A 72,089-nucleotide genomic window follows, 5' to 3' on the forward strand; every position below is an offset into this window, starting at 1 on the left:
CAATAGTTGGTAGAGATATTAGGGTCAGACCCAATGATGCTGGAGTTTACATGGGAAATACATGGACGGAAGAATAAAGAATGACATTCCAGGTTTTGGTCAGGTGGTTTGAGAAATGGTGCTACCCGCAAATTACTGAGTAGAAAGGCAGACACAAACTTTGACAGAAAGAAGCCATTCCGTTAAGGACATTTTGAATGTGAAATTCATGCGAAACGATACAGTGAAAATACATCACGGAACAATCGCAACTGTGGATGCGGATGTGGTCTCTAGGACACCAGGAGAGAATGTTGGCGTGGAGACAGATTTGGTGTTGATTGCAGACTAGTGAGAGCAGAGTAGGTGAGGCTTCCCGTGGCAATGTGAAACACGAGAAGCTACGAGGACTGACAATACACGGAAACACCAACATTGAAGGACGCAGTGGAGAAAGGAGAGCATTCAAAGTAAACCTAAGGAATAGTCAGGTAGGATGAAGGCGAGAGACTGGAAAAACTAGTGACAGGGTGGTTTCAAGGAAGAGACCAACAGTGTCATCTCCTACGGAAAATCAAGTAAGATTAGGACCAGAGAGCGTCTGCTGGATTAAAGGAAGAGGAGATTGGCGTACCAAAGGTCACTACTAACTTCATACAGAGGAAAATCCATATTTTAGTAGTTTGAGAGTGGCAGCCAGGACAGTGAGGTCTATGTTTTCAATGTACTTAAAGTCAATGGTGTGTAAGAAGTGGCTTAGGCTGGCTTGTGAGAGCCTATTGTTAAATTTTCAGGAATTTTACAAGCAGTTGTAGAACATAACCATTATTAAAAAGTAAATTACATAAACTTACAATGAAGTCATATTAAAAACCAACGTAATGAATACTCAGAAATCATTGTTGCCTAATTATTTGAATACATTTTATTATTTATGCTGTTGAGGTTATTTATACCTCTTGTATCCATATAGTGGAGATACTATGTAAGGGCAAGGTACTGAACTCCTCCTCTTCCTAACTCTATGCATTCAGCAACAGCAAGTGGTGGCTTGAAATTTACCATGATGGGAGTATCACACCTCAGAAATTGACAAATATCGTAAGGAAGGGTTTGATTTATTGTTTTGTTCGCAGTCCACTCTAGATTTAAAAATGTGGTGGAGAGGGGCACCTGGGTGGCTCAGTTAAGGGTATGACTTTGTTTTTTTAATTTTTTAAATGTTTATTTATTTATTTTTGAGAGAGAGATAGCACAAGCGGGGGGAGGGGCAGTGAGAGGGGGAGACAGAGAATTCGAAGCAGGCTCCAGGTTCTGAGCTGTCAGCGCAGAGCCCGACGTGGGGCTCGAACCCACAAACTGTGAGATCATGACGTGTGCCGAAGTCTGATGCTTAACTGACTAAGCCACGCAGGTGCCCCTGCAATGAAGTTAAGATTTAAAAGTATGCTGTGTCAGCAAAGGAAACAACCAACAAAACTAAAAGGCAACCAACGGAATGGGAAAAGATATTTGCAAATGACATATTGGACAAAGGGCTAGTATCCAAAATCTATAAAGAGCTCATCAAACTCCACCCCCGAAAAACAAATAACCCAGTGAAGAAATGGGCAGAAAACATGAATAGACACTTCTCTAAAGAAGACATCCGGATGGCCAACAGGCACATGAAAAGATGTTCAACGTCGCTCCTTATCAGGGAAATACAAATCAAAACCACACTCAGATATCACCTCACGCCAGTCAGAGTGGGCAAAATGAAGAAATCAGGAGACTATAGATGCTGGAGAGGATGTGGAGAAACGGGAACCCTCTTGCACTGTTGGTGGGAATGCAAATTGGTGCAGCCGCTCTGGAAAGCAGTGTGGAGGTTCCTCAGAAAATTAAAAATAGACCTACCCTATGACCCAGCAATAGCACTGCTAGGAATTTATCCAAGGGATACAGGAGTACTGATGCATAGGGGCCCTTGTACCCCAATGTTTATAGCAGCACTCTCAACAATAGCCAAATTATGGAAAGAGCCTAAATGTCCATCAACTGATGAATGGATAAAGAAATTGTGGTTTATATACACAATGGAATACTACGTGGCAATGAGAAAAAAATGAAATATGGTCTTTTGTAGCAACGTGGATGGAACTGGAGAGTGTGATGCTAAGTGAAATAAGCCATACAGAGAAAGACAGATACCATATGGTTTCACTCTTATGTGGATCCTGAGAAACATAAAAGAAACCCATGGGGGAGGGGAAGGAAAAAAAAAAAAAAGAGGTTAGAGTGGGAGAGAGCCAAAGCATAAGAGACTGTTAAAAACTGAGAACAAACTGAGGGTTGATGGGGGGTGGGAGGGAGGGCAGGGTGGGTGATGGGTATTGAGGAGGGCACCTTTTGGGATGAGCACTGGGTGTTGTATGGAAACCAATTTGACAGTAAATTTCATATATTAAAAAATAAATTAAAAAAAATAAAAGTATGCTGTGTCTATAGCTGTTAATAGTATGAAAAGCAAAAAAAAAAAAAAAAAAAAAAAGGAAAAAAGAAAAGACCTTTTATTCCAGTGTTTGTAAATTATTAGCTTATTAGAGGATTCACAAAAGAAGTTGCTCATGTCATGTCATTGAGTTCCTCCATACGTTTGTGTTGTTTCACTCAAATCTTGTTAACTTCAATAAAAATATCAGCTGACATTCACATGGTCACTTGAAACTCCCCTCTCTTTTAGCTTGTGATGAAAACTATAGTATTTCTTTCCATTCTTCTCCAAAGAGTTATGATTACAAATACCTCACTGCCCTCCATCTTTTATTTTATATTCTCAAAGTGGTTGCGGCGGGGGGGGGGGGGGTTCAAGAATCATGACATTTATTCTATGATATAAAATCCAGGAGATTCTGCCTCACACTTGCTTCAACATACAATATGTCTTGTTCCTTGGGGTGCTTAAACTAGAAACGTAATTTTATACCTTGTTATACTTCGTTTTTCCTTCCATTAGATGGTAAGATCCTGGAGGCTACAGGCCATTTCTTTATCTCCAGTGCCTTGATGTAGAGCTTGGGACATAATATCAATCTTTAATAAGTGGATGAGTGATTGAGTGAGTGAATGACGGAGGTAGGGATCCATAACTCAAACCAAGATTTGACTCTCTCCAGAGACAGAGCTGCAACTCTGCAAGAAATAACAAGAAATATCAACAGAGATCATCATGTATGGATAGGAAAGACAATAAAATGCAGTCCTATCCATCACGGACTAATAAACTGCATCTCGCTGCGAACTTCCCAACCTAAGTGAAACGCACACTTGTGTAATTTACTTCTGCTGGAATGTAACAAGATCCGAGGTCATTGTAGGATACGACCCTTTAAAACACGTTAATCTTGACTTTTTTGGTGTTTACAGAATATGGAGAATTTTTAGTTGTTGATTATTTCACGTAAACGACAACAATCTACTGGGTTAGGATTTGTCTTCATTCTGCAGAATTAATTAAAGACCAGGGAAATAAGCTGATTTTTTTTTTTTTTTTTTTGTATTACCCAGCTATTAGGTAACAGAACTAAGTTTTAAATTTAGGTCTATTATGGGCCCCCGGGTGACTCAGTCAGTTAAGTATCTGACTCTTGGTTTCAGCTCAAGTCTTGGTCTCAGGGTTCGTGAGATCCAGCCCTATTGTCGGGCTTTGCATTGATAGTGCCAGGCCTGCTTGGGATTCTCTCTTTTCCTTTTTCTCTAGCCCCTTCCTCATGTGTATGCACACACACACTCTCTCTCTCTGAAAGTAAATAAATCAACATCTTTTAAAAATAAATAAATTCAGGTCTATTAGGTCTAAAGACATGCGTTTCCTTTATGCCATCTGTGGGTCTCCTGGGAGCTTTTTTATCAGCTCTTGACATTGGGGATTGCTCCCTTAATGAAATTTCCTCAGGATACTTCTTGGCACTCTCTGCTTACCTACCTGACCTTTCCTTTTGAGCTTCCCCTAACATTTTGCTTTTCGTCCACCCTCTAAATACTGGCATTCCCTAGAATTGTTTTTAGCCTTCTTACTTTCTTGCTGTATATGCTTTCCCTATTCAATGTCTCCCAGTCTCGTACGGACTATTCTACACAGAAAATCCTCATTATTTGCAGTGGTCATGTCTATAACGTTGCCAAGAACATTGAATTAGTGAGTACTGAACCATTGCTCCCAGAGGAAATACAAGGTTAGGGTTCTCCAAGCTTCCGATTATATTTTCATCAACCGATTGATATATAACCTTGTTTTCTGTTCCTGTTAAAAGACATCTTATTTAATATACATCGTCGATTCATTAACACTGAACTCACAGCCAATAGCACCATAACTCATGCCTGAATGAAGATTATCTAACACATATATTTCCTCCATTTCCTACAAGGTGCATTACAGCCTTGTACTTATGAACTTGGATTTCGGAATAGCAGTACCGCATTCCACTTGTGGCCCTTTTCCATGACAAAATCATCAACCAAATGCACAAAAATGTAAAAAATGTGACACTAAATAGATCTTGCAAAGGATATTTGCATACAGCGAAGATCTGAAACAAGAAGGCAGAGGATTGCCGGCTTTGCCCTCAGCTGGGAACATGCTCCTTGAGTAATTTGAGTATTTTGCTTCTGTGTTTATGTCTGCCAATGACCACAAAAGCCCCATGTATATTGACTTGGGGTCACAAATAAATTTTATCGAGTAGGTGAATTTGCAAATATGGAAATGTGAATAGAGGATTGACTGCATTTAGGATTTCCAAATCTATTTTTGTAATACCTAGCTCTTTCCTCTACTCCAGACCCGCATCTCCAATCGTCTTTTCAACCGTAATTTTCATTTGGATGTCTCAAAAACATCGTGTCTCAAACCAAAAACTCTTTTTTTTCCTCCTATAAACCTTCTTTACTAGTTTCACGTTTATTACATCACCATTTAGCAAAAGCTACAAATCAGAGTCATTTTAATTCCTCTTTGCTTTACCCACACCATTTATTGTTTACCAAATCTTTTAAGTTTCCCCCCAAAATATCTCTTGAGCATGTCTTCTCTTTTCTACCCTTCCACAGACATGATACAAATTCTTTTTCTTTTGAAAACTGAGGTATAACTGACAAATTGAATTGTAAGATATTTAAAGTGTGCACTGTAATGATTTGTTATATGTATACATTATGAACAGATTCCCCTCACTGACTTAATTAACACCCCCATTACCTCACATTTACACACACACACACACACACACACACACACACGGCAAGAGCATTTAAGTGCTATTTTCTTAGCAAATTTTAATTATACAGTAGAGTGTTATCAGTGGTCACTGTGTTATACATTAGATCCTCAGACCTTATTTATCTTGTAGCTGAAAGTTTGTACCTTTTAACTTCCTATTTTCCCTATGGCAGCCAGTTTTCTACTCTCTGTTTCTGTAAGGTTGACTTTTGTTTTCAGATTCCACATATAAGTGGTAGCATGTAATACCCAGCTTATTTTACTTATCATAGTGCCCCCAAGGTCCATCTGTGTTGTTGCAAAAGGCAGGATTTCCTTCTTTATTAAGAGTGAAGAACTCCAAGACAAGGCAGTGGAATTCATCGATCAGGGGAGCAAAAATTAAAAAGAATGAAAAGGAGTGAAGCTAGCTTGAGGGAATTATGGGACACCATTCAGCTCACCAATATATGCATTGTGTAGGCTCCCAAAGGACCATCATTTCTTTGAATAAGCATATTTGGTTGGCCAAAGAAAATCATATGGCCATCCCCAACTCAAGGAATTGGGGAAGTACAATCCTATGGTGTGCTTTGAAGAAGTGGAAATCTCAGAGAATAGCACTGACTATTTCAGTGTGATTCATAAATTACGAACAGGGGAGTATTAAAGAGTTTTCCTGCACTGGTTCTGAAGCACTGGTCCTAAGAGTGAATGGTCTCTTTCATCTAATGCTAAAATTGTGACCAAGATACTATACAGCCGTTGGTTCATAACCCTCCCAGGAACTTCCCAGGTGAAATGTGAAACTGGCTCCCATATGCAGAGGTCAGGGAGAGACCAGACAAAGAGACAGGCCACTCCAGGTTGGTATGGTAGGTGGTGGTTTCACTAAGCAAAAGCAACTTACATATGGCGCTTGTACTGGGCAACAGAATGAATGGATCCCGGCACCCACCATCCAAATCTTGAAAGTTTATTAAGAGGTCTTAACTGGTTTCAGTCATATATACCATGCAGGTGTTGCCAACACCACATCACTGTCTCAAGGCCATGACCTGGGAGCAGCCTCTGGAAGTAGGAGAGGCAAGTCTACCCAGTTTCCCAGCACAGGGAGGAGGCGAGGAACTTTCAAGTGCCCAGTCTAGCTCTTGGGTCAATTGGTGATCATGTCTTTTTTTTTTTTTAATTCCAGTGTAATTAACATAGAGTGTTTTATCCATTTCAGGTGTACAATATAGTGATTCAAAAATTGTATAAATATAATGTATATTGCACATATATATTATATATATATTATATATATATTATATATATATCGGTCATTTGTATATATATTATATATATAATTATATATTTATTATATGTAATATATAAATTAATATATAATATATATTAATATATAATATATATTATAATATATATTATATATATATTCAGTGCTCATCAAGATAAGTGTACTCTTAATCCCCTTCACCTATTTTACCCATCCTCCTATCCACCTCCCCCTCTGGCAACAATCTGTTTGTTCTACGTAGTTAAGAGTCTGTTTTTTGGTTTCTCTCTTTCTTTTTTTGCCCCTTTGCTCATTTGTTTTGTTTCTTGAATTTTACATATGAGTGAAATTATATGGTATCCGTCTTTCTCTGACTGACTTATTTCATTTAGCTTTATACCCTCTAGCTCCATCCATGTCGTTGCAAATGGCAAGATTTCATTCTTTAATGGCTGAGTAATATTCTGTTATATATGTGTATACACACACACATATTTATATCTTCAGGATCCATTCATCTATCAATTGATGCTTAGGTTGCTTCCATATCTTGGCTATTGTATACATAGGGGTGCATGTATCCCTTGGAATAAGTGTTTTCATATTATTTGCATAAATAGTAGTGCAATTGCTGGATCATAGGATAGTTCTATTTTTATTTTATTTTATTTTATTTTATTTTATTTTATTTTGAGGACCTCCATACTGTTTTGCACAGTGGCTATACCAGTTTGCATTCCCACCAACAGGGCACAAATGTTCCTACTTCTCCACATTTTTGCCAACACTTATTTTTTCTTCTGTTTTTGATTTTAGCCATTCTGACAGGTGTGAGGTGATATGTGACTGTAGTTTTGATTTGCATTTTCCCAATGATGAGTGGTGTTGAGCATCTTTTCAAGTGTTCGTTGGTCATCGGGATGTCTTCTTTAGGAAGAAACAGAAATGTCTATTCAGGAAGAAAACAGAAATGTCTGGTCGTGACTTCTACTCATTATGTATTTGGATTATGTGTGTGTGTGTGTGTGTGTGTGTGTGTGTGTGTGTGTGTTGAGCTGTATCAGTTCGTTACATATTCTGGATACTAACCCTTTATGGGGTGTATCATTTGCAAGTATCTTCTAGAGGTCATGTCCTTTTGATGACCTTCCCCAACAATAGCTGACTAGGAAATGTAGCTATGGAAAAGATACTTAGTAAATCGGGACAATCATCACTGCAAATTTCCCAGAAAGCTGCTCTCTTTTACCTCTAAAAGCACTGAGATCTTCCCTTATAGCAGTAAAAGATGTTAGCATTGTCCTCAGATAGTGGTTTCAGGATTATGCAAACATTACATCAATCTCACACATGGGCTTTGCAACATCTGTTTTGGCTGTTCAGAGGCATCCCCCCCCCCCCCCCCCCCCAACTTCCCTGTTCTCAGTTGTGTAATGTGTTATCATCTTTGTTAGTGAAGCATTTAGCCGGAGCAAAATGACCATGCAGAGGAAGGGTAAAAACAAAGGAAGAAAGGCGGCCACCAAACTTGTAGCATTGCATTTCTATCCGCCTGTGACTGAAAATAGAGCCATTGAGTACATTCACAGAGGAACTAAACACCCGGTTGAAGCTAGCCAGGTAGCATTCAGTAAAAGAGGCCGTTCCACGACGACAAGACGACACAGAACAGGATGATGCAGCTAGAGCCGCGGAAGACCCGGGGCAGGCCCAAGGCCTCAGCCCTGTCCAGAGGGCGACCCTCAGTCCTGTTGACCAAGTCCCTGCCATTTCAGCCACCCACGTGCCATCGACCTGCCACAGTGGTGCCTTCGGTGGGCTACAGTGGTGCGGAGGTACTCGTGCTCCTGGGTCTTGGAAAGCAACACCGGGTGGGAGGTTACCCTGCACGGGCTCTGGACCGGCGCCCCGGTCAGGAAGCTACACCTAGGCCGCCATTTCCTGCGCTGGCAAACGGCGTTGGTTCTGACTCTTACAAGCGCTCCAGTCGTGTTGAGTCAGAGACACTGCAGCATCATGGGCTTACGCATCTTCCCAACAAAGGACCATAGTGGTAATTAAGGTTGGCCTCCAACATTCAGCAGCCCCTTCGGACTCTGAGCTGTGTCTCAGGCAGCCACCTCCAGAACCCCAAATCACCCGGCACATAGAATCAGCTTCTGCACCATTTTCTGCTGTAGGACCTGCACAAAGCCAAGCGACAGGGGTGCCTGGGGGGCTCAGTGGGTCGAGTGTCTGACTCTTGGTGTCGGCTCAGGTCATGATCGCCTGGTTCGTGAGATCAAGCCCTGACTTGGGCTGTGCTGACAGCGCGGGGCCTGCTTGGGATTCTCTTTCCCTCTCTCTCTGACTCTCAGGCTTCACTCCTGTGTGCACTCTCTTTCAAATACATAAACATTAAAAAAAAAAAAAAAAAAAAAAAAAAAAAGCCCCTAAAAAAAAAAAAAAAGCATGCGCAATGTAAAAACTGTCCACCAGAGGGGGCACCAGCCCACAGACTTGCTTGAAATTTGCGATGCCCAACTTGAGCTTCAGATTCCTCCTAATCTTGACTGAAGTTCTGACATACGGTGTTATAAATGTATAAATGTATAAAATATACATTAAAAGCGGATTAAGTATATTACTTTGATAGCTATTATATAAAAATGTAAAGCTGAATTTATTAAAAAAATTTTTTTAAAGTTTTATTCGTTTTCTGAGAGAGAGAGAGAGAGCAGGGAAGGGGCAGAGAGAGAGAGAGAGAAGGAGACACAGAATCCGAAGCAGGCTCCCCTGCCTGGAGCCTGACGTGGGACTCGAACTCACAAACCACGAGATCATGACCTGAGCTGTAGTCAGCATGTTTAACATACTGAGCCACCCAGGTGCCCCTGTAAAGCTGAATTTAGGAAACAGAGAGAGAATGGGAGGGAGAGGGAGAGTTGAATCAGTGAGGTGAAATTTGCAGGGGTTGTTCCCATTCTTTGCCAAATAACCTGGGAAAGAAAGTGGAAAAAATATTTAGCAGGTTCTTCAAAAAATTAAATATAGAAATACCATATGACCCAATATTTATAATTCCACTACTGGGTGTTTACCCAAAGGAAATGAAAACACTAATTCTAAAAGCTATATGTACCACTATGTTTACTGCAGCTTTGTTTACAACAGCCAAGATATGGGGATAAGATATATAGATATATAGATATAGATATAGATATACATATACATATACATATATAGATATGTATGATACAGCCAATAAAAAAGGATGAGATCTTGACACCTGTGAAAACAGGGATGGACCTAGAGGGTATTATCCTAAGTGAATTTAGTCAGACAGAGAAACACAAGTACCATGCGATTTCACTCATATGTGGAACTTAAAAAACAAACCAAATGAATAACCACATAAAAAGTAGAATAAGATCCATAAATACAAAGAGCAAACTGGCGGTTGTCAGAGGGGGTGGGGGGAAAGGCAAAATGGGTGAAGGGGAGTGGGAGATACAGGCTTTCAGTTATGTCATGAATAAAGCCATGGGAATAAAAGGCAGAGCTTAGGGAATATAGTCAATGATGTTGTCATGGTGTTACATGGTGACAGATGGGACCTACACTTTTGAGCACAGCATAATGTAGAGAGGTTGAATCCCTATGTTGTATATTCGAAACTACTGTGTCAATTATACTCGCATTTAAAAAGCCATTTAAAGAGTCTAGTGTAATCAAATTGTATTGATTGATTTGATCGCACATTTTACCAAGCTATTCCTTAAGCCCTCAGCTTTTTGTGGAGAGCACAGATCCAGTGGTTTTCTTCTTCATTACCCCAGGCCCTTCCCAGCACCTGACCTTCACCCCTCTTCCTGGGCCCCAACGCAAACACAGCCACGACAAGACAAACACACCCAGTATCTGCAGAAAGGACCAGAATTAGGGCAGGCAATGTGAATGACAAAAATGCAATGAAGGAAATTTCACCCTAAATTCCTAGACAACACCAGGTACCGTCCCCGCCTAGAGAAGGAAGCCTGACGGCTAAGTATGCATCTCAGAGAACCCCCATAGGTCGTCCTGCATTCTTCGACATGTAGGAACTCAAGGGTTGTGTCTTGCCATTGTGCTAAGTGAAATCATTCAGAGAAGGACACACACACACCACATGGTACCATTGATACATGGAAGCTTAAAAAAAAAAAAGCCAAACTCATAAAACAGACAGGAGATTGTGGTTGCCAAGTGTTGGGGTAAGGAAATGGCAGGGAGAGACTGTGGAAGGGTACAAACCTTGAGTTGCAAGGTGAATAAGGTCTGAGGCGCTAACGAATTGCATGGTGACTATGGTTGATAATACTACATTGCATAACTGAAATCTGCTAAGAGAATAGATCTCAAGTGTGCCCCTGGTTCCCAAAAAAGGTAAATATGGGAGGAGATGGGTGGGTTCACTTGATTGTGGGGAATCTTTTCACTATATATGTATATATATATACAATATTTAAATGTATATCATTTAATGTTAAATGATATTTAACTATATATCACATATTAATATGATCATCATATTTAATATACTTAAATATACAATAGTATATATTGTAATATGTAATGTATTAAATATTTACATATTTAAATATAGCACATATTAATATGATTATCATATTTAATATATTTAAATATCTACTATATATACAAAATCACATACACTTTAAATATCTCACAATTTTTTTGGCAATCATGTTGCACTAAAGCTCTAAAAACAAAAATTCATGTCAGAAAACAAATTCTGAGGGCTCTTCACTTTAAAGATACTTAAGTACCTTATAAACAAAAGAGATTAATAACAAAATAAGTATTTTTGCCGCAGGAGGTTTTTTTCAGTGTCCAGAAGGGTATTTTCTGTGGTTCTTACAAATAAAAACATTCTATAGAATGTTTAGATATGATTATATTTGTAAAATTTGATTTGTGCACTCTTTTCACGGATTTAAATGCTGTGAAAACAGTGATACTGTGTAAATATTTTTATATTTTTAAGTTTATTTATTTTGAGAGAGAGAGAGAGAGAGAGCGAGCAAACATGAGCAGGGGAGGGGCAGAGAGAAGGAGAAGCAGAATCCCAACCGGGACCTGTCATCAGCACAGAGCCCGAGGTGGGGCTTGAATTCACAAACTACGAGATCATGACCTGAGCAGGAATCAAGAGTTGGATGCCTAACCAACTGAGCCACCGGGCGCCCATAAATATTTTATATTATAACTATTGTATTTCTTTTGAACCAACTATGTCTTGCTCTGTTCTAAGCCTGCATGGATATTAGGGTGATTGACACTAAGCCCCAGCCATTAATACACTGAAAACCTGGAGAATATCTCTCTGCCCACATTCTATGTCCAAGATACTTAGGATCATTAACCAAATGTCCTTCAGTTTGGTGGTCTCAGAGGAAGACTTCATTTAACCCTTGTCTGAGAAGATTCTCTTTCCCAGAATCATTTTGGAGACCACGGCATGACCTAGTATCAGGTGGCTGAGGTTCACATGTGTTGATATTTTTGAAGATGTTTTTCAAATATGGCCTTTCATCAAACTCACTGTCTATGTGCTTAAAATTTTCTTGACATTCCAACAGTTTTTTTAAGGTTTTATTTATTTATTTTGAGAGAGAGAGAGAGAAAACGCACGAGTGAGCGGGGGAGGGACAGACAGCGAGGGGGAGAGAGAGTCCCAAGCAGACTCCCCGCTCGGCATAGAACCTGACACAGGGCTTGATCTCACAAACCTTGAGATCATGACCTGAGCCAAAATCGAGAGTCGGACACTTAACCGACTGAGCCACCCAGGCGCCCCTCCAACAGTTTTCTTTTGTGGAAGATGCTGCTTTCTCTGAAAAAGCCTGATCATTTTCTTCATTCTCTACGACATTTTACTGCACTGTAACGGGAATTAAATAAAGATCTTGTTTTCCTGAGCTGTTCTCTCAGTGTTGCCCTCACAGGTTGTTTCCTTGAAGCGTTTGTATGGGGGGCATGGAGGAGGTGGATTGGCCCAGGCTGTGGAGTGCTGAGTAAAGTCACAGCTGAGCCTCATGGGTGTTCTATCTTGAAACTGAAATCTTGGTTTACCTCACGGAAAGAGAGCTCTACTGGACTCCCCACCCGACCCCAGGCATCCCATCCTCGAGAAGGCGTCCCATGTATACTAGTGTCCTGGGGATGCCATGGCAAAGCTGACTGGACATCATAAACAAACTAGGCTTTAAAATAACACAAATACCTTCTCTCCCAGTTCCGGAGGCCACCAGTCTGAAGTCAATGCGTCACCGGGGTTGGTTTCTTCTGGAGGCTCTGAGGGAGAACCCAGTCCCTTCCACTCTCCCAGCTTCTGCTGGTGGCCCTCAATCCTTGGCCTCCCTTGGTTTGAGGATGCATCACTTCAACTCCTGTCTGCATATTCACATCACATTCTTCTCAGTATCCCTGGGTCTTTTCCTTTTCTGTCTCTTTTAAGAAAAGTCCCACTGGATTTTGGGCTCACCCTGATCCAAGATGATCTTATCTTAAACATGACCTAGATCACATCTGCAAAGGCCCCTGTTTCAAATCAAGTCATATTCTGAGGTTCTGGATGGACATGAATTTTGTAGAGGACACTATTCAACCCTGTGCACCACAGATATTGTATAATTCTGCCTACTTGGGGCAGACGTGCCCTTTTAGGGCCATCCAAACCACTTTGAAGGTGACTGCTCTAACAAGGCCCATGTCTTTTTGCAAATTAGAGATTATTTAGACTGAGAAATACTTGGTAGGAAAGCATCCGGTTAACTTGGAAATCCAGTCACCTCACCAAAGAACTTTTAACATTACATTTATTGATGAAGGAAAAAGATAAGACATTAAGTGAAAAGACAAAGACTCTCAGGTATATTAAAGTTTTTGCATGGTTGTAAAGTAATTACAATTTTTTCAAATTGTATTCTTGTGCAAATAAAGATTTTCATCAAAGGTGGCCATCAAGAGTTAGACTAAGAGTGCCTGGGTGGCTCAGTGGGTTAAACATCCGACTTAGCTCAGTTCATGACCTTGTGGTTCGTGAGTTCAAGTCCCGCAGTGGGCTCTGTGCTGACAGTTCAGAGCCTGGAGACTGCTTCAGATTCTGTCTCTCTGTCTCTCTGTCTCTCTCTCTCTCTGCCCCTCTCAAAAATAAACATTAAAAAAAATTTTTTTTTAAATGGCAGTGTAAGGTCATAACTCTCTTTTAGAGTTGAAGGACTCCTTAACCCATTTGCTAAATTACAGATAATTAAATATTAAGATTAGGGTTTATTTAACAGCCTAAAAGGTAGGTACATTCAATACACTCTAGTTTTTATAAAGAATCCACTACAAAATAAATACAGAAAACTCAAGTTTAGTCAACAAGGAACTAAACCCACAAGGAAACTTATACTCCTATAAACTCTCAATCTCACGTGTTGAATATTAAAAAAAAAAAAAAAAGAAAAAAAAAGAAAAAAAAAACAAGTACAGGGGTTCCTGGGTGGTTCAGTCGGTTAAGCATCCAACTTCAGCTCAGGTCATGATCTTGCGGTTTTTAAGTTCGAGCCCCGCGTGAGGCTCTGCGCTGACAGCTCAGAGCCTGGAGCCTGCATCAGATTCTGTTTGTCTGTCTGTCTGTCTCTCTCTCTCTGCCCTTCCCCTGCTCACACTCTGTCTCTGTCTCTCTCTCTCTCTCAAAAATAAATAAAATAAAAACTGGCTCTTTTTTTTTTAAGCATAAAGGTTAGGCTTTGTTTCTTATAAGTGTGCACAGAACCATGTGATTAAAAAAAAAAATAGCTGAACAGTACTCCATACAGTATTGGCTGTGTCAATGTTCCATAATTTATCAGTATCTTTTTATATAACATTTAGGTTGTTTCCAGATTTGTTTTGTTTTTGCTATCACCAATAATACTGCAATGAATATTTGGGCAAAACTATCAGGAGAATGAATACCCAGAAGTAGAATTGTGGTGTCAAAGTGACATTAGGTAAGCTTCTGGTAGATACAGTGCTGCGAAATTACTAACAAAACTTTAACACTAATTTATTCTCTCCCAGTTTGAGAGGGAGCCTGCTTTCTCATACAGTTTCCAGCAACCTTTTAATTTGTAGGCAGAGGGTTGGAAAGTGCTGTCTTCCTTTTTAGATTGTGGGTGGGAAAATGCAAGAGAGATATTGAGAAATTGGCTGCTAATATAAATAATTTGATCAGCATTCATTTGTAGGATAAAACCTAAGGATGCAGTGAACACTTAGCTCTTCATTATTCTGAGGCAGTTAAGGAAAAATGGGAAATTATGCTAAATAATTTGGTAGGAAAACATGAGTGTTTTTCGCCTTTATTATGAAGGTCACTGACAATGAGCATGACGAGTGTTGCAGTAGGAGACACAGGATAGAGACCACAGATCATGGGACTGAGGACTAGTAGAAATGCGGCATAGTCTTATCTACAATTTAGCATATATACTCATCTTATGCATAATTAGTGATTTTAGGCAAATCATTGAACTGTTTAGCCCTTCTGTGTCTATTTTTACATGTGTGTGAAGTAAGGGGTTAGGACCCCAACATCTTAAGAAATGTTATGAGTCTAGGAATGTCTAAATTCAGTAAATATTGCCATTTGATGAGGATTTCCACAATGAAAATGTTGCAATTCTAATTCTCCAGTAGGTGGTGATACTGTAACACTCTAAACAGTTCCTGATCTGATAACTGACTGTAATTCTCAGAATTCATTTCAGAAATAGCCTTTGCCATTGTAGTAAAATTTTATTTTTCACAAAAAAATGCATTTGCAAAATGTGTTATAGTATACTTATGGTTATACAAAAAGTGCATTTGTAAAATTTTTTACGTTACACTTATTCACTTAGGATAGCAATGGATTGGTAATTTGTTCTTTTAACGTCTATAGAAATAGAATTCCAAATCCAATTACGTCAAATGATATAATTTCTATCTGTCACAGTTTCCTTAATTCAGTTAATTTTATAAATATTTTGGTTTTAATAGGTTTACTTAATCACAAAACTAAGAGTGCATACAGACTGAACTTTGTATATCTTAATGAAACCTTAAAACTACTGTATAAGAAGCTAGTTAAAGGAAAGTCTCAAATAAGTTTCCTGGATAGTTTGTTAGGAAGTCAACCTCTACTAATTGTATAATCATACAGAAAATCAAGGATATCAACCAAAAAATTAGAAGTTCACAAAATGGCAAGATTTTAATGTGGTCTTCAAAAAATCAATTGCACACTTACATTAATGACATGTAGTTAGAAGATAAAATAAAAAAAAATGTAATAACTTAGCAACAAAGCCTTGCATAGATGGATAGTGATTTATCTTGGAACATATATATTAACAGAATATAATAAAACTTTCGTAGGAAAAATAAAGTAAGACACTCATAACTACAGAATTAAATACATTAAACATGCAAATATTATTTAAGGTAAACATAGATTAAGTGTAAATGTATATTAAGAGCCTGTAGGAGACATTTTATACAAATTGGCAAATTAATAGTAAAAAATCTGGAAAAACCACAAAGATACTAACAATCAACTTACTTTAGAAAACCTTCAAACGTTTTTCAAAACTTTTGTTAAATTTAAAAGGTACCTGGAAGGACACCTGGCTGGCTCAGTGGGTAAAGCCTGTGACTCTTGATCTTGGGGTTCTAAGTTTGAGCCCCACATTGGGTGTAGAGGTTACTTAAAAATAAAATCTTAAAAGAAAAAAAGGTGACTGGAGAACAATGTTAAGGTGATCATGGAAACGGATTTTTTTTTTTTTTTTCTAAAGCACTTTATTAAAACACGGGGAGAGAACCCATGGGCAGGAAGAGCTGCCACAGGAAAAAAAAACACATTTTTAGAAATGGATTATCATATAAAGATGTTCTACGCTTCAAATACAACATGTTTACAGGCCCTTATATAAACAATCTGTGTTAATATGAAACATTTCTACAAGAATTGACCCTGATGAATGTTCTCGATGCATAACCAAACACTAGTTCTTAATACGCAGGGAAGAAAATCTTAGGAATTTTGCTTTCTCTTAGAAAACAAACAAACAAAAAAATTTAGGGGCGCTTGAGTGGCTCAGTCAGTGGAGCGTCCACCTCTTGATTTCGGCTCAGCTCACGATCCCAGAGTCGTGGGCTCGAGCCCTGGGTTGGGCTCCGTGCTGAGTGTGGAGCCTGCTTAAGCTTCCTTCTCTCCCCCTCTGCCCCTCTCTCCCCTTCGTGTTCTCTCTCTCTCTAAAAAACAAAGCAACGACCACAACACAGACACACACACACACACACACACACACACACACACAGAGACACACACACACACACACGCAAATTTACGTTAGGAATAAAGAATCACAGAAATGAATAAAGAATCACAGAAATGATTTTTCGGGGTTGTTCTTTGGCAAGACATGTCATCTTGCTGTAAAATTTTTAAATAGGACCAGCAATACTCAAGTCGGTTTAGGAGGTATTGTCTGACATGAAGGATAGGGGATGCATCCAGAGAGGCTGCAAATTTCAATTTTCTTTTTTTAAGGAAAGAAGGAGTAAACCATAGCTATCAAAACTCTTCCTATCTGAATACAGGAACCTGATAGACTTGGATAAGTGGTATAAGTGGTGTCTAAACTCTCATAATCTGGACTCTGGAACTAAATAGATTAAGACAATAAAGAATACTTATGTATTACTATGGAGTCCAGCAAAGTTGAAAAGGAAAGAAACCTAAGAACCCCAGTCTAATTTTGTTAGGTGCAGCGTTATGTAGGCACAGAAGCATCCCTTCATGTCTAGGGCACACAGCTAGGTCACTTCTCCCAGCCTGTCTTCAAGGTAGATGTAGCCAGGTGTGTGCAGGTCAAGTTCAGCCTTCTAAACCTGGCCGTGAAAACCTGTTGTGTGATCCCCCAAATTCTTCTTTCATCCTCCAGCCAAACGCAGAGGAAGGAAGGGCCAAGAGTGCCACAGCCCAGGGCGGGGGGGGGGGTACAGCCCCAGGTAGAAGGATCCTGGGTCCCTTAGTGGTTACTTAACCTGAAATAAGGTTTTGCATGAATGAAAAATTCAACTTTTACTACGAAACTTTGGAATTTGTTTTACAGCAACTAGTGCTACTTATTCTAACTAAAACATGTTTCTGGATTTTCATTTCTATTTGTCAGGTCGTATTTTTTCTCAGTTGAAATTAATGGATAAATAATACTTTCTGTGCCACTTTCTGCACTTAACATTTCCATGAACTTCTATTTGTGTGCCAAGTATGTTGACGTGTTAACAATCTTCAACAGTGTATTTTATAACGTTAATATTCTCTATTATTATGTCTCCATTCTCCTCTGTTTGGCGGTAGGTTTCCTATTTTTCACTGTATATTGTGCTGCTCAGTACATCGGCACCAATTGTTTTAGGGACTTTATTCAAAATGGAATTATCTGGTCAAATAAATGGATGGTTGAAAAGGTTCAATGTGGTCAGTGGCTATCACAGTCTATGAATTCCTAAAAATCGTTGACTTGTGCAAAATTGTGCAACAAAAAACATGACCCACGAAAGAAAAAATGGCAAGTTGGACTTCACTGAAATTAAAAACTTCTGCTTTGTGACAGACACTGTTTAGAAAAGGAAACGACAAGCCAGGTTTTTGAGAAAATCTTTGCAAAATACATATTTGATAAAGAAGCGGTATCCAAAATACACAAGGAATTCTTAAAACTCAACAGCGAGGAAAGAAACAACCCAGTTAAAAAATGGGCGAAAGTCTGAAAAGACACCTTACCAAAGAAGATACGCAGATGGAAAATAAGCATGTGAAAAGATGCTCAACATCAAGTCATGAAGGAGTTGCAATAAAAAAAATGAGGTACACCTACACACCCTGTTACAATGCCCAGGATCCAAAACGTTGACAACATCCAGTGATGGCAAGGATCTGGAGTAAACGGAGCTCTCCTGTATTGCTGGTGAGAATGCAAAATGTTACAGCCACTTTGGAAGACAGTTTCATAGTTGTTTTTTTTTTTGCAAAATTAAACCTACTTTTACAGCACAATTGCGTTCCTTGAGTTAAAAAGCTTAACTGCCCCTCCCAGCGTCTGGGTGGCTCAGTGGGTTGAGTGTTGGACTCCGGATTTCAACTCAGGTCATGATCTCGCAGTCCTGGGGGACTGAACCCCACATTGGGCTCCGTGCTCGACATGGAGCCTCATTGTGGTTCTCTCTCTCTCTCTCTCTCTCTCTGTCCCTCTGTCTCTTTCCCCAGCTGGTGCTTTCTCTCTCTCTCTAAAACAAATAAAACAAAACTTAATTGCCCTTAAATGAGTTGAAAGCTTATGTCCACACAAAAGCCTGCACACAAATATTTATAGCAGCTTTATTCGTCATTGCCCAAACTTGGAAGTCACCAAAATGTCCTTTTGGTAGATGAATGGGAAAATAAACTACGGCACATCCATACAATGGAGTATTACTCAGCAATAAAATGAAATGAGCTATCAAGTCACAAAAACACGTGGTAGAATCTTAAATACCTATTACTAAGGGACAGAAGTCAGTCTGCAAAAGCTAAATACCCTACGGTTCCAATTACATGATATTTTACTCCCCGTAGGGCAGTAAAAAGATTATGGGGAGTAAAAAGATTAGCATCTACCAAGTGTTAGTGGGGTGGGGGGAATGAGTAGGGGGAGCACAGAGGATGTTTAGAGCAGTGAAACGATTGTGTAAGATGTGGTAATACATGTTACACATCTGTCAGAACCCGTACAATGTACAACACAAAGACTGAACTGCGGGCTTTAGTTAATAATAATTCATCAATATTGGCTCCTCACTTGTAACAAAGGTACCACACTGGTACAAGATGTTAATAACAGAGGAAACTTAGTTTGGGGGAATTCTATGCTTCCCATTCAATTTTTCTGTAAGCCTAAAACTGCTCTAAAAAATCAAGTCTATTAATTACGCATGCCAAACAAACCCGACAACAAACAAAGACCGCAGGGCAAAAAATGGAGTTAGGGGCATGACAAAAATGTCGTCAGTGACATAAATTGACTTGACACACAGTGAACAGAATGGACATAACATTTTAAAAATACTTTCGTTAAGAGCAAAATAAAAAAAAATAGCTAAACTTGTCAATGCTGGCGTGACTAGGAAGAAACAGCCATACTTATTACTATTCATCTTCAAGAGTGATACTGATGCATAATAGGGGCTGTGGAGGGGTGTGGTTCATACACATGGTGCATGGAGACAGCTGGTAGATATCTGAGGGGTGTGTGTGTGTGTGTGTGTGTGTGTGTGTTTTGTGTATTCCCGCCAGGTCAGCTGGGTGCAATATTGCTCGTGTTTCTTGCAGCCAAATTTGCACATAAGGAAGTGGAAAATTTGCATAATGCCCACACGGTTCTCAAATCAATTAATTAATTATGCTAGAAAAAAAATTTCAAAACAAAGCATGATCACAACACTGATTAATATCCCAAGGCTTATTACAAACAGCAGTCTTCTGCCTCACCGTTTCCTCACGATTCCGGCCATGGCTTGTCTTGTCTGTTTCTTAAGGTAATTAGGTCCATATTATTAAAAACAACAACAACAACAACCCGTAAATTGCTATTTCTTCAGTTGTAAATTTTAGAAATGAACCACGGCATCCACTTCGATTCGGACCCCCCTCCCACCTGCCCCCCACCTTTTTCCCATGGCTATGTGGGTAGACACTCCACGTTGTTACGGATTTTTGTAAATATTGTTTGACAGTGTCAGATAGTTTACTGGGAATACCTTTCGTTTCCTGCAGCTTTGGTCCTTCACGTTGACTACCATTTGTATTTATTATGGTTGGTTTCACAGATGTGTAATGGTAACTGAAATTTTTTTGATTTACATTTTTTCCGTCTCTCCAGTGAAATGGGAGCATGGACGTTATTGGGATCAGTTTTTATAAGTCAGAATATGAAACTTTTAGGAGTTATGTTGCTGTCAGTTTGGGAATTTCATTGCTTTCTTTTTAAAACATTTATTCATGCCATTTTATAAGTGGGTTTTTAAGGGGCACCTCGGTGGCTCAGCCGTTTAGGCGTCCAGCTTCCGCTCAGGTCATGATCTCACCGTTTATGGGTTTGAGCCCCGAGTCAGGCTCTGTGCTGACAGCTCAGAGCCTGGAGTCAGCTCCGGATTCTGTGTCTCCCTCTCTTTCTCCCTCCCCTGCTCACGCTCTGTCTCTCTCAAAAATAAGTAAACATTAAAAATTAAAAAAAAAACACCAAACGTGTTTTTAAATTTTTTACTGACTTATATGTAGTTTTTAGTGTTGTGTTTTACACTTTAACTCATTTAGAACTTATGTACGATGTTACATTTGCATCTAATACTCTAGCCATTTCATTGCCAGTTATTTTTTTTTCCCTCATTGGCCTTGTTTTGTTTTTAGAATTGTGTGCCCTTAATTGTTGATGTCACCTGTTTTCTGAAGGCCTCAACTATTCTTGTAGAAATTGGTGTTTCTTCTATAGTTGTTATACTGGGATCTTCTCTCTATCCAGAAGACCTCTATTTCTTTTTTTCTAATGATTATTTATTTTTGAGAGAGAGAGGGAGGGGGGAGGGGCAGAGAGAGAAGGAGACACAGAATCGGAAGCAGGCTCCAGGCTCTGAGCCGTCAGCCCAGAGCCCAACACGGGGCTCAAACACACAAACTATGAGATCATGACCTGAGCCGAAGTCGGACGTTCAACCGACTGAGCCACACCCAGGCACCCCCAGGTGAACTCTATTTCTTTGAGTATTATTTTAGTATTGCCAGCTTCATTCTCTAGTATTTCTATTATTTGGTGGTTGATTGCCCCTTTCCCTCTCTCAATCCCTCTCTCTCATTGCCACCGGGATGTGGCATCACTGGCTTATGTCATTTAGCTGAGACTTGACTTGGCTAGTGTATCTTAAGCACGACCTCTACTAACAAGAACATTTTTACTCATTCTTGATCTTTTGCTCTTTACCTCAGGAAGGCAAACATTTTAATGAGATTTGTTCTTTAATTTAACTTTGTTCAATTCAAATTTTGTTACTTTTATCATATTTTTTTGTTAGATCTAGCCTAGAATTGGCATGGCGATTATTATTTCAACATCTGTTGAGAAGTGTCAACACTGTATTTTATTGAGTGAGGTTTTCTCTTGGCCCTTGCCAAAGAAGGGGAGGGGAGACCCTGAAGCCATGTGAATGGAGCACTGTATTAATTGAGTTTTAAAGAATCATATTTATGATCAAAGAATTCAGCAAGGATTAGCTTCTGACTGACATGGTTGGGTTCACTTCTCTCTTTTCTATTCTGGGTAATATTTACTGACCTCCCTGGCTCAAAGTGACCCCTCGAGGCACAACACTGATTGTTTCTGCCACTTCTTGGTCATTTATATTCTGCTTCTTAGGGCTGTCGTCCTTCTGTATGTTGGTCTGTTTGGCCCAACTAGGTGATAAGCTCCTTGAAAGTGTGTCTCTCGTAAATGTCTTCTCCTCTATGTCTTACGGTGCTTAGATCGATTCTTCACATGAAGCGGGTACTCAGAAACACTGATTGATTGAAACTTAGTCAATAGCTTTCGACGATAGAATTTCCTAATGTAAAATTTCATCAATAAACTGTAGTTTATTTTGTTATGTTCTCAGACACACACACACACACACACACACACACACACACAATCGTTTTTGTTTTCTTGTCAGGTGTCCTCCCGGACACATTTGATTTTGTGACTCCCTACTTTGCCAGATCCTATGTGACACAATATCACTAACTGCCACCTAAAAGGACGTCTCAGAGGGTCATGGAGAGCATGCGTCAGCTCACATCTCTCTTTCCTTTTTCCTGTTTGGCAGGATTATACTTTCAGGGATGTTTTTCTTCTTATAGCAGGACCCACAGGAAGTTCAAAAATACATCTATACACATACTTCTCAGAAAACATTTTGGCGTAGAGGATTACTGATTGGAAGCAGGCGGCCCTACTGACTTCAAGAATATCATGATTAGATGTCGTTATTTCCTTTGTGGCTTAAACAGTCGTACATCAATCTGAATTTGAAACCATTGGTTCCAAGCTCTTTTTAAGTTGTTAGAAATTGCTAACCACTCTCTTAGTCACAAGAGTAGAGCTGAATTCGTCATTTGTTTTTGGAGGTTGCAGGATAAATGAAACTTCAGAAACAAAAGATCAATTTGGCTCCTGTCGCCCTGACTGACAGAAATTGCTCAACCCAGGGATATCAGCAAAATACACAGGTAGTAAAGACGGTCAGCCAAGGCTATGACTGAATGCATTGCTTCACAGCAGAGAAAAACTTCATGGGTCAGACCGTAGACCAAAAGCATGCAGATCAGGGTTATGTTTATAGGGCGTCTCTATTCGTTATTTAAAAAAAACAAAGATCTGTTTGCTTTAAAAAAAAGCCTAATTATTTAGCAAGAGCTTTGACATTCTGAAAGAAAGATCTTGTCACAACGACTCGAAGAAATAGATTTTTCCGAGACCACGTTTGTAAGGCAATTTTGTAACTTCATTGAAATCGACAGCCTGCACTTAGTGTGACGTGTGTATTGTAATGGATTAAATCATTCTAAATTAGATTAATAATTTTTAAGGTCTAATGCTATGCCTTTAAAACAACTGTTCCATTTGACCAAAAAAGGATGGCAATAGCATCGTGAAGTCCTTCATATGTTTTAAATGAAGCGGGATTGTCTATTGTTTAGTAATTTATTCTTTTGATGGTGATCAGAAAAGAGAAGGAGCTGCCTGCCTCACTGCTTAAGAAGCCTCAGGAAGCACGGAGGAGATTACTGGTTCTTGGATCTGGGATATTGCCAATTTGCAGGGTCGACTGTGTTAAGCTTGAAATGTGAGCACCAAAAATGTTTTAATGGGAAGCATTATAATGATCCCACTTTTCATAAAATGCTCCTTCCTCTCCATTCTCCAATAACAGACCAATCCCTTCAGGCTTTCTTCAGCCAAGCTCTCACTGGCACCAGTGAAAAGCTTGCACATCAGAAGCAGAAGGACTGGGATTCATTCAAATGGAGTCGTTTTGCACATACGTAAAAATTGCATCCATTTGTTTTGTCCCCAAGATGGCTGGTGAGTGAAATCGTAGACATGGAGGAAGTAGGAAGAGTGTGAAGCTGAATTTTGGCACTTAACATAGGAGTCAGCATCTGTTTAGATGATGTGAGTAGCTTAATCGTGGTGAGGGTTAGCCGTAGAGCAGAGACGGAAATGCTTTTTTGTGGGTGAACGGAAACAAAGGGAAACTGTAGCCACTAAGAAGTACTTTAAATTCTTATATGGTGAGAGTGGTCATGGATATCTGGGGCGAATAGAAGTAGAGGCTTGTACACAATTAAGCAAGTTGGTTCAACACAGGTCCCTTGAGTGCCCATCAGGAGACGACGCTGTGCTTGGTGCTGGGGTTTAAGACCAATTGAACCGACTTCCTCTCCCAAGGAGCAGAGGACAAACGCTGTCACAATACCGTCTTCCAGCTGTATACACGATACTCTCTTCAAATCCATAATTCCATATCCTTCCTTAGACATACTTCCCTATATGTATTTCTAGCATTTTCTACACATTTATGTTAGTCTCTCTATCCAAGACTGAATGTGTAAATGATCACTTGAAGACAAGGCGTATCTGATTGAAGTTTTATATATTTTAATTTTAGCGTGACGGCAATTTCACTCTTGTCACAATGATCTTTTCCTTAGTATCAGCACTCTTATTTTCTTCACTTTCACTTATTTTTGTAAACTTGGTCTATCTATCCATCTATTTGAGAAAAGTAGAGAGAGAGCAAGCAAGGGAGAAGGGCAGAGGGGGAGAGAGAGAATCTTAGCCAGGCTCCGTGCTCAGCACAAAGTCCAATTCGGGGCTCGATCCCACAACCCTGGGATCATGATCTGAACTGAAATCAAGAGTCAGACAGACAACCGACCGAGCCACCCATGTGGCCCTGTTTTTACAACTTTAATGCAAGATTCTAGCAATTGCATCTGAGGCTTCTGAGCGCTCAAGTTGGTAACTGTGCAAAAGTGCACATGTTGCCTGAGACAGAGCACCGCACCACGAACTGTGGATGCATTTAGGAACTGGTGGATGAAAACTCCCATTAGTGTCAAAAAAGTGCACCAGACACAATGGTATTTGATCACGAAAAGTTCTGGTTGTAAGAAAGGCTAATAATTTGAACTCAAGAGCCACCTGTAAACCAGAGCATTTCCGTTTGCTACTACGTGGTAAGCAGGACATTAGAAATGTATCTAAATCGTGGGAATGGAGGGAGACATTAGAAAAGTGATAAAACCCCTAATCCCAAAGAATTTAACACTTGAGGAACTTAATTGGTTGATGGAATAAAAGCAAAGAGAACGTGTCAATAAGGTAAAAATCACCTGATGGTGAACTTCGTGACTTTCCAGCTTGGCTTGAATTTGAAATTTTCAAATCTAGGTAAGCACTTGAAAATCTATCTTTCCGAGTTCTTACCATTTACTTTGGTGGCTCCCAAGCTTTCGAGTATGAGGACTGCCCAGTTGCCAGTGATGGTACCATTAACTTTTCAGTCTTATAGATACTACTCGGTATTTATAAATTTGAGGGGTTTGTGTACTGGTCCCATGGCTCATCCACACAGATTATGGATCCCTGAGTAGGGCCTTGGGAGGAAACGAGAGGCCTGACAGTCAGTATATTCTCCCATCCTCTTTTTTGACTGTAAACTTTTTTTAAAAAATTTTTTAAAGTTTATCTTTTTATTTTATTAAAAAAATTTTAGGGGTGCCTGGGTGGCTCAGTCGGTTAAGCATCCGACTTCAGCTCAGGTAATGATCTCGCGGATTGTGAGTTCGAACCCCACGTCGGGCTCTGTGCTGACAGCTCGGAGCCTGGAGCCTGCTTCAGATTCTGTCTCTCTTTCTCTCTCTCTCTCTCTCTCTGCCCCTCCCCTTCTCACGCTCTGTCTCTCCCTCTCTCTCTCTCAAAAATAAATTAAAAAAAAAATTAAAAAAAAGACTCATCTGAGTCTTTAGAAAATTTTTTAAAAAACATTTATTTATTTTTGAGAGAGAGAGACAGACAGACAGAGTATGAGCAGGGTAGGGGCAGAAAGACAGGGAGGCACAGAATTTGAAGCAGGCTCCAGGCTCTGAGCTGTCAGCACAGAGCCTGACATGGGGCTTGAACCCTGGAGCTGCGAGACCATGACCTGAGGTCAAGCTGGATGCTAAACCGACTGAGCCACCCAGGCGCCCTAAAGTTTATTTTTAATGTTTTATTTATTTACTTATTTATTTATTTTTGAGAGAGAGAGAGAGAGAGAGAGCACGATCAGGGGAGGGGCAGAGAGAGATGAAGACAGAGAATCTGAAACAGGCTCCAGGCTCGGAGCTGTCAGCACAGAGCCCAACATGGACCTGAGACCCAGGAGCCGTGAGATCATGACCTGAGCCAAAGTCAGACACGTAACCGAATGAGACACCCAGGCGCTCCTAAAGTTTATTTATTTATTGAGAGAGAGAGAAAGAGAGAGAGAGGGAGAATCCCAAACAGGCTCTGCACTTCTCGATGAGCCTGACTCAGGGTTTGATCTTGAGACCATGAGATCACCACCTGAGCAGAAATCAAGAGTTGGACGTGTAGCCTACTGAGCCACCCAGGCACCTTGACTGTTAATTTAAATTAGATTCACCCCAAAGCCCAAGAATACATAGAGAAAACCATGATTCAGGGAGAGATAATTTAGGGTGAAAGATTTAGATATTATCTAAGGAGAGAATAAAGGAAGAACTCATTATTATGTGCAGGGTAAAATATCTGAAGGCACGAATACCAAGTGCCTTTGCTTGTCTTAGAAGCTTCTAGAAGGTTTGACATAAATATGACAAGGGAATAAGGGATTTCCATCTTAAGAGGTTGTAAGTATGGTTAATATTAACTCATGCTTCTAGCTCTTCCATCATCTGTCCCCACTTTGGGTTTCTAAGAAGGACCACTTATAAAAATTAAAGCTTAATTCCTCTCCCCCGCCCTCCTTTCTTTCTTCTGTAAACACATACTGAGTACCTAGTGGTTGTAGGCCTTCTGGCTAGGTACTCAGAATAAAGGGAAGAAAGTGCAAAGTCAAAGGTATAAGTGGCCTTGACGTGAAAAATTCTAAAACTTTGGGGTGGAAAAACAAAGAGTAGCCTGTCTCCTCTCCTTTTGGATTTGGGAACTACGTCTTCAACAAACAACCATAAAAACAAAACGAAACAAAAAAACAACCTTATATGAAAACCAGGAACTTCCACAGAGCAATGTAATAATAACAACAGCAACAACAATAACAAGAATTGCTGGCCCCTGATACGTATAAATACATGTACTGACACAACCAACAAGGAGGGTTCAATGACTGTTCTAATTTCATTGGTGAGAAATGCAAGATTTACAGATGTTAAGTAATTTTCTCAAGGTCACATAGCTAGTACATGACAGCCTTCATAAACAAGGTTAAAAGACAACCAACGAATTGAGAAAAAAAATATTGTATGTTGTGTAACAGGAAAAGATTCATTTTCCAGAATACATAAAGAACTCCTATACTTCAATTAAAAAAAAAAGATTGGCCGATTTCAAAATGGGCAAAGCAATCTAAAGGCAAGGAAATCCAAATATCTACTATGCATGCAAAAAAATGCTCAACTTCACCGGCCAGTGCGGAACTGTAAACGCAACCAGTGATGGGATGCCCATTTCTACGTATGGTGCAGGCATAAGTCAACATGCCTGGCAACATCAGGCCTTTGTGAAGATATTTCAAAGGCAGTGCTTTCATACACTGTCTGGCGGGAGTACATGGTGGAGAAGCAACTTTGGTTGCATCCAGAAAAAATGCAAACAAGCTTAGTCTAATATTTAGCAATTCTGCTTCAGGGAATATACATCCAGTGCTGGGCTGGAAAGTGTCAGTGGTTTACTGGTAAATGTTTAACGATTGGCTTTCTGGTTGGAAGATGGAGAGTTTGATGTGTAGGTTTGCCATTTTTCATGGTGTAAATGCTCCCGCTATGGTCACATTTAAGCTACCAATGTAACATGACGGTTGGCAGAGCAGGGAAGGGCAGTGCACTGTCGTTGACTCTCACGGGTCGCCTGAGCTGGGTCCATCTTCCCACCGTGAGACGTGGCACATGAGCACAAGAGACATGAGCAAGCATGTGCCCTGAGGCCTGTTGGTAGGCATCAAAGATGTCAAGCAAACTACATATCCATCAACAGATGAACGAGTTCATAAACTGCGATCACTTCCAGGAAGGTTACAGTTCAGTTCAAAGAGAGGAGCAATGGCTTCCTATATGACGGGAGAACTGCATACATATTGGCTAGTTTTCAAAACATAACACGGAAGGAGACAAACAAATTACACAACAGTGTTGTGAGATCATTCTGCAACGTGAAATAAAATAAGAGTAGGTATTGTAAATTATCTATGGAATGAAAGGCTACATACCAAAATAGAAAAATGGAATTGAAGCCCATATTTCAAAATTATATTTGCCTTTGGAGTGTGTGTGTGTGGGGGGAAATAACGGTATAGATGTGATGGTGATTAAAAGCTGTACTAGTAATACCTGTAATATTACTTCTTTTCTCATGGTACCGTGTCTCTCTGCCCCTCCCCCACTCGCACTCTGTCTCTCAATAATACAGAAACATTAAAAAAATTTTTTTTTTTAACAAAATAAAAAAAAAATCTCTAAATTTCTTGGGTGGAAAAGTCCTAAAAAGGTTCCTAATTTTTTCATCCACAACTTCATTAGTTGAAGATGTATCATTTTTTTTTTTTTAATTTTTGTTCAATGTTTTGTTTTGTTTTTGAGAGAGACAGAGACAGAATGCGAGTGGGTTAGGGGCAGAGAGAGAGGGAGACACAGAGGCGAAGCAGGCTCCAGGCTCCGAGCTGTCAGCCCAGAGCCCATGTGGGGCTTGAACTCACCAGCTGTGAGATCACGACCTGAGCCGAAGGCCGGCGCTCAACCGACTGAGCCACCCAGGCACCCCAGATGTGTCATTCTTAAGAGCAGCGTTTCTGGAATCCAAGGAACATTATCCGATTAAGTACACATATCAGTTGTAAGACAGCTCAACTTAAGAAATAGTAAAACGTTCATTCAGGCGTGCTCAGAATGAAGGAACGCGGCACTCCAGCCCACTGGTGCTAGGTGGTAATGTATCTGGAGGCGTATTAACCACTCAACATTTCAGGTAAAGATCAGTGATTGTTAAATGTGTCGTGGGTCCACAGGACCTGCGGGTGATATGAAGACATAGACCAGAGTCCTCCAGAAACGGCGCATCTCAAGCACTCGGACCACAGGGAGCAAAACAGAAGTGAGCAAAAAAGCCTCTGAGTGGCAAATTCTGTGCGCTTTGTTATAGGATATGTTACAGGAGATGGAAAGCGGCAGGGGGGAATGATGGCCCGTGACAGCCGTGAGGAATGACGGCGGCTGAGAGACAGCACTGCAAGAGCCAGCAGCCAGGGCCATTTAGCACAAGGGCAAACCGCCCTCCATGTGGCAGTGGCCCTGGAAACTCTCAAAAGTACAAAATCTTTTTATGTTTCTGTTTCTTGTTTACTTGTTTCATGTAGTGCAGCCCAGTAACTATTTTTTTCAATGTTTATTGATTTATTTATTATTAAAAAATTTTTAATGTGTATTTATTTTTGAGAGAGAGAGAGAGAGAGAGCCCGAGTGGGGAAGGGGCAGAGAGAGAGGGAGACACAGAATCCAAAGCAGGCTCCAAGCTCCCAGCTGTCAGCGCAGAGCCTGAGGTGGGGCTCAAACCCATGAACCGTGGTATCATGACCTGAGGCGAAGCTGGGTGCTTAACCGAGCCACCCAGGCGCCCACAAGAACCAATGTTTTTAACGTTGCCCTAGAATCATCAAGAAAATGCAAATTTTTTTTTTTCCAGTATGCTCAGAGAGGCAAGATTTAGAAATATTTTTCTAAAACCTTGGCTTAATATGGAACACTCTCCCAGAAAGCCGGGGAGATGAGACATCATTTTATTTTAAAAGAGAGTTCACGTGTAAACTGATTTTATGCCATCCTAAGGCCTTCCGAGGAGTAGGCATTTTCTAAACAAGTGATGGTACATTTTCCCACAAAATGTCACCTTTCCGAAAGACGTTTCATCCTGGTCTTGTAATACTCTTCTTGGTTAGGAGACGCTGCGATGATCACCCCCCTTCCCCCGCAACCTTGACATGCTAGGGGGAGGGACACAAAAATCTCGAAATGAGTTGCCTGGCGTCTGTAGGGAAAGTCACCTCGAGAGCCAGAGGTGAAGCCCACATTGCCTTTCATTCTTTCTCCACCCTATGTCAGAAGGCAACAAGGCTATGCGGACTTCTTTTAGGTGAGGAGGTCTGTTTGATCTAGTCTGAAAAATATGTCAGCGGGGTTCCCTTTTATGCCAATATTTGGGACGTTGTAGCTACTATGGAGAACTTGCTGGAAGACGATGTGGGTGGGTGAGTGGACTCTGCAAAAACTGGGAAGTCATCATGACATACAAATACAATATCCAGGGAAAAATTTTTAAAAAATTGAATGCTTATTTATTTTTGAGAGAGAGAGAGAGAGACAGCACAAGTGGGGAGGGGCAGAAAGAGAGAGAGAGAGGGAGACACAGAATCCGAAGCAGGCTCCAGGCTCTGAGCTGTCAGCACAGAGCCTGATGCAGGGTCCAAACCTGTGAACCGTGAGATGGTAACCTGAGCAGAAGTTGGACGCTTAACGGACTGAGCCACCCAGGTGCCCCTATCCTGAGAAAAATTTTTAAACATCTCCAGTGTAGTTAATCATTCAGCCCCGAGAGAGGCCAAATGGCACAGGCATAGCATAAAAACAAAGAAATGGAACTCTAGGAAGCCTGCAGTCAATTTGAAATATCCTTCTAGGGAAGCACGGTAGGGTTGGGATAAAGTTGCTAAAGAAAATAAAGGGCTCCTAAATGGAACAGTTGGGACATATATTTCAAAATTATTTCTTGTTTGTCTAAAATTCAAATTTATCTGCTATGGGGGTAGGATTGCCAGAGAAAATACAGGACTCTCAAATAGAACAGTTGGGACATATATTTGGAAATTATTCCTTACTTATCTAAAATTCAAATTTACCGAGGCATAGCCTCCTGTTATTTGTTAAATCTGGCAATATTCAAGTAGGGACTCACCCCTCTCCCGGCATCAATGATAACACTAGCCCGCAAAATTGGCAAAATAGAGAGGCCCGTGAGAGAAATCGCTGTTGTTCCCTGAGGAAAGATGGTAGGAAGGAGAAAACCATCTGTTGTCTTCTTCTTCATCCTTTGATGTAGAAAGTTCTGATGCTAAGTTCTAGAAAACATTGCCTTTTGCTTGCTCCATGGTCCTTCCCTGCCCTGATATGTCAGAATTTCTCTCTGCTAATCATTCTACCTTTAACAAAATAATTTGTCCTGTTTGGATTCCCGGAGAAACTTCCACAGCCTTGTCAAACAGTGAAAGGTGTCAAAAAGTGTGAGATAGTCATTTGCTTTTCTTAGCAGAACAAAAACAGCCATTCTGTCTTCCGTAATATATGCATACATTTGCATATATAAAGAGTGGTATATATATTTATATTTACGTATTCATATATCCTTTGTTCAGAATTATGCTTTCAATACCAATTAGGAAAATGTTGGGGTGCCTGGGTGGCTCAGTCAGTTAAACCTCCGACTTTGGCTCGGGTCATGATCTCACAGTTTATGAATCTGAGTCCCACATCGGGCTCTGTGCTGACAACTTGGAGCCTGGGGCCTGCTTCAGAGTCTGGGTCTCCCTCTTTCTGTTCCTCCCCCACTCATGCACTGTCTCTTTCTCTCTCGCTCAAAAGGAAATAAACATTAAATTTTTTCTTTAATTAGGAAAATGTTAATCTCAGGGCATAAATTCACTCAGCAGCTACTGTATGGCCAACATTGGTGAGGTTTTGGGGCATGGAGATAACATAGGCACATTCCCTGCCATCATAGAATTTTACTGGAGTGGGGTCAGGCAATTCACAAACTTAAAAAAATTTTTTTTTTAACGTTTATTTATTTTTGAGACAGAGAGAGACAGAGCATGAACGGGGGAGGGGCAGAGAGAGAGGGAGACACAGAATCCGAAGTGGGCTCCAGGCTCTGAGCTGTCAGCACAGAGCCCGACGCGGGGCTTGAACTCACGGACCGTGAGATCATGACCTGAGCCGAAGTCGGACGCTTAACCGACTGAGCCACCCAGGAGCCCCTCACAAACTTTAATGTGTGGTTAATAATATGATGGGAGAGTACAAGTTGTTTCCGGTTGGAAAGCCATTTGGACCTTCCGTATGATTAAAATACATTTTTTAAGGATTTATTTTGACTAGCAGTTAATGAGCTTTTAAACATTCATCCTTCGTGCCTCCAGGAAGAATTCCCTAATACAGGATGGTGGGAATTTAAAGGACAAGTTGGTATCTTACAGTCATACAGGGACCTTCTCTGGGTGCTTTTGTTTGAACTGAAAATCACCTATTAGATTACCCATAAAATTATTTTAGGAATTAAGACAAATAATGATAGCACATTACTTTCTTCTTCGTAATTTAGCTGACGGAAAACAAAGCCAGGAATGAAAATCCAGTTAAGATTTTGAAGAAAGCAATTTAATTAAAAAGGCCTAGTTAAGCTATGGGGCTCCAACGGTGAAGCAGATGCGAGCATGTGTGCTGTTGTGAGATAAAGAGATGCCTAAAAATTGTAGGATATTAATGTTATTTACACCGCGTCGTAGGCTTGGTCTTGCGTGGGGCTATCCCTTCGTCACAACACTGATTCCTTAGAGTGGAGAGAGAAGGAAGATTAATGAAATGGTACGTTGGCCCTATAGTTAAGTAAAATATATCTGTAACCAGAGTTCTGCATAGCGTTTGGTATGTTCCCGAGCAATTCGTTGGGAGTTCAGCTCACATTAGCATGGATAACTTTGGATCATTCTATCCAAGGATGAATCCTTTTTCTTTTAATCAATAAAACAAGAGTCTGCCTGTGATCGCTGAAAGACTGAGCCACATTTATACCTCCAATAGCTCCCTCCCCACTGATCTCTACTGAAAAGGAACCAGAGGTCTGCCAAATGCCCCACATCCAGAAATGTGAAATGAAGACCGTGGCTTAGTCTTCACATGACCTTGTTAGGCTGAAAGTATCGTAGGTCCTTTCCAGTTATTATAAAGAGTTATGTTATCATTTCTGTACTAGAACCTTACAAAATGGGAAAATACCATTATAACAAAATGGATTTCTTTATTCCTTTCCCTAAATACGCCATTCCAATACCAGAGCAATAGTATCTAATGTGTGGCAGGCTTTAACTGCATAAGTTTAGGAAGATCCGATTAACTTGAAAAAAAAAAGCTTTAGCATCTCTTAACTGAAAACTAGTAAAATCCTTTGATACAAAATCACACACACACACACACACACACACACACACAGTTTAATTTATCAAACCGGAAGTCACATTCTGCAGGGATGATAAAGAATTTATTTCTGAGGCATTCGTTTAGAAATTATTCCATAAGGGCAGGCAGTTTTTATCCATTTTGATCACTGTTGTATCCCAAGCACGTAGGACATTGACTAGCACATAAAAGGCACTCAATAACTATGTGTAGAATGATTTCGTAGGTGATAAACGAACAGATGTACTTGGGAAAAGGAAACGGAGGGTAAGTATTCTTTCCTTTCTTCCCTCCCTTTCTCTCTTTTTCATCTGTGTATTTGACAAGTACTAACTGAATGGCTATAGGAGTTCAAATCCTCGGCTCTAGAGATGTGACAGTGAGGCAGACAGACATCATCTCTGGCTTCTAGAACACCAACTAGCTTAAATCGCGCTTTTTTTTTTTTAGTTTTTTTTTTTTTTTTAACGTTTATTTATTTTTGAGACAGAGAGAGACAAAGCATGAACGGGGGAGGGTCAGAGAGAGAGGGAGACACAGAATCTGAAACAGGCTCCAGGCTCTGAGCTGTCAGCACAGAGCCCGACGCGGGGCTCGAACTCACGGACGGCGAGATCATGACCTGAGCCGAAGTCGGCCACTTAACCGACTGAGCCACCCAGGCACCCCTTAAATCGCTTTGTTTATTAGATGGTTATGTATCGACAAGATTTAGGTGACTGGCATGCTGAAGATAAGAAGATTGATGAGACATAAATATTTCCTAGCACGTGAATAGAATGTCCATGTTTTAAGCCCCATTTATTGGTCACTGCCAGCAACCACTGTGTGGACAAGAACCAGGGCAATATGCAGGATTATCCAGGGTTATTCATTAAATATATAATTTGCTGCCATCAGTGAACAGAAGAGTGTTTTCATATTTGCAAAGATATTATAATAACGTCATTACACGGACCTTAAAATTTTTCCCCAATGGTATCCATTGTCCTTAACTGTTAATTGTTTCTTTCTTGTGTCCAAGTCAGTTCTCATTTTGACTCCAACCCATCTGCCAAATCTTCTTTTCCTCTCTTCAAATTATAGGCCCTGTATCTCCAGGAGGCTCTATTAATTATTCCCTGAATATACTTTGCTAAATCTGCTCAACTTTTATTGTGTAACAGTTGTATGCAAAAGAATGTGTATACCACATGTGTGTGTGTTTTGAAGCATAGTAATGAAATGAACCCTATGGTCCTCCTCCTCTCCCTCAACTTTGGGCCTGGGCGTCACCACTTCCTCTAACTGCATGATGCTTTTTCATTCTTGCCTCTCAAGCTTTTGCTCGTGCCCTCTGTTCCTACCCTGGAATGCCTCCTGTGCTTCCCCATGGACTCAAAACTTCATTCTTCAAACCTTTGGTCAGATCCTACCTCCTGCCTGAAGCTTTTCTTTACCCAGCCAATCATTTCCCTTTCTCTGAGTTCTCACAGCCCCCGTGGGTCATACTGCTCATCAGGCATCTCAATAATGCTGCCTTTGTCATATGGTGCTTCCTCCACGCTTTGTCAACTAGATGGCGAGAGTGCCATAGGTAAGGATGTCTCCCTCAAGGTCCTTGCATTGCACGTACAAGATGTAGTGGATAGAACAGTGAATAAGATCTCATAATTCTGGATCTCTGATCCCTACTAGATGTGAATTTGGGCAGGGTCATTAACTTCTTTGATAATTTTTTAATTACGCACACACACATATATACACATATTTCATAGGGCTGTTGTGCAAATTAAATAAGATAAGCTCCCTGAAAATCCTGTGTGTATACACATATACATCCATGTGTGTGTATATGTATATATGTGTGGAAATATATGTGTATGTATGCGGTTTTCAATGCTTGCTTATCTTAGGTGTGATATACCCAAGAAAGTCAAATGTATTATTACTTAGCAGTACATTCAAGATTTTATTAGCAACATACAGAAACACTTGCTGTGACATATGGAACAGCCTTGAGCTCCTGGGCTCAATCATATCTTCATAATTTTTGAATTATGGATTAGATCTCATATTCTCTTAATCACCTTGGGGTGCTAGGGATCTCCATTTCAATTTAATTGAACCACGTAATTTAAATAATTAATAAGTTGAGCAAATTGAATAGGAGGTCTGGTTCAGATGTTTGCAGTTTTCAATCAGGCAACCAAAAATAACAGGGACAGAATTTTAAGGAAGCACTGAGATTAAGCACCAATGATGAGAAACAACGTCTAAAGATCGATGACTCCCACACATTACAGTTATTATACAGAATGTCACTGCATTAAGAAATAAAATTTCTTTTAGAATGTCTGAAACAGAAATTGTGTTTACATACCCACAAGTGATCATTAATATCATTCAAAGTTTTTCATTTGCATTTCAGAATCTTTGAGCTGAAACGCACTATGGACTCTTATTCATTGCATCGGTTCTCAGACGAGGACATTGAGACCCAGAGAGGTCTCAATTCTGTGGTCTGTCCAATTAGCATTGATCTGATCAGTGCTCAGCTTAGCCTGGATCTCAGCTCTCCTAGATCTGAGTCCTGGGTCCTTTTCATAAGATTCTGCTGCCTTAGATTTCTATTTTTTTAGTATCGTGATTATCAGGCTTTTTGAAATCATAGACTCTGTTTTGGAGATGATCCACGTGGGGAGCACCTATAACTTGCTGCACTGGGAAAGGTTTGAGGGGTTAGAACATCTCATTCCCTCTTCTCCAGCTTCTAGCGGCATCCGAGACACTTCCGCATAACACACGTGACCCACGTAGTCACATAAGCCACGTAACCACATAACCCACGTAACGCACGTAACCACGAAAAAGGTTGCGGTCTTTCTTTGAATGGTAGCAGGTATAAATGCATCTACTTAAGGACATATTTGAAGGTTAGGGTTAACGGATAAAGGTACATTTTTTTTCAATATCTGGGTGAATTTGGTCACTTAGGCAAATGAAAATTACTGACTGGAAACTAGACACAGAATCCGGCGTTGTGTTTTCTCCATACATTTATGTTAGCGCGTCTCTTTTGAAACTTAAATGCGTCCTTTCTAATGTTGGATTCCTGCTAGTTGTGGCAAATTCGGTCCACGTTAGCAATACTTTCAAACAGCAACCGAAACTTTGAAGGAGTGGCTGCAGTAACCAACAGGCTGGAAGGTTTGTTTAATCTTCATTATATGTTGCTACCGTGCCCGCTCCACAAAATAAATGGTACCGTTTTTATGCAGTTGAAAGCGCAGCATCCGCTTGCTGCTCGACAGAGCCATTTCTTGATAGGCTGCTCCTCTGTGTTATCAAAGTCAAGTCCATCTTACTTGTATCTGAAGCCTTTGGGAGCTGGAAGTCCGCAAAGTGAGTTACGCACCGGCAGGGTGGGCCAGCTAGGCATAAAGATCTAATCATTACAGTTCTCCGCGTTGAAGCCTTGTACCCAGGTGCCCCATAAAGGGACAGAAGAAAGCAGACAACGTTACGAGAAGACAATGTTGCTCTGCCGATCTGTCATTGTTCTTTCCCTGTTAGGTCTCTTTCAAATCTTTCTTTTGTTAAATGATCTGATCTTTACTTGGGATCAGTGTATCGTGTTTAACGGACAGCTTTATATTGGAATGCAGGAAAACAAAAACAACAACACTAGGCCATTTTAGAGGACAGAGGATGAAAATTACTCACAGAATATATGGTTTTCAATTTACTTCTTCAATTTTGGAAGGCAGTGAGGATTCGTGTTTTTATTCATTCATTAAAAACAAAACAAAACATTTCCCGGGTACCAAGTATGTACCATCTACTGAACTAAGCCCTGGGGGTTTAAAGATATATTTAGCGTGAGCCCATAGTAGAGAGGAGGAAGCACACGTAATTAAAATACTTGCAATTTATCACAAGTGGGGCTGTTGCAGAGCAGAAAGGTCTTCTGGAACCTCAGCTGTAGTGTTAGGAAGAGAGAGGGTGTCAGAGAAAACCTGATGTTTGAATAGGGTCCTTAAATGTGAGAAAGACTTTGCTGTGACCAAAGCCCTGGTCAAAATTCAAGGTTGGGAAGGAACGTGGGTATGCTGAGGGCTTGCAAAGTCCTTTAGAAGCAACACTGTCACTTGATAAAGGGGTTGAGGACACCTCCCAGGTGAATAGAAGCTGCAAGCATACCACGCGTGCGGGGTGGGGGGGGGGTTATAGAGTCAGGATCTAGATGTACTTCTGGGGGTAGAATAGCCTGATACGATAGATGTTATTATAGGAAGCAACCCAAGTGTCCATCAATGGATGAATAGATAGGCAAAATGTGGCATACATGTATAATGAACTATTATTCAGCCTTAAAAATGAAGAAAACTCTAAAATATGTTACAGCATGGGTCATTGCTGAGGACATTATGTTAAGAGAAATAAGCCAGTGACAAAAGGACAAATGTTGTATGATTCTGCTTATATGTGGTACGTACGTAGAGTCATCAGATTCATACACAGAAAGCAGAATGGTGGTTTTAAGGGGCTGGTGGGAGCAGGTAGTGGGAGTTGTTAAAGGGCACAGAGTTTCAGTTGGGAAAGATGAACAGGTTCTGGAGAAAGATGGTGGTAATGGTAGTACAATATGAATGTGCTTAATGCCACTAAACTAAACACTTAAAAATAGCTAAGACGGTAAATTTTATGTTATATATATTTTACCATAATAAAAGAATTCCTTTGACTCTTAAACTAAATTCTTAACAGAGGTTAATTAGAGGTCAGCACATGGGAGATTTAGTCTGGGGGTTTAGGTGACAGTAAATTCACCATGATGACGGTGAGATCGCTAGAAACAAGGCAATTGTACATAAAGTTTCCTTTGTAAGCTAATTCTGGACAGCAGTAGAGGGACTGTTTCTGCTGTGTCCTACATCATGAAATCACGTCTTGTCTGTTGTGTTCAGTGGAATATTATACTTTAAGAAGGATCTCAGCAATGGGAAGATTTTTTTAGTTTTTAACTGTAATTTTATATTTAAGAGAAAAGCAACCAAGACTGGTTAAAGGTCTGAACCAGGCCACTCTGGGAAGAGTTGAAGAACAAACACCATTTTAGGTTAGAAAATGGAAGCCTTTTATGGGATTGTTTTGGAAAATATACAGCATTCATTCATTCATTAATTCATTCATTCACTTTACTTAAGCTTCTAACTTAAGTCAGGCACTTCGCTATGAGCTCAAGATTGAATGGTGAGTAAGATACATGTTTTACAGTGAGGATATCAAAGTCTAGTGGGAAGGCAGTGACACATACACTGGAGACCATGAACTTGGTAACTGCTTCTGAAAGATATGAAGAAGGTACTGTGGTGCTCAGACCAGGGAGGCCAGCTCCTGAGTGAGAAGTGGGGAGAAGGAGAAGCTGTCCTTCCTGGGATCTAAGGATAAGTAGGAATAAGCCCAGGGAGGAAGGCCATTTCAGAACAAAACACAGTGATCCTTGAGTAGGCTGGAGAGGGAAGAGAATTTAGGAAGAGGGAAGAAGAATGCAGGCCATGAGGCTGGAAAGCAGGGTGAGTTGAAGCCTGAGAGCTCCAAGGAACGGAACAGATGTACTGAAGCAGAGAGTGGCCTGATTAATTCCATCTTTGCAAAAATATCAGGGAAGGACAGAGACTCTGCAGAATCAGCAAAGCATGAATCCTTCCCTGATATGGAGGAGAATATGAGTGTACAACAAAAGGTGGGACCAGACCAACCAATGTACGCATAGGCAGGAAAATTGTGGTTATGTGGGAGACAGAGCTTCCTAAGGATGAGTTGTCTGGAAAATAGGATAAATGCTACATGTAAATTTGCTGTTATTAGTGATGTTCAAGCAGAGACAAAAGAATTTCTATATGTCCTAGACAGAATTAGTAACAGTAGAGGGCAGTGGGTCTAAGCCTTGATGACACAGTTGCTGAGCCCAACCCCAGAACAATTAGACAGACTTCCTGGAATGGAGGCACGGTATGTGCAATTAAAAAAAAAAATCCGATTATTTGTGTAATGTATATAATTACTGAATCACTATGTTGTACACCTTAAACTAATAATATTGTATGCCAACTATACTTGAATGAAAAAAAGACTTGATTGATTTTAATTTGCAGGCAGCATTGAAACACAAATAGGTAAACTATAAGTTTCATTTTTTTGGTAGTTTATTATTCATCTTTTTTTTCTTTTTTTTAAATGTACATCCAAATTAGTCAGCATATAGTGCAACAATGATTTCAGGAGTAGATTCCTTAGTGCCCCTTACCCATTTAGCCCATCCCCCCTCCCACAACCCCTCCCGTAACCCTCAGTTTGGTCTCCATATTTATGAGTCTCTTCTGTTTTGTCCCCCTCCCTGTTTTTATATTATTTTTTTCCCCTTCCCTTATGTTTATCTGTTTTGTCTCTTAAAGTCCTCATATGAGTGAAATCATATGATATTTGTCTTTCTCTGACTGACAAATTTCGCTTAGCATATTACCCTCTAGTTCCATCCACATAGTTGCAAATGGCCAGATTTCATTCTTTTTGATTGCCCAGTAATACTCCATTGTATACACCACATCTTCTTTACATTGTATACACCACATCTTCTTTATCCATTCATCCATCGATGGACATTTGGGCTCTTTCCATACTTTGGCTATTGTCTATAGTGCTGCTATAAACATGGGGTGCATGTGTCCCTTCAAAACAGCACACCTGTATCCCGTGGATAAATGCCTAGTAGTGCAATTGCTGGGTCGTAGGGTAGTTCTATTTTTAGTTTTTTCAGGAACCTCCATACTGTTTTCCAGAGTGGCTACACCAGTTTACATTCCCACCAACAGTGCAAAAGAGATCCTCTTTCTCTGCATCCTCTCCAACATCTGTTGTTGCCTGAGTTGTTCATGTGAGCCATTCTGACAGGTGTAAGGTGGTATCTCATTGTGGTTTTGATTTGTATTTCCCTGATGATGAGTGAAGTTGAGCATTTTTTCATGTGTCAGTCGGCCATCTGGATGTCTTCTTTGGAGAATGTCTATTCATGTCTTTTGCCCATTTCTTCACTGGATTATTTGATTTTTGGGTGTTGAGTTTGATAAGTTCTTTATAGATTTTGGATACTAGCCCTTTATCTGATATGTCATTTGCAAATATCTTCTCCCATACTGTCGGTTGCCTTTTAGTTTTGCTGATGGTTTCCTTCACTGTGCAGAAGCTTTTTATTTTGATGAGGTCCCAGTAGTTCATTTTTGTTTTTGTTTCCTTTGCCTCCGGAGATGTGTTGAGTAAGAAGTTGCTGTAGGCAAGATCAAAGAGGTTTTTGCCTGCTTTCTCCTTGAGGATTTTGATGCCTTCCTGTCTTACATTGAGGTCTTTGATCCATTTTGAGTTAATTTTTGTGTATGGTGTAAGAAAGTGGTCCAGGTTCATTCTTCTGCATGTCGCTGTCCAGTATTCCCAGCACCACTTGCTGAAGAGACTGTCTTTATTCCATTGGATAGGCTTTCCTGCTTTGTCAAAGATTAGTTGGCCACATGTTTGTGGGTCCATTTTTGGGCTCTCTATTTTGTTCCATTGATCTGAGTGGCTGTTCTTGTGCCAGTACCTTACTGTCTTGATGATTACAACTTTCTAGTATAGCTTGAAGTGATGCCTCCAGTTTTGGTTTTCTTTTTCAGGATTGCTTTGGCTATTTGGGGTCTTTTCTGGTTCCATACAAATTTTAGGATTATTTGTTCTAGCTCTGTGAAGAATGCTGGTGTTATTTTGATAGGGACTGCATTGAATATGTAGATTGCTTTGGGTAGTATCAACATTTTAACAATATTTGTTCTTCCTATCCAGGAGCAAGGAATCTTTTTCCATTTTTTGTGTCTTCAGTTTCTTTCATAAGCTTTCTATGGTTTTCAGGGCATAGATTTTTCACTTCTTTGGTCATATTTATTCCTAGGTATTTTATGGTGCAATTGTAAATGGGATCAATTCCTTGATTTCTCTTTCTGTTGCTTCATTGTTGGTGTATAGGAGTGCAACCGATTTCTGTGTGTTGATTTTATATCCTGCAACTTTGATGAATTCATGAATCAGTTCTAGAAGTTTTTTGGTGGAATCTTTAGGGTTTTCCATATAGAGTACCATGTCATCTGCGAAGAGTCAAAGTTTGGCCTCCTCCTGGCTGATTTGGATGCCTTTTATTTCTTTGTGTTGTCTGATTGCAGAGGCTAAGACTTCTGATACCATGTTGAATAACAGTGGTGAGAGTGAACATCCCTGTCTCATTGCTGACCTTAGGGGGAAAGCTCTCAGTGTTTCCCCATTGAGGATGATATTAGCGTTGGGTCGTTCATATATGGCTTTTATGATCTTGAGGTATGATCCTTCTATCCCTACTTTCTTGAGGGTTTTTATCAAGAAAGGATGCTGTATTTTGTCAAATGCTTTCTCTGGATCTATTGAGAGGATCATATGGTTCTTGTCCTTTCTTTTACTGATGTGATGAATCACGTTAATTGTTTTGTGGATCTTGAACCAGCCCTGCATCCCAGGTATAAATCCCACTTGGTTGTGGTGAATAATTTTTTTAATGTATTGTTGGATCCGGTTGGCTAATATCTTGTTGAGGATTTTTGCACCCATGTTCATCAGGGAAATAGGTCTATAGTTCTCCTTTTTAGTGGGATCTCTGTCTGGTTTTGGAATCAAGGTAATGTTGGCTTCATAGAAAAAGTTTGGAAGTTTTCCTTCCATTTCTATTTTTTGGAACAGCTTCAAGAGAATAGGTGTTAACTCTTCCTTAAATGTTTGGTAGAATTCCCTGGAGAGCTCTTGTGTTTTGGGAGATTTTTGATTACTAATTCGATTTCCTTACTGCTTATGGGTCTGTTCAAATTTTCTATTTCTTCCTGTTTCAGTTTTGGTAGTGTATATGTTTCTAGGAATTTGTCCATTTCTCCCAGGTTGCCCAATTTATTGGCATATAATTGCTCATAATATTCTCTTACTATTGTTTTTATTTCTGCTGTGTTGGTTGTGATCTCTCCTCTTTCATTCTTGATTTTATTTATTTGAGTCTTTTCCTTTTTCTTTTTGATGCAAACTGGCTAGTGGTTTATCAATTTTGTTAATTCTTACAAAGAACCAGCTTCTGGTTTCATTGATCTGTTGTTTTTTTGGTTTTGATAGGATTGATTTCTGCTCTAATCTTTATTATTTCCTGTCTTCTGCTGGTTTGGGTTTTATTTGCTGTTCTTTTCCCAGCTCTTTAAGGCATAAGGTTAGGTTGTATATCTGAGATCTTTCTTCCTTCTTTAGGAAGGCCTGGATTGCTATATACTTTCCTCTTATGACCACCTTTGCTGTGTCCCAGAGGTTTTGGGTTGTGGTGTTATCATTTTTATTGGCTTCCATATACTTTTTAATTTCCTCTTTAACTGCTTGGTTAGCCCATTCATTCTTTAGCAGGATGTTCTTCACTCTCCAAGTATTTGTTACCTTTCCAAATTTTGTCTTGTGGTTGATTTCGAGTTTCATAGTGTTGTGGTATGAAAATATGCACAGTATGATCTCGATCTTTTTGTACTTGTTGAGCGCTTCTTTGTGTCCCAGTGTATGGTCTATTGTGGAGAATGTTCCATGTGCACTGGAGCAGAATGTATATTCTGCTGCTTTAGGATGAAATGTTCTGAATATATCTGTTAAGTCCATCTGGTCCAGTGTGTCATTCAAAGCCATTGTTTCCTTGTTGATTTTTTGATCAGATGATCTGTCCATTGCTGTGAGTGGGGTGTTGAAGTCTCCTACTATTATGGTATTACTATCGATGAGTTTCTTTATGTGTGTGATTAACTGATTTATATATTTGGGTTTTCCCACATTTGGCACATAAATGTTTACAATTGTTAGGTCTTTTTGGTGGATAGACCCCTTGATTATGATATAATGCCCTTCTGCATCTCTTGATACAGTCTTTACTTTAAAGTCTAGATTGTCTGATATAAGTGTGGCTACTCCTGCTTTATTTTGTTGACTATTAGCCTAATAGATGGTTCTCCATCCCCTTATTTTCAATCTGAAGTTGTCTTTAGGTCTAAAGTGGGTCTCTTGTAAATAGCATATAGATGGATCTTGTTTGCTTATCCATTCTGTTACCTTATGTCTTTTGATTGGAGCACTGAGTCCATTTACGTTTAGAGTGAGTACTGAAAGAGGAATTTATTGCCATTATGATGCTTGTAGAGTTGGAGTTTCTTTGGTGTTCTCTGGTCCTTTCTAATCTTTGTTGCTTTTGGTATTTATTTATTTATTTATTTATTTATTTATATTTTCATCTTTTTTTCCCTTCAGAGACTCCCCCTTAAAATTTCTTGCAGGGCTGGTCTAGTGGTCACAAACTCCTTTAACTTTATTTGTCTGGGAAACTTTTTATGTCTCCTATTTTGAATGACAGCCTTGCTGGATAAAGAATTTTTGGCTGCATACTTTTCTGATTCAGCATATTGAATATATCCTGCCACTCCTTTCTGGACTGCCAAGTTTCTGTGGATAGGTCTGTTGCATACCTGATCTGTCTTCCCTTGTAGTTTAGGGACTTTTTTTTCCCCTTTCTGCTTTCATGATTCTCTCCTTGCCTGAGTATTTTGTGAATTTGACTACGATATGCCTTGTTGATGGCTGGTTTTTGTTGAATCTAATGAGGGTCCTCTGTGCTTCCTGGATTTTGATTTTTGTGTGTTTCCCCAGGTTAGGAAAGGTTTCTGCTATGATTTGCTTGCTTAACCCTTCTACCCCTATGTCTCTCTCTTCCTTTTCTGGGACCCCTATGATTCTGATGTTATTCCTTTTTAATGAGTCACTGATTTCTCTAATTCTTAAATGCTCTTTTGCCTTAATCTCCCTTTTTTTTCCCCTGCTTCATTATTCTCCATAAGTTTGTCCTCTATATCGCTGATTCTCTGTTCTGCCTCATCCATCCTTGCCACCACTGCATCCATCCATGATTGCAGCTCAGGTATAACATTTTTTTATTTCATCCTGACTAGTTTTTATTTCTTTTATCTCTGCAGAAACGGATTCTAGTCTATTTTCAACTCAGGTAGTATTCTTATTATTGTGATTCTTTTTTATTTATTTTTGAGACAGGGAGAGACAGAGCATGAACAGGGGAGGGTCAGAGAGAGGGATACGCAGAATCTGAAACAGGCTCCAGGCTCTGAGCTGTCAGCCCAGAGCCCGACGCAGGGCTCGAACTCACGGACCGTGAGATCATGACATGAGCCGAAGTCGGCCGCTTAACCAACTGAGCCACCCAGGCGCCCCCTTATTATTGTGATTCTAAATTCTGGTTCAGACATCTTGCTTGTATCTGTTTTGGTTAAATCCCTGGCTGTCTTTTCTTCGTGCTCTTTCTTTTGGGGTGAATTCCTTTGTTTCATCATTTTGAAGGGAGAAAAGGAATTAATGAGGTAGAAAATTTAAAAAAACTAAAATTAAAAAAATATTAAAATTAAAAAATTAAACACACACACACACACAATCGAATAAATGATGCTAGATCCTAGGTGTGTTTTGGTCTGGGTGTTGAGAGTGGTTTGATAGACTAGAGATAAAAGTGGGGGATAAGGAAATTATTTGAGAATTTGAAAAAAATGAATACACTGAAGTAGACTAAAGTGAAATGATGGAAGTAAGATAGAATTTGAAAAAGTTCACACAAAATAAAGAATATAGTAGAAAAAAATTAAAGAAAAATATTTTTAGTGAAAATTAAAAATAAAAATGAATTTTTTCTGTTTCTGTACTCAAGAAAAGAAAAGAAATGAAACTGAAAAAAAAGGAAATCGCTTGAAAATTTGAAAAGGTGAATACACTGTAGTGGTAAAATGATGGAAATAAAATAGAATTTGAAAAAATTTACATAAAAGTAAAAAGTATAGTAAAAACTTAAATGAAAATATTTTTAATAAAAATTGAAAATAAAAAGGAATTTTTTCTCTTTCTATATTCACGAAAAAGAAGTGTAAAAGAGAAAAAAAAAAAGAAAGAAAATTGAATAGATGGACCTGCTAGCAGATTGAAATCAGACTGAAATTACTTCGTTTTCCCCTAGAAGTCAGTCTATGTAGAGCCTTATAGTCCATAAACTAAGCCCTGGGTAAGACTTGTGTTCTTGAGAGCAAGGTGGGCCCAGTCGGGCGGGGCTCGGTGTGACAGCTCCGTTCTCCACTAGATGGCGCTGCTAGCCTCCTGGGGTGGATGGTGGCGGCGCTCGTAAGTATGCGCGTGCGCGGGAGCGTGAAAATGGCGTCCTCCAGCCACCCTGTCTGTTCTCCCCGATCAGCAATCGCGCACCTGTCCTCTGTCTTCAGCTTCTGTCCACTCCCTGCTCTTTCACTGTCCGTGACCAAGCCTCAGGCAGTACCTCTCTCCCAAGTTTTGTCTCAGATGCGGCTGTTTTCCCCACCCCTTACTTCTGAAGGACTGCGGCTTTGGCCTGTTCAGCCCCTGTGCGGGAGGGTCTTGCCAAGCACTGGCCGAATGAGCAACAGCCGAAAGTCGGCTGAACCCAGGACCGCTTGTGGGACCCTGCTGCTGCCGGAGCCCCCAGACTGCGGCCAGGTGCCAGCCTGCCCCAGAAAAAGGTCGCAAGATGGTGTCGCAGCAGCGTCTCAGGGATTATGGAAAATCACAACACACGCCTGGCAGCGGGCTTCACCCTCGACGACCTTGTTCCAGCACCAGCGACTGTGGCCGTTTTCCGGGGTCTGCCGGGACCAGGTGGCTTCAACAGTCTCCACCAAATGTCCTTCCAGCAGTGGAGCCGCTTCTCCCCGTGTGGCCCGAGCGCCTCCCGGACCCCACTCTGCTCCTGGGGATTCGACCTTCCCACCCGAGCACCGCCAGGTAGGGAGCTGCGGAGTTGCAGTCTCTGTGCCTCCCTTGTTTACAGTCTTAATGGCACTTAAACCCTCTCCTTTCTCCTTTCTCCCTTTTTATTTCAGTCCCTGAGGCTGTTTCCAATTTTCCACTTTTTCTCCACCTGCTTTTGGGGAGGGGTACTTTTCCTATATTCTCCCTCCCTTCCGTCCTCTCTTTGCCCACAAAAGCACCTCCCTTCCTGCGGCTTCTCACTCCCCAAGTTCACCTCTCCTCGCCACGTACCTGCTGAATTCTGTGGTTCAGGTTGTGCAGGTTGTGTTGTGTTAATCCTCAGATCAGTTTTCTAGGTGTGCAGGATGGTTTAGTGTTGGTCTGGCTGTATTTCACGGACGCGAGACACACAAAAAACTTCCATGCTGTTCCGCCATCTTGGCTCCCCCCCATAAGTTTCACTTTTTAAATTTCAGTAATCATGTGGCCATAATAAAATAATCAAATGGAGAAGTCTTTTGTATATAATAGATCATGCTATCTTGTATATAGTACACATTTAATAGCTTCTCATACTCGTGTGCGGGTTTGGGAGAAGGACAGATGTCGATGGATGGGCAATACTTTGTGGGAAAGAGCGCTGAAAGTTGAACCTCACTGGCCAGTGAGCTCAGCACAGTGGCTGAATTGTGTTTCCTCCACTTGCTTTGTCCAGAGCTCCCTTTTCTGCCTTAGAAAGCATGGAATGGCTTAAGAAGTTTGGATATTTTACTTGTGAGATAAAGTTTCAAAATTCAGCCCATTTTCTATCAAGATACAAGAACACTTCAAACCGTTTGCTGTATCGTAGTACTTCAAACATCCCTTCCGACCCTGAACTTGTCTGTCCGCTGTTGAGTGTTTTGTTCAAACATGAAGTCAACAGTGTAATAGGTCCTACTAAAATAAATGACTATTGATCATTTCCTATTATGTCATCCTCTAACTCTGCTTGAATAGAGTGCTTTTATTCTTACTCTATTTGATCTTTTTCTTTTATTTGAAAAAATAACAACAAACAAAAGGCCTTTTGAACTTTTGAAAGAAGGCTTAGAAAAAAATAGAATCCTATTATGAGAAACCCACCCAAACATTGATAGAATTCATTCATTTGTCAGATAGTTGTTGAACACCAAGTAAATGCCAGGCTGAGCATCCGAGCGGTGAACAATTCCTAAATCTCTGTCCTCACAGGTCTTTGCTTTTAAATGGGGGGAGGCACCCCAGAAACAGCATCTGAAGTAAGGACTATGAGAAAATGCTGAACGTGTAGACAGTGAAGACATTTCAAAACAAATATCATCTACGGGGACATAAGTAAGCAACCTACAAAACAAAGCCATATTTTCAGTTAGCATTATAGGCACTAAAGATAATGAAAAAGGGAAATATGCTAGGGAATGGAGTGGGGGCAACTTGAGCTGGGTTGGTCAACACAGACTTCAAAATCCAAACATGTTTGTCATGGATTTTTCCCAAATATGAAGAGGTTATTCCTATTTGAGGTGGGAATAACCAAAATACCGGTTCCTTTCTGGTGGGTGAGTTGGTCCTGGGTAGTCTAGAATCATACCATTGCCCAGCCCCAGCCTTCCTGGGAGATGATGAGGCTCTTCCAAGATTGTTTCATTGCCTTGGGAAGAAGCCTACAGGAGCCCTGGATCTTGCTCCCACACCATTCCTCCACATTTAGGGCTCCTGTGCCTGCATCCCACAGCACGTTTCTCACCAAGACCCTTTTCCCATGGTTGTTCAGAGATACTTCAGGATTTTCCAGCCCTCGTTTTTATTTTGAACATGCTCTAGGAAGTTACTTTTATTTCCCCCGTGTTTCAAGATTTTTATACGGGCATAATTTTTATTAGTGGTAAAGCCATCCTAACTGTAGGCTGGAAACAATCATAGTGTTTCTGTCAAACATGTTCGGGTTGTGCTAGACTTCCTGGCTTTCATGCTCTAGCCATACCAGGTTCCAATGCGTGGCATCGGCATGGTGTTTGATATGAGACACCTGTCTAATGTGTCTATCGTGATCATTTTCAACTGCCAGAAGTATGTCAAAATGCTCAGCCTCTGCTTCAGCCCTGTGTATCATAAAACACCCAGCTCCTATGGCCTAGAGTTGGCACATGACTTAAATATGTGCTATCTTCTTCACAATGGCCACTGTATAGGCATTCTCTCTCTCTCTCTCTCTCTCTCTCTCTCACACACACACACACACACACACACACACACACACACACACATACCCTCGTGTAGGTCATAGTCCATATGTGAAGCTGTTTGCTTCACTTGTCTATGCTTTTGTTCCCAAACATCTCAGGGCTCCTTCCATCCCAACCCTTTGCCTTTTTCCTCATTGTACTTAGACTTATTCTTGTTCCTGATGCTTGAAGTCCCTCCCTCCCATGTAACTGTATCTCACACTTACCCTCCTATCAGCACCTCCTGGTTGCCAAGGAAAACTACCCTCCTCTGGCCGAGGCTGGGGGGCGGGGGGGACTAGTGCTGGATAAGGCTTTAGGAATTTGGTAATATAAACACAAATTTGGAAATATAAACATAAGCGTGTATTTCCCTGATTTAAAGACAATATCCATGCAACTTCCAAATTTATAAAAGACAGATGAGGGAATAGTTATTGTTCTTCAAAGGCATTTTTCTCTTACAAAAGAGTTTATCATAGAATTCTCGTGCAATTTAAACATAATTTGATTAACAAGAATTTAACTTCTATGAAACTTTTCAGCAATACACTGTGTGGAGTCGTACACTTTATTATTACATCCTTCAAAAATCATCACCACCACCACCATCATCATCATCATCATCATCATCATCATTTAGGTTGAGTAGTGAATGATGGCTGCTATGACATTTGGTTAAATCTGGACTACACTAAATACAATGTTTGGCTATGTTAATTGTAGAATAAAATAATTTTCTGTACTCTCATTGAAAGTGGAAAATTCTGGGATGAAGTGGGAGAGTATATCCAGTAGTGTGGAGAGTGTGGGGATAATTAATTAGAATGAACCGACTTTTAGGATAAAAAGATGATCCCCAATCAAAATGGCATATTCTGTGAGTTTCAAAGAGCAGGGGTGGGGAAGTGTGCATGGATCTATCTACTTTTTTTTTTAATCCAACATGCTTCTTTTATTACACTCTTGCAAGATGGTTGATTATTGTTTGGTGTTACCATGGGTGTCCACTCGCCCACAATATCCTTGATCGCTGTGTACCTAAATGTAGTATTATCTGAAAGTGCTTATGAGTGGCATATTTAGAATATACCTAATTGTTTTTCTTTTGGGCTGTTTCAGTTTTCAGGAATCCTGGGTGTTCTCTTTTCCTCAGGAGATGAGTCCACACTGACTTGCTTTTCTTTTCATGGATGGTACTCTGAAGTCATAAGCAAATAAAATGATTTGATGGTAAAATATAGTCAAATACGCTAACATAAAATGCAACGCCGATCGGTCACCTATCTGCACTGGTAACAAGTACACAATCCAAGTGCAGAAAGCACCTGTCTCAAGTTGCAGCCCATCTCCCCTTGAGGCTAAGTTTCTGATGTACCTCCATCCCTACATGTTAGAGTTTTTTTGCGTCTGTCTTCTCCCAGGTCAAAACGCTTTTGTGATGTAGTCAGGCTGGGGTCGTACCCTAGCGTCGGAGCTGATGGCTGCCCTCCCGTGCGCACCGAGGTATCACATCTGCCACAGTCACATCTGCAGCTTTGTCAGCAGGTGTCATCCGGCTGTTGTCAGTCAGCGTCCCGGAAGCCTGAGCTGCTCAGCACCACTGGCCAACGCACTTGACTCCATCTTTCACGAAACACCACACTGCTCCTGCTCCCTGTGGGCATCGCATCTAGAATTAGGTGCCAGCTCAAACCCCCCATTAGGTAGCAGTCTTATCGGTCCTGCCTTCTGTTCACGCCACAACTGGCAGAGACCCAGGACAACTTCCCTTAGGTTTTCTTTTTAGCCAGAAAAGGAAATGTGGAGGATCTGATCTAACTCTATAATATCTTTCCCCGAATCACTGCCAGAAATTTGCTTCGGTTTCCATGGCGCTCAGCTATGCTATTGCTTTAAGCCGAGTTACTGTTACTTCTTCTCTCTTTTGAGAGAAACCATAGTTCAGAATCTCTTCATCTTTGATTTGTGATTTTGAAATCCTTTTCTGATTAGACAATGTTTTTGTTTGTAAAATAGTCCCCACTTAGACCATCAAAAATATATAAAAACAGTGCAGAAGAGAGAGTAGCATTTAAAAGGAATGCAAGTGTATAGATTTCTCTAACAGTAGTATTGTTGTGTTTCCCCCATGGCTTTCTCAATGCATGACCTTCTTTTTAGTTAACCCGAAAAATCTTGTCCATTAAAGATCAGCTTTGTTCTGTTCCTGTCCCTTAAACTATGTGTATACATTTTTTCATGCTTTCCTATAGCATGAGAGTAACAAACTCATCTTCCTGTATACGTTCAACCCTTCTAACTGTTAACTGGCTCCCGTGCCTGACTTGTTTATGCCTCAGTTACATATAAAGATCCTACAAATATGCTACGCATTTGCTAGAGAGCTGGAGACCCATGTGACAAAGCCAGCTTGGTCCTACTCTCATGGAGCTCCTAGTTTTGCTCGGTACATTACTCACCCACCCTTACCCCCAGCATTTTCATTTCTACTTTCTTTTTAGGTCCTTCTCTTTTGCTTTAAATGTTTTCCCATTTAAATTAAAAGATTTTTTTTGACTTATTTCTGATGCCCTAGTTCCTCTTCTTTCCCTTCCTATCTGCTCACTCCATTCTCCTTCAGTTTTTTTCAGAAACTTGCCTGATCCAGTGTAACATATTTCTTGATGAAACTTGCCTGCTCAAAAAAATCAAAAAAAGGAACCTGTTGCATTGTCAATTCATGAGCCCATCTTTGGAGGTTTCTGGGACAACATGTCTAGGCTGGGGCCAGGGAGTCTATAATTTTAATAAACCACATACATGACTCTGAATACTAGGCAATTTAGGTCACACCAGACTACACAACTTGCAATTCTGATATTTACCCAATCTTTCTCCTCTACCTAATGTGGATACTCCCTGTATTCTACTCTCCTGGTCTTGCTCTCCTCTTCTTTCCTGCTGTCTTCCAGAGAGACCACCTGAAAACCATGCAGATATTAAAGCCCCTGCTTCATAATCCAATCTCTGGTCCATATCCAGAACCTGAATCTTGCTAATCATTGTATTTCCAGACTTTACTCCTGCCTTTTCATCAGCCTAGTGGGTATTTCCCCATAGGCTTCACCATTGCTCAAATTCAGCATGTCCAAATGAATTCATCAATTACTTCATCTCCGACTGGCTTCTCCTCTAGGCTTTCTGGTTTCTATTCATGCCTATCATTTACTCACTCACCTGGGTGTCAAATCCCAGAGTTACTCCTGATTCCTACCTCTTCCATCCCATGTCCAGCCAGACACTCTCCTGTCAATTCTTTCTGCACAATGTCTCTTGTATTTCTCTCTTTCTGTTTGACTACAGTTGTTTCTGTTAAGGTCCTTTATACTTCATATTACAATTGTTGCCATAGCTGTCTGCCTCACCTCCCTGATTTCAGATCTTATCCAGAGATTCAAATTTATCCTACTCTGTCCTAATGCTCCATTTTACCAGGATGCCAACATTCTAATTTAAAAGGAGAAAGCTATCTGTCAAGGGGATACGCATACTGGGGCCAGCTAATTTGCTTCTTGAAGGTGAGCTCTATGGAAAGCCAAATTGTAATCAGAAGGATGATTGGTGTATATGGCATCAGAGTAGGGGAGTTAATTACAGAATTGAGCTGTCTAATGATATGAAGAGAAGTTAGCTGGCTACATTGGCCTCCACAAGGAAGATAAGTGTATCACTCAGACTAGATATGTCATGTCCTTGCACCAGAGCACCCTCTTGCTTGATTGTGTTTGGACTGATGTTGCTAACACTAACTCTGTGATTGTCACCTTTCTGTGTCTCCATAGCTGATCCCATATGAACGGCCATTGGAGACATTAACATATCCATTCAGTTACCATCAAAGTAAGTGACCTGGGAGCCCTCCTCTCATTTATGCTACTTTCATACATCTTTGCTCTGACCCACTACACATTGGTTGTACATCTAATTCCTGAATGGTGGCCTGATGCTCTTTATTTCCAAGTTCTTAGAGGAAAAATAACATCCCAGTAGCCACCGTTTATCAAGAGTGGTAATATAATGACACTAATGAATTAGGAAGAAATCACCCACAACCTCACACCCTTTAAAGATTATCACTAACATTGTTTGTACGTTCTCTTTCTATTTTATTAGGCATTTTATATCATTATAATTATAGTATGATATCCATAGATGATGCTGTTCTCTTCATTCCAGCTTTCCCAGTGGAAGACAGCTGAAAATCAAAACTGAGAGGCTAGAAAAGACTAAGAAAACAAAAGCTGAGATATAGGAGGGTTGATAAGGGCAGGTGCAAGGAGATAATAAATTAGAGAATTAAGAATAAATTCGGTGTAAGAGATACGACTGAAGAGGTTGGCAAAATCCTTTCTACAAAACTAATGATGAAACTGAACAAAACTGTCAAACACATTTCTGGCTCTAAAAATTGGCCAAAAGCAAATAATAAATTTAGACACATTTATTGACAGAAAAACTCTTCCTGAACTTCAGGTATGAACAGTAAAAGTCGATGGCGTTCTTGTTTAGTGACAAGTGCAGCCCGGTAGGTGTGTCTATTCTAGAAGGATGGGGTTGACTGCAAAAACCAGCAGCTCCACTATGGGGGCTGATTTGATTTAGAGCGGAAGGAAAGAAATCCACACTCAGGGGCGTTGCCAGTGAAAGTAGCCATCTTGGAAGGAGATGCACAGGGTGGGACTAAGGTTACAGTCCTGGTTGGGGGAAGCGGCAGACTGATGGATTCTCCAGAAATTTTAACAGGGAGATCTTAAAACTCAAAGAGCCATAGACATAGTAGATAAACTCTTCTTACCCCCTGGCTGACCAGGAGGCTGCATTCATGTGCAGGAGTTACCAGAGAGAGTACAAACTGCATGTAGGCTTTGGGAAGATGTGAGGGGGCCTGGGGAAAGTAAAAGCCATCAGGCTTGAAAATGCCTGAACTTCAGGGGTGCCTGGGTGGCTCCATTGGTTAAGTGCCCAACTCTTGATCTCAGCTCAGGCCGTGATCTCACGGTTCATGAGTTTGAACCCCGCATCAGGCTCTGTGCTGGTCATGCAGAGCCTGCTTGGGATTCTCTCTCTCTCCCTCACTCTCTGAACCTCCCCACCCTCCTCCCCACCACCCCCGCTCATGTGTGTGCATGCATGTGCTCTCTCTCTCCCAAAATAAATAAATAAACTTAAAAAAAAAAAAAAGAAAGAAAACCCCTGAACTTCAAATGTGTTTCCAAACCATGCATGGATCCATCTGCATAGGGTTGAACCTAATAGGCATGAGATATTTGAGCGCAGCTTTGAACCAATCATTAGCTGACTATTAAGCCTGCAGACACATAGGCAAACTCTAGAAAGTCAGGCTAGAAAGTGAAAATAAGAGACATCAGCAGCTGCACATCATGGGGAATACAGATATGGCAGATTTAGTCCAGAGAAAATTACTAACAACAAACAAAACAAAACCAGACCAAAAATTCCAGCAACACAACTCTCTTACACAACACACAAAAATCCGAATCTGCAATATATTACCTGAGATGCTCAATTTTCAACACAATATTATGCAGAGTCATGCAGAGAAGCAGGAAAGTGTGACCCACACCGAGAGAAGAAAGTCAACATTATAAATTACAATGTTTATAGTAAGTCTAGATGTTGTATTTATCGAACCAAGATGTCAAAGGTGGTATTATAAATATGCTCCAAGAACTAAAGGGAACCATGTTTAAAAAATTAAAGGAAAATATGACAATGACTCAACAAATAGAAAACATCAATAAAAATAGAAACTTTTAAAAGAAACAAATGGAAATACTAATGTTAAAAGATATTAATTGAAATGAAAAATGCACTAAATAGATTCAACAGCAAACTTAGTACGCCAGAAGAAAGGACCACTGCTCTTGCAGATACACCAATCAAATTTATCCAATTTAAAGAACGGAGAAAGAGAATATAGAGGAAAAATTAACAGACTCTCAGAGATAAGTAGGGCAATATTAAGTTTACCAACATATGTATAGTGGGAGTCTCAGAGGGAGAAAAGAAAGAAGCAGAGAGAATATTTGGAGAAATATGGCCAAAACATCCCAAATTTGATGACAAATATCCAAGAGTTCAACAGATAATAAAGACAGAAGTGAACTTCCTTAACCTGATAGATGGTGTCTATGAAAAACATACAGCTAACATTATATTTTATCATGAAAGACTGAATGTTTTTTGTCTTAAGAACCAGAAAACAGGATGTTAACTATCACCATTGTACTCAATATTGTATTGGACGTATAATAATAAAGAGGCAGGAAGAAAAAAGGAAAGACAGAAAAAGAGAGAGAAGGGAAGGGGAAGAGAGAAGAGGGGAAGAGAAGGAAGGTCATCAGGTTTGAAAGGAAGAAGTAAAACAGTTGTTTTTTTTTTATTGTCAGATGACATTATCTTGTAGAAGGACAATCTTAAGGAATCAGCAAAAATTACTAAAACTAATAAATGAGTTTAGCAAGGTTACAGAATACAAAATCAATATACCAAAATCAATTTTAAAATACCAGCAGCAAACAATACAAAAATGAAATTAAGATAATTTCCTTCACAGTAGTATCAAAAAGAATAAATATTAAGAGATAAATTGAACAAAAAGAAAAAGACCTATATACGGAAAACCATAAAATATTACTGAGAGAAATTTAAAAAGATATAAATAAGTAGAGAAATATCCCATGTTTATTGATGGGAAATAATAATTAAGATGTCAATTCTCCCCAAGTTGATCTATAGAATCAACAGAATCTTTTTTTAAAATAGGCTTCATACCCAACACAGAGCCTGGGCTCGTGACCCTGAGATTAAGATCTGAGCTGAGATGAAGAGTTGGACACTTAACAGACTGAGCCACCCAGACGCTCCATTCAACAGAATCCTTATCAGAATTCCAGCAGCATTTTTGGAGAAATTGATAATATGGTCCCAAAATTTATGTGGAAATGCAAAGGAAATAGAATTGCCAAGACATTTTTGAAAAATAAGAACAAAGCCAGAGCACTGATAGTGCCAAATTCAAAAATTTGCTATAAAGTCACAGAATCAAGAGTGTGTGGAATTTGCCTAAAGATAAATATGCAATTCAACAAAGCAGAATTCAGAACCTAGGAAAAATTGTTACACTACTAGTCATTAATATTTTGTACTTAAACATTTTTCCTCTGAGATCATTGTAGATCCACATGTAGTTGTGATATAGAACACAAAGAGATCGCACGTATTCTTTACTCAGTTTCCCCAATGGTAACATCTTGCAAAACTATAGTGCAATATCATTGCCAGGATACTGTCATTGATAGAGAACATTTCCATCACCACAAAGATTCCTCTTGTTTCCTTTATAGTCCCACCCACTTCTGTTCCCTACTCTCATTCTTGACCTCTGGCAATGACTAGTCCATTCTCCGTTTCTATAATTTTGTCATTTCAAAACTGTTATAGAAGTGAAATCATATATGTGACCTTTTGAAACTGGAATTTTTATTTATTTATTAAATTTATTTGGGAGAGAGAGAGAGAGCTTGTGCACATGCACGTGCATGTGAGTGGGGGGAGGGGCAGAGGGAGAGAGAGAGAGAGAGAGAGAGAGAGAGAGAGTCCCAAACAGGTTCTGCACTGTCAGCACAGAGCCCAACTTGGGGCCATATCTCACAGACCGTGAGGCCATGACCTGAGTCGAAATCAGACGCTTAACTGACCGAGTCACCCAGGAGCCTTGAAACTGGAATTTATAGTCAGCACCATTCTCTAGGGGTTCGTCCCAGTTGAGGGTGTCAACAGTTTTTCTTTTTTTTATTGCTGAATTTTTCCTTTTGGTTTTATTGCTGAGTAGTACTCATTGTGCATATCTACCAACAATTTGCGTAAGCAATCACCTGTTAAAGGACATTTTAGTTGTGTCCATTTTTTGGCTGTTACAAAAAAGTTTGCTCAGAACATGTATACAGGTTTTTGAATGACATAAGTTTTTATTTCTCTGGGATAAATGCCCCAAAGTGAAATTGCTGGTTTTATAGTAGTTGCATGTTTATTTTCTAAAGAAACCGGCAAATGACTTTCCAGATTTGCTGTACCATTTTACAGCCCCACCAGCAATATCTGAGTGATCCAAATTCTCTGCAGCTTTGCCAATATTTGGTATTATCACCATTTTTTAAATTGTAGCCATTTGAAAGAAGTGTAGTGATATCTCCTTGTGGTTTTAACTTGCATTTTTCTACTGGTTCTGCTAATACATACTGTCTTAATTATTACAGCTGTATCCAAGACCTTAATAATGGATAGTTACATTCCTCCCACTTTATTTTTTTTTTCCCAAGGTTGTTTTAGTTGTTCTACTTCCAGTCAATTGATTTTTGAGAAATATGTAAAGATATTTCAATGAGGAAAAGAAGTACTTTCAACAAACGGATCTATGGCAATTCAGATATACATACTATATCTGAACTTAGACTCTTATCTCACATCACACACAAAAGTTAGTTTAGATGGATCCTAGACCTAAATGAAACATCCCAGATTATAATTCCAGGAGAAAATATAAAGGAAATCTTTGTGGCCTTGGGTTAGGCAAAAATATCTTATCTTTGATATCAAAAGCACAATCCATAAACGAGAAAGACTTCATCAACAGTAAAAGCTTTTGTTCTTTTTTTTTTTTTAATTTTTTTTTCAACGTTTTTTATTTATTTTTGGGACAGAGAGAGACAGAGCATGAACGGGGGAGGGGCAGAGAGAGAGAGGGAGACACAGAATCGGAAACAGGCTCCAGGCTCCGAGCCATCAGCCCGGAGCCTGACGCGGGGCTCGAACTCACGGACCGCGAGATCGTGACCTGGCTGAAGTCGAACGCTTAACCGACTGCGCCACTCAGGCGCCCCAAAGCTTTTGTTCTTTAAAAGACTCCAGTTTAATAAGTGATCACTATTGTTTCACTCTGCTTTTAGGAAAGCCTGACTTAGAAAAGGAATGAAACCTAAGTTATTTATTCCTAGACTCTTCCTATATCTCTCCAAGAATAAGTAAACACAGAATTCTCTTGAGTAATGCAAGTTAGTGAGCTGGAATAAAGGAGGCAGATAGATACCAAAAGATCATTTTTCTTCCCTAAACTTTCAAAGTTGGTATTTGTTATACAGCCAAGCATTTCCTAAATGTAGCTCACAGTCAACCACTGAAATACTGAGGAATCACATGTCATTGTACCTCTCCAACTTGTGATATGTGAATGATATAATGTGAGTGCTTACTTTTGCTTAAAGACCTCAAATTCTCTTCTGATGAGCAAATACTATTCTTCAACTTGAATCACGATTGTTTACAAATTCATTACATCCTGTATCTATGCTTCACCTACCTGCACAGAGATCATGTAATTCTAAAGGAAATGTGCTGATTTTGTACCTGTATCAATTCCGAGAACAGTTGTATGATCATTAGTTTGAGTCCCTGAGATGGAATCATCAAAGTCTACTCAGTAGCAAGAAATTATGTGATTCTTGTCTTTTTCAAACATATTTCATATTCTTTTTTTTAAGCTTATTTATTTATTTTGAGAGAGAGAGCGTGCGCGCAAGCATGAGTGGGGTAGGAGCGGAGAGAGAGAGAGAACTCCAAGTGGGCTCTGATTCATGAACCGTGAGATCATGATCTGAGCCGAAATCAACGGTCAGATGCTTAACCCACTGAGTCACCCAGGTGCCCCTAACATATTTTATATTCTGCTGGTGATGAACTACCTTCTGTTGGCAATAATGATTTCTCAACAGGACAAAGGTAGTATTACTTTCTATTTATAAGCACGCAATCCCAGTCTCTTAAGATTCTTTAGTGTACACCAGCCCTCAACATTTCCACAGCCAGCCATGAGTGCTTATATAATCAACTGAGCCCAATCACTTAAGGGTGACTTTGTTGATGACCTTGTCAGAGGCATTCTGTTTGGCAAGCAGGGTTGATGGACTCTTGGCCAGCACCAAAGTGACAGAAAACACTTCTGTCACAGTGAATTCACTTCTTTGATTCACAGAGCTCATATTAGAGATTGGGTTGCCAAAACTGATGTTCAGTAGTATAGCAAATCATACTTCTGCATCCTGGACTCATTTCTTCCCAAGGTGTTTTGAGTGGTCCCCTGTGGTTAAATTTGTAGAAGAGGCCTCATTAGAATGACACAGAGTGCCCCATAGTTGAATATTTAGCCTGGTTTCAATCTCCAAGTGACACTACTGTCCCTTTTTGCTGAACTCTGATTTGTTTCACAATCTGCTTACTTTGGCAGATCATATTGATAGGAATCTTTTCCAAAGATGGAAGAGGCATATGGGGAGAAGTAAGAATGATGATAAAGCTATAAACCACACAGGCTCTCATGTCAGATATTTTATATTGAAAACTCAAGCTCCACCTCAGGTGATCATGGGCAGGTCAACTAATCTAAGACTCATCTTTAAAAATTGAGCACAAAGAAGATAATATAGGTAGACCGCTTAGCATAGGCTTAGCAGATAGTATATGCTCAATAAATGTTAGTTGGTATCAGTTAATTTTTTCCAGATTTTAAATTCATGATGACAAAGTTTTTCAGGCCAAATATCTTCTTCACCAAAGTTTAACGTCTGAAGAACAGTGAAAAAGAAATGATGTACTAAAGCGTTGAGCTGGTCATTCTACTTAACTTTTTAGATTATTTAAGATATGCTTACGTGATGCTGCACCTCACATTTGGGGAATTTGATTAATGTGCTGAGTTTACGTTTTTAGAAATTGATGTGGCTACTTTATTATTTTTTTTAAAGCTATTTATTTAGTCATTTGATCATTTATGTATTTATTTTTGAGAAAGAGAGAGAGAATGTGCGCAAGCAGGGGAGGGGCAGAGAGGAGGGTATAGAGGCTCCGAAGTGGGCTCTGCATGAGCAGCAGCGAGCCTGGTGTGGGGCTTGAACTCACGAACCGTGAGATCATGACCTGAGCTGAAGGCAGATATTTAACCGACTGAGCCACCGGGCGCCTCTAAAAATTGGTGCGGCTACTTTAACAACCGGCACTGGGCATGTACAAATAAATTTTTTTAAGTTCCAGCGTAATGTTGGATTGGTAGTGTCTGTCTTATTACTATATCAACAAGTGTAGTCGTGATAAGGTCAGAAGACTAAACCTACCTCAGAGCACACTTTTGGTGATGATCAGAAAGACTAGCAGCCTGAAGAGAAGGTGAAGATTCCAGCACGTCTAAGATTAAATTTAGTCACAAGTAGAACACCTTCTACAGCCATATATATATATATATATATATATATATATATAATATTTTATTATATAACTATATGTTATATTTATATTATTTTATATTATAATTTTTATTATTTATTTTATATATAATATATAATTTTATATCACTTTAATATATATAATGTATATATTATTTTTCTGCCTAGATAAATTTCCTTTTCTGAGCTGCAAGGAAAATCTAACACTCTGCCTTGTTACTGGAGTGTTAAACCCTTTTAATTATTAATATGGAGAGACTTAGGTCGATCCTCTTGCTACTTCGTTTTCCATCGGTCTCATTTGTTCTTTGAATTTTTCTATTCCCATCTTCTTTTGGATTAGCTCAGTGTTTGTAGTAATGGATTTCATTTCCTCCCTTGGTATGTTAGCTATGTCTGTTTTATTTTTTTCAGTGGCTGCTCTAACGCTTACAATAAGCATCATTAACTTATTACCATCTAGCTTTGTCCGCTACGTCGCATAGAATGTGATGCCTTTCAGTGCACTGTACTTTTACCCACCGTATGCTTTTTGCTATTTTTGTCATACGTTATGCTTCTACATATGCTACTATCCCACTACCTTATTCTTATTATTTTATTGCATCAATTATCTTTTAGAGAAATTGAAAGAAAAGAAGATTAGTTTATATCTACCCACACATTTACCGTTTCCAGTGTTCTTCATTCTTTGTGAAGATCATAAGTTCTTTCTGGTAGCAATTTCACTCTTACAGCACAGCTCTGCTAGTGATGAGCTCTTTCAGCTATGTCATTCCTGAAAATGTTTTTATTTTGTCTTCATTTTCGAGGGGTATTTTTGTTGAACCTCGAGTGTTCGATTGGCAGGGTTGTATTTTTTCCCCAAAGCACTTTGAAGATAGGATGTTATTGTCTTCCAACTTTTACGATTTTCAAAGACAATCCTCTGTACATTATTATTTTTATTTTTCTTGTGAGAGCTATTTTTCCCCCTCTGAATACTTTCAAGATTTTGTCGGGGCGCCTGGGTGGCTCAGTCGGTTGAGCGTCCAACTTCAGCTCAGGTCATGATCTCACAGTCCCTGAGTTCGACCCCACGTCGGGCTCTGGGCTGACAGCTCAGAGCCTGGAGCCTGCTTCGGATTCTGTGTCTCCCTCTCTCTCTGACCCTCCCCCGTTCGTGCTCTGTCCCTCTCTGTCTCAAAAATAAATAAACGTTTAAAAAAAAAAAGATTTTGTCTTTGTCTTTTGTGTTCAGTGCTTTGACTACAATGTGTGTAGGTATGTGGTTCTTTATCTTTATCTTGCTTGGATTTCGTAGGTATTTGAGTTTATGGGTTTTTGGTTTGGTTTGTTTTTACTAAATGTAGGTTTTTGATTCTTATTTCTTATTGTCTTGACTCTCATTTCTTATTTCTTCACGTATTTCTCTGTCCCGTTTTCCCACTCCTGTCTTTCTGGAATTCTAATTGTGTTTACACTGCTTTATGTTGCTGTACAGGTCATGTATCTATGTTGACTTTTCCTGATTTTCTTATCTCTGATCCTCATATTGTGAAAGTTCTATTGATCTATCTTAAATTTTTTTAAAAATTTATTTATTTTTGAGAGAGAGAGAGACAGAGTGAGCGGGGGAGGGGCAGAGACAGAGGGGTTGAAAGAATCTCAAGCAGGCTCTGCACTGTCAGCACAAAGCCCAATGTGGGGCCTGTGAGATCTCGCAAACTGTGAGATCATGACCTGAGCTGAAACCAAGAGTCAGGTGCTCAACCGACTGAGCCACCCAGGTTCCCCTCTATTAATCTATCTTTAAATTTGAGCACTTATTTTTCTGTTTGTGATCTGCTGTTAAACCCGCATGGTGAGTTCTTAATTTCAGATATTATATTTTTCAATTTTATCATTTCCATTTGAGTTTTTTATGGTTTCCAATTCTCTGCTAATTTTTACCATCTGTACCATTCATTATGACCATCTTTCCCTACATCTGGATCACGACTGGCTCTATCTCTATTAATTTCTTTTTCCCTTTAATTATGAGCTATGCATTCCTTCTTACTTATATGTCTATTGTATTTGTTATTATTTTATTATTGTAATTTTTGTATATTGTGTAGTGTGGATGATATGTTCTATAGAGTCTGGATTATATTATCTACCTCTGAAGGATATTGAGCTTGAGTTTTCTTTTGGCAGCCAGTTGAATTAATGGTGAGTCCTAATTGTCCCATGAGTCTTTTTTATATTCTTTATTAGGAGAATCTTTTTTTGAACTTCATCCTAAGGCATGTCTCTTACTTAAGAGGCTGCTTAGTGAGCAAACTGTACTCTGATTGGACTAGAGCTCCATTGTTTCCTTTTTATTTTATGTTTATTTATTTATTTTGAGAGAGAGAGAGAGAGCATGAACAAGGGAGGGGCAGAGGGACAGGGAGAGAGAGGATCTTAAGCAGGTTTCATGCTCAGTGCGGAGCCTGACGGAGGGCTTCAACTCATGAACCGTGAGATCATGACGTGAGCTGAAATCAAGAGTTAGGAGCTTAACTAAGTGAGCCGCCCGGCCCCCCAGGAGCCCCAGTGTTTCTCAGCACTTTGAACCTCTGATGTCACCAAACAGGTCTCAGCCCTAAAGCATGGGAACGTTGTGCTTCACAGGCATACCCTGCAGGTGCACAGCGGAGCCCTTGGCCAAGGACTCATGGTTTGTGCAGATGTGTGGGGTGACCCTGCAGGCTTCTCCCACTTCTCTAATAACCTTCCCTGCAAATTCCAGCTGCCTCAGTAGTCTAGTTTGTTTGCTCATCTCATCTCATTCAGACTGCTGCTTTGCTAGGGTCCCACCTTCCTGTCACAGAAGGAATTTGCCCCGAGGCAGAAAATTGGGTTATTGTGAAGCTTTATTGTGTGTTTCCCTTCTCTCAAAGATCATAGTTCTGTGCTGCCTATGTTTCAATGCCTGTAAGCAATTGCCTCATATGTTTTGTCTACTTTTATGGTTGTTTTTGTGGGAGAGCAGGTCTCCTAGTTACTCTATCAGAGATGCAAGTGCAAGTTCTATATTTAACTTCCGTCTTCTGATTCCAGGTTAACAAGGGTAAGCTCTAAGCTTTAAATATCAACATGATTTATCCTGACACCTTCTCGCCTGGGCCAGTCCCCATTCGTTGTGAGTGTGCTTGGGATGTAAAAGTAAAACATATCTAAATGAAGTGTTTTTTCTAAAAAAAAAAAACAAAACCCAGTTGATAAAATAAATCTATGAAACATTATAAATATTAAAGCCAAGTTTTAGCTATTTTTGCTCTGTTTTATTTCTTCGTTCCGGTAGATAATAATGAATTGACTATTTTATACTAAATATAATTTTCTATATCAGGTTTTTTATCAAATAAAAATCTCTTTTTTTATGCTTGTTAACAGAACTTTGGTCATAAGGCAGTTTTAAACACCTGTTCATATAAGAATCATCAAATAGATGCTCTAGCACTGATTGTATGGTCTTACCAGAAGGTTATATGTTGATCAGAGTTAATAAGCATCTTGGCTTACAAATTCAATATTTATCGTAGATTTCAGCTTCTAACCTTAGTAGCGGAATGTACGGGCTTCCTAGAAGGTCCAGTAGAGCTTGTAACCAGCTGTTTTGGTTAATTGTATCCTTTGGTGTGTCTCAGAGAAAGGGGACGCTAAAACTTGAACCTCAAATTTATTTCTGGACCTTGCCAAATACACTAGGACAAAAGCTTGAGTTCTGTACAAATTCAGTGCATCGGTATATTGAGTCAAACGTGTTTTCACATCACTTGAATTGCAGATTTGCTGGACTCTTTACCTGATTGCACTGTTTCTGTTATGAAGCTTTTAAATCCACACTCCCCTTGGTTCATTTCCCATAGACGCTTTTGGGTCAATGACAAGCCTGCCTCACTGCCTGCCTTGTCCTCTGCCGGCAAGATGAACACTGAACAGGGCCTTTTATCTTAGCGGGGCCTCTCCAGACACTGCATTAAAACAACTCTGCTGCCTTCAATGTATTATTTATGGGATTTTAAGTTTTTCTTTCACTTTGGGTGTGAAACCAAAACTTTCTCCTGCAGTGCAGCAGATGTGGTGATAAGTACAAGTGATTGCCTGTCTTCCTGTGATTTTTGTCTGTGGCACTTCTTTTGCCTAATGACTTTCAGCTGAGCTATTTTCTGGCACTAATGTTATGAACCCGGGTTTAGAGGATTTTGTGGCTGAGGACGATTTTAAACCCAGGTATGTGCAAGGGAGACATACAACTGTGTTGGGCAGAGGATATTTATGGTGAAGATGACCACAAATCCGTTCAGAATTATATATCCTTGCTGTACCTACCAAGATATCTTGGCCACACTAGAATGTCAGTCGTCTTCTGTTGTTGGTGAGTATTTCCTTAGACAGTTTCTGGAAGACCGCCCGCTAACCACCTCCATCAGAATCATCATGGGAGTTTGAGTCACACCCAGACCTGTATCAAGTCTTTGGAGTGTAAGCCTACAACTTGCATTTTATTTTATTTTATTTTATTTTATTTTACTTTATTTTATTTTACTTAGTTTTATTTTATTTTTATTTTATTTTATTTTATTTTACTTTATTTTATTTTATTTTACCTTATTTTATTTTATTCTGTTTTATTTATTTTATTTTATCATTTTAAAATTTTGATTTAATTTAATTTAATTTTAATTTTATTTTTAAAGTTTATTCATTTATTTTTGAGAGACAGCGAGAGAGTGCGCAGGGGAGAGGCAGAGATGGAGAGAGAGATTCCCTGTGCTGTTAGCTCAGAGCCTGATGGGAGCAGGGGTTGCGGGGGATAGGGACTCGGTCTCACCAACTGTGAGATCATGACCTGAGTCAAGATCAAGAGCCAGATGCTTAACCCACTGAGCCACCCAGGTGCCCCTGGAACTTGAATTAAAAAAAAAATTTTTTTTAATGTTTATTCATTTTTTGAGAGAGAGACAGAGACAGAGTGCAAGTCGGGGAAGGGCAGAGAGAGAGGGAGACCCAGAATCTGAAGCAGGTTCCAGGCTGAGCTGGCAGCATAGAGTCTGCTGCAGGGCTCGAACTCATGAACCACGAGATCATGACCTGAGCCAAAGTCAGACCCTTAACTGACTGAGCCACCCAGGCACCCTGGAACTTGCATTTGACATGAGCATCCAAGGTGGCCCTCATGCACAGAAAAGTTTCAGAACCACTTTCTTGATGAGAGATAGTTTAAGATCCAAATTGGAAAAATATTAACGAATTAAATCTGAGATCTGATTAAGTTCATATACCAGGTGATTCAGCATTAAATTTTTGGTCTAGAACTTTGCACATATATACCCATCACTGTATTTATTGCAATAAAGTTTTCTGTAGCCCGGACAAAAGCCGGCTCCTTCACAGGGTAGGAAAATTGGCATTTCCTGTTTTGTTTATGTTGTCAGTTTCAATTAACAGCCACACCATTTCCCATCTTTCTTAATGAGATATAGCAAAGTCACCCTTACAGTTCTTTTTAAGATCACCAGTTTTTCTGAACCAATTTATTATCACAACTGTAGAAAGTGATTGTGGCATCGCCTGTCTCTGAAGTCAGACTGACGATGCCTCCTGAGATCCACGTAACTTTCTTCACTTTGTTGCTCATGTTAAAAGTCTAAGTGGAATTCTCCAATGGATGCTCTGATTCTCTGATACGACTAATCAAGAAATTGCTTTGGATGCCTAGTTGGCTCCATACAGCTTCCTAATTTATTTTTGAAAATGTGAAGACCAGAAGCCCAAAGCGGCCACTCACCTTTTAACTGGTCTCCCTGCTTCTGCTCTTGCTCTCCCCATAATTTCTCACAGCAGCCTGAGTGACCCTGAGGAACATGGTTCCAGTCCTGTCACTCCCTTGTTCAAAACCCTCCAATGGCCTCCTGTAGTGGATGGTCTGGTGCTCTGCCTAGACATCCCTCCCCAGGACTGAAGCACTAATTTCCTCAGATGCTGGGATGGTAGGCAGCTGACAGGCCTCAGCCGAGTCTCTTTAGGAAATGTGGGGAAGAGTGTTACCTCAGCCAAGGTCCCCTTCACGCCGCCCACATCCACAGATGGCTGAGGCAGGCATACTGAGCCTGCATTGTATTAGCTGTTCTAGCTTCTGAGCTGCCAGGGGAAGAGGCTACATCATAGTTTGACTTCTCCGTCTGCCAATCCTGCTTCTTTCACTCTTCTGTAGACACAGATGCCTGAGATCCCTTCCCAGAAACATCCTGCCCCTGCGGGACCTCGAACTCTGTCTCAGGGAGCTCAACATGCCACACTTCCCATTTCACTCACAAGGGATCCAAACTCCTTCCCAGCAAAGCCATGTGCAGACTGGACCTGTCTGAATTCCACCTCCTCTCCTCCCTCTGTCCTCTCCACGCATTCCATTACGGCCACCTTGGTTTTCCACCGACACTGCAGGTTTGTTCCTTCTTTATGGTTTTTGCATGTCCCTCTGCCCAGAACAGAATTGTCCCCCAGGACCCCATGTGACCTGCGTCCTCCTTTCTCTCAGGCCTTTTCTGATGATCCTTCCTCAAGTGAGTGTCCCGCTCGCTCATCTATCTCCTTACCTGGCTTCACTTCACAGCAATTCTCAAGTCAACATTTTATCACATGCTTGTTTGTTTCTTATGTTTCTCCTACCTGAGTAGGAGAAACTTCATAAACCTGAGTGGAAGGTTTATGAAGCTGGTGTTATGTGTTGTTGCAGAGTAATGCCTGACGTGTAGTAAGCACTCAGGAAACATTTTTGAATGGATGGACCAATGAATAAATGAATGAATGCATGAATGATCCCCAGCAGACCTGACCCACTCATACAAAATAGTAGAGATAAGAATGTATGTGAATTTTGTTCTCTGCTTCTTAATATTTATCTCTAATAGATACTTCCCCATGTAATTTTATGTGCATTTCTTATCTCCCCCATTTTTTGGCCATGTGACCTGAGGTAAGATATTTAACCTCTGGGCCTCAGTGTTCTTATCCACAAAAAGCACACAACAGGGTGGGTATAAAGATTAAAGTAGTTACAACAGTGCCTGAAATGTGGCAACTACTTCGTAGGTATTAATTAGCTTTTTAAAAATTATTACTATATCCTTTAATTTGAAATTAAAATTTATATTAAATGCTCAAAAATATCTTATCATAAATTAATTTACTCACCTAACTGACTTTTGTTCGACCTTTCGGTTGCTTCCAAATGGCTACGCTATCATAAAATGCTGTGACAACATCGTTGGATATGCCTTTTTCTGTGTATCTGTGATTATGTCCTTGGGCCATTGTCTATAGGTAGAATTGTGGCTTCAGTGCTGTTATTAGGGGCCATGTGCTATAGCAAGTAGACTGAAAACAAAGGGTAATGGCTCAAATACAAACAGTTTCTCCCTTACTCAGATTTCAAAGTGGTTGTTGCTGATTCTCTCTCCTCTGGTGGCACTGAGTTCCGCCATCTTCTGGATGAGGCCTCCAGGGTTATCACACAAGTCCGCTTCAGCCAGACTTGTGGCATGTGGCACAGAAATGACGCTCCTCACATCTGCTTATGTTCCACTGGTGAGAGAGAGTCACATGACCTCACTTAGGTGTTAGGGGGATGGGAAATGACCCTGCATAGCTTAGTCATTCCACCCAAGGTGAGGGTGATGAATTGGTGACACATGAATCGGTGGTGGACCTGTAGCCATCTCAGCCATGGCACATTTTAAAAATTTTATTTATTTGTTTTGAGAGAAAGAGAGTGTGTGAGCGTGAGCTGGGAGAGGGGCAGGGAGAGGGAGACAGAGAGAATCCCAAGTAGGCTCTGCACTGTCAATGTGGACTCCAATGTAGGCCTTGAACCCATGAATCGTGAGATCATTACCTGAGCTGAAGCCAAGAGTCGGGTGCTTAACCGACCGAGCCACCAAGGTGCCCCATCAGCCATAGCACCTTTTTTAAAACTGTTGATAGATCATGCTAGAAAGTCTTCCAGAATGATTGTATCCATGTACCTAATGAGTCAAAATTCATACTTCTCAAAGCAGAGGCAATGTAATGAAATAAATAACGATTGGGCTTTGTAACATTTCTTCGAGGTGTTGCACTCTCATTTGGGGTATAAAGGTGCCAAACAATTACATCCTTCTTTCTCTGAAGGTTCTGAAGCAAATTGAGAAATACACCTAGAAATTAGTTGGCGAACATAATATGGTAGGTCCCATGGGTTGAACGGAGACTATACTTGGGTCTGAAAAAAAAAAAAAAAAAAAAAAAAAAAAAAAAGCAGTTTTCAATGATCTCTCTCCCCTTTCCCAATCTGGGCTAGAGGATTGCTACTGGAAAGGGTTGTGTCTGAAGAGTGCAGTTTATAAGGGCGCTTACCCAGATGGCTGCCTTGAAAATGGTAGCCTATGTTGTACTCATCAAGTCTAGGAAAGCTGAAGCCAAAAAAGATGGGCTTTCAGGTCTTCCCATGGAGGTTGATTCTGACCCCTTACCCAGGTATATTTATTAGCTACAAACAGAAGGAACTAAAAAGAAAATGAACCCTTTGAGGATGGGACGATACTCAGAATAAGAGTCACCAGACTGGTCAAGGCACGGAGACTGACTCTTGTGCTCAATTTCACCAGTCAAATAAATCACTCTCCTTCCATTTGAAAAATTTGTGAGAAGTAGAGAAAGAATGGATGTTTCCTTTATAATACCCCATGAAGAAACAGGAGTCCTAAGTCTACGCGCTAGGATGGGGGTTAATTACGTGTTCTGTTCACACTAATCCTTCTGGTAGGTTCCAGTTTCCACAAAGGAAAAATAAATAGTGAAGGAAGCAAGGGTATTGTCTTAAGGCCCAGACTCTATAGAAATAGCATACCTCACTTTTTCAAGTTGAGCCGTTGAGAACCTAGTCATATGGTCACACATAACAGAGAGGAAAACTGTATAGTATAGCCTGGCATTGTGCTCAAAACAAGACAGATTTTTGGTGGACACTCAGCTGACTCCATAACTCTAACCTGCAGACCATCCTTCTTCCTAAACACTAATGAACTCTTCTTTGTTTCCCTTTAGTAAATACCAGGGTGGAAATGTAGGGAGAAGAAACAAAGAGTTGCTTTTTCTCCCTCTGAATCTTAGGTAGTTTCCATACTGCTCCCAGGCTGGGGATGAGGTAAACCAGAGGATGCTGTTGCTATATTGTGGCCTCCTTTCACCTTCTAGAGTTAGAAGACAGAGGTTGTATTTCATAGGTCTGCTAGTCCTTTCATGTTTTTCTCACCCTTAACCCACACAGATGTGGTCCAGAAATGTCCAGTGTCTTGAGTTGGCCTCCTCACAATTAGGCTGGGGGATATTTGTGAGGTATGGAAATTCCTGGACGACCTGAGACGTGTGCGTTGACTTCCTGATGCACTCCAACAGATGCTCTGATAGGCAGATAACTGAGATAAAACCTTTGGTAGTTAGGAGTTTTCCAAGAGTTGTGCTGGGCCGTCATGGCCAACCAGGATTCTTGGCATAAGTAGGGAGTTACTGAGAAACTTTTAAACCAAGGTATGATCCTTGTTCTCAAGTAGCTTAGAATTGAAACTAAAATAAGTGGTCTGTGGAAAATGCACAAAAAAAGCCCATTTGATAAATTATACAGGACATAATCTGCCCCTACCTGGTGATCTTAAAGGGGGATATTTTGCTTCTATTTTCCTATTCAAACTTGGGACAGTAGTAATGACTAACTGCATGTCGTTCAGCATTTTTGCCACTTATACAGATGTCTCAAAAGATAAGATTTTATTTTGGGCGGATGACAAGTGAATGATGCATAAGCCTCAGGCCCAAGTTTAGTAGGATGGGCTAAAAGTGACAATATTTTAAACTGTGAAATAAACCTTTATCATTTTATTTGGAATGATACCCCAAGCTTATTCCATATATCTCTGTTATGAAAATACAATATTTTATCTAGGAGTAAAATTACTTTCTAAAATGCAATTTCATCTAAAAACATAAATCTAATACTCACATACTTTTCAAAGCTATTTAAAACTGTGATTCCTCTCAGACATGAAAAAGTGCCCACAGGCGTGTTATCACTGAATGTCCCAACTGAAACCTTATACTTCATCAGTAAGGACCAAATCTATCCTATTTCTGCCAGAGAATGGGTTGTGGTAAGTTCATTCGCAGATGCTGTTGGTGGGAAGCTGGATATCTTAGCTCAGGCTGTTATACCAGAATACCAGAGATTGGGGGCTTAAATGATAGATGTTTATTTCTTGTAGTCTGGGAGGCTAAGGAGTCCAAGATCAAGGTGCCAGAAGAGTCAGTGGTGAGGGCCCTCTTCCTGGCTTACAGACGGTTTCCTTCTTGCTGTATCTACACATGGTAGGGAGAGACAGAGAGGGAGCAAGGGAGAGAAAGAGTTCCCTGCTAATAAAGGCACTAATGCCATCATGAGGACCTACGTCCATGACCTCCTCTAGACTTAATTACTACCCGATGGCCCCTTCTTTACACACCATCCTATTTGGGGCTAGGGACTCAACATACGAATTTGGGGCGTGGGCATACAAATTTTCAGTCCATAATTGTGGTTTAACCGCATCTTGTGTTGAGTCTTTGAGACTCAGGACTCAATCTAAAAGCCTAAATCAGGCTGGTGAAAGAGTCAGGGGCACAGGAAAGAAATGCAATCCCATGAAACCCCTGCTTCTGTTTAATTCTTAGAGCTGATTGTTTCGCTCTAACATTCAAAGCTAGAAAATGCCTCCATCTGTGGCTGTGCCTGACTCTGAGGCCATGTTAAGAACATCAAGGAAGAGCGTCCAACAGGAAGAAGAAGTAAACTCAGGGAATATGTCAAAGGATAGAATTTGAAGTTATAACTTAAGATAACTTGGCAAATATTGGGCCTACAGCTTTCTATTTTTTTTTTTTTTTGAGAGGGAAAGAGAGAGACTGGGGGGAGGGGCAGAGGGAGAGGGAGAGAGAGAAGTTTAAGCCGACTGCACGCCCAGCATGGAGCCAGACGCGGGGCCGGATCTCATGACTATGAAATCATGACCTGAGCCGAAATCAAGAGTCAGTCACTCAACAGGCTCAGTTGCCCAGGCACCACTGGCCCTACAGCTTTCTAAATATTTAATGCTATTAGTGTTTTGAAAGATGGTTTGTGCATTCACAAGATAGCTGTTTAATATTTTTCTTGAATAGTTATAATCACATTTTCTTTAAATAACATATAATAAATATTGAATCTTTTGTTCTGTTATGCAGTATTACTTATTGATTTTTAGAAAATAGATTACAGTTGGGCTACTAAAAATTTGAACAATATTATAGACCTCTTCAACTGATTTTAGTAGTTTTTAAACATTAGTGCTATCTGTGCTATATGTTTATTCAGTTTTAAACTATTTTGGGGGTGCTGTTAATACACCAAAAATATGGGGATTTACAGGAGTTGAAGGACATAGCATTATAAAAGGCGACCATATAATTTATTATCCAAACCAGGATGCTTTTGAGAGTGATAAGGGGCATGTTAATAGTTATATCGAGACAACAGGCACATACAGAGACTATCTTGGTCAACGTGAGCATGGGTCACCCTTATTCTTTGTGTTAAATTGCTTTGTCTACATTTATGAAATGACCGAGTTGGATTAAATCAGAAGTTTGCAAACTATATCCCACAGGCCAAATTCAGCCTGATGCATAGTTTTGTAAATAAAGTTTTATTGGAACACAGTCACAGCCATTTGTTTACACGTTTTCTGTGACTGCTTTTGCTTTACACTGGCAGTACTGAGTCAGTACAACACAGACTCCAAGACCCATAAAGCATAAAATATTCATTATCAGGCCCTTTACAGATAAAATCCCTGGACTAGAACGTATTTAAGAGCTCATGTAGATCTAACATTTTGTGATTCTTTATTATTCTCATTGCTTTAACTCACACATTTTTTGTTGAATAAAGAAAGTGCTTTGCTTGGCAAATTTTATTTCAAGATTGCTAGATTAAGCCTTGGTGCAAAGCAGCTGTTAGACATTAATCCTGTATGTCTAACCTGATGAGGGTTTGAGGAGCTGTTTCTGGGAAGGTGTGACAGAGGTGTATGGGATAACCCCCGAGAAGCTCAGCAGAAGAAGACAAGACTGGGTGGGTTGTGGGATGCTCTTAGGGTCCTGGAAGAAGATGAATCATCAAACATCTGGGGTGGGAAGGACCCACAATCCCCCAAACCCTTACACATTTTAGGGTTACCAGTACATCAGTCAGTCACTCATTAATCTTAGCCTCTATGTATGTATGTATTTCTTTTGAGAGAGAGAGAGAGAGAGAGAGAGAGAGTGAGTATGAGTATAGGAACAGCAGAGAAAGAGGGGGAGAGAGAGAATTTTCTTTCAAGCATTCTCTGCACTGTCAGCATGGAGCCTCATGTGGGGCTTGAGCTCAAGAACCATG

The sequence above is a fragment of the Panthera uncia genome, chromosome F2 (assembly GCF_023721935.1).
Source record: "Panthera uncia isolate 11264 chromosome F2, Puncia_PCG_1.0, whole genome shotgun sequence".
NCBI lineage: Eukaryota > Metazoa > Chordata > Mammalia > Carnivora > Felidae > Panthera > Panthera uncia.